Below are 72,089 nucleotides of genomic sequence, written 5' to 3'. Positions count from 1 at the left end.
GTCAAGAACCAAATGCAAGTGCTTGGCATGATCTTCCTTGTTCTTCGAGAAAACCAGAATGTCGTCGAGATAGACCAAAACAAAGTCATTGGTGTAGGCGTTGAAGATGAAATTCATCATGCGAGAGAACGTCGGAGGAGCGTTGGCGAGGCCAAAAGACATGACAGTGTATTCATATGAACCAAAGCTTGTTCTGAATGCTGTCTTGGGAATATCTTCTTCACGAATGCGAATCTGGTGATAACCCATACGGAGATCAAGCTTGGAGAATACTTGAGCACCCTTGAGTTGTTCGAACAGCTCATTGATGTTAGGAAGTGGGTATTTGTTCTTGATGGTCTTCTTATTCACTGGACGGTAATCAACACAAAGTCGGATCGAACCATCCTTCTTCTTCACAAAAAGAACACCACAACCCCACAGAGAAGTACTAGGCCGGATGAGACCCAATCTTTCTTGCTCATCGAGTTGTTTCTTCAACTCCTTCAACTCTTCGGGGCCGAGCTTGTAGGGACGTTTGCACACAGGTTCCGTACCGGGCTCAAGTTCAATAACAAATTCAACCGGCCGGTTTGGAGGCATCCCTGGGAGTTCTTATGGAAAAACGTCTTGATACTCACAAACAACCGGAATCTGCGAAATAGCATCCAATTCACCCTTCTCATTGAGAGAAAACAACCGGATGGTATTATCCCGAGCGGCAAAGACAATGACATCCTCAGACGAATGAGTCAGTTGAATCTGCCTGGCTGCACAATCAAGCTGAGCTTTATGCTTAGAGAGCCAGTCCATCCCGAGAATAAGATCAATATCCGAGTCACCGAGAACCGTAGGAGAAGCAAGAAACTTGAACTCGCCCATCGTGATAGAAACATCCGGAACGATGGAGTTAGCCTGCATGCGCTTGCCGGGAGAGACAACTGCTAAAGGACTAGGCAAAACTTGTGAAACCAATTCATGCCTATTTGTAAACGGTCTCGAGATGAAGCAATGCGATGCACCAGTGTCAAAACGAACTTTTGCAGGAATATCATTAACAGGAAGGTTACCCATGATCACATCTGATGAGTCCTCTGCCTGAGCTGCATTCATCAAATTGACCTTGGCGTGCTTAGGGTTATGCTTGACCACAGTTGTACTTGCCGATCTCACAGGAGGAGGAGGAGGAAGACGCCTCTGGTTGAAACACTTGTTGGCATAGTGACCCTTCTGTTGGCACTTGTTGCACGTGACCTCTGAAAGCGGACGGTGATACGGAGCACTCGATCTTGGAGCTTGAGACGAAGTTTTGTTCTGAAAGCCTGGGTTGGGTGGGTGGGAAGAACCACTGCCAGCTTTGCTCTTCTGCTGATACGGCTGACGGAACGGAGGAGGAGGAAGCCAAAACTTCTGCTGCTTGGCCACTTGAGTAGAGGAAGACGGAGTAACATCTCTAGCACGCTTCCTGGAAGCATCACACCTCAACTGAGCAGCCTCTTGCTTCAGTGCCATGTTGTAGAACTCATCGTATCTCAACGGCTCAAAGAGGACAAGAGCGAGCTGAATTTCTTCACGAAGACCACCCCTGAACTGATAGATCATGCTCTTCTCATCAGGAACATCCTGCTTGGCAAAACGGGCGAGCTTCTGGAACAACTTGTTGTAGTCATAGACAGACAAAGAGCCTTGCTTCAGATTGCGGAATTCCTCACGCTTGCTCTCAACCACACTTTGAGGAATGTGATGAGCGCGGAAATCTTGACGGAAATCATCCCAAGTTATAACACGTCCACCTCTGGAATCCTTGTACTGCTGGAACCACTCTGCAGCCTGATCTTTGAGTTGGAAGGAAGCGAATTTCACAAAGTCCTCAGGCCTGACGTTACTGCACTCGAAATGCTTACACAGATCCACAAGCCAATCGTCAGCATCGGTTGCCTCAACACAATTGCTGAAAGTCTTTGGCCCGTTAGCAAGGAACTGGTTGAGTGTAGCAAAGTGACTCTAATTGCTGCCTTGATTTCCTTGACTGCCTTGATTGTGCTCTTGGAGAATTTGCATGATCAGCTGAGTGTTTGCATTGGTTGCGGCCATCACAGCTTGCCATGCCTCTGGAGGAGGTGGAGGTGGTGGCGGATCAGGATTCGGAGTCGTGCGCGTTGGAGGAGCCATCCTGAACAGGTTGACCACCATTAGCACATTGATAGACAAATATTGAAGCTGAATCCAACGGAATGAAAATTGCAACATAAAGTCTTCACATCCGAACAAAATGAACGAATGCACTTCTCTTGAAGTGGTCACATATTCCTAAATTGCGAAGCCACGAAGAATCAGGTAGAAGGGGTACAACAACGGAGGATGGAATCAACATATGACGTCGAAGCAAAACGAATGCCACAACTCGAAATAAAACCAAGGGTTGGCTTGCGGAATAAGCCGGAACAAATACATGATAGAAATTTCGTCCGAAGTTTTCGTGGTGGAACCTACACGGGCTCGATCGTACAGCACCATCATGTACAAGGCAGTGCACATGACATACGAAGCGTCCCCGAGTCAGCATAGCCAAGGACTCTTTAAGACACAACGAGACCACTGTAAAATCGACCGTGAATAGGCGAACCACTAGACGTCGAACCCCAATTTCATATCATACATCTGTCGGAAAGATATCCTAAGGCTACTTGAATTCCCACCTATGAAATTCCCGAAATTTTCCCGGTTATGCAATCAAGTGTTGGGGATACAGGGGAAGCATAATATCTCACCCAAGCTAGCAAATCCTACATCCAGCTGTATCCATCCTTCAACACATAACCAAGAAACCTTCGGAAACCATCTATCTCAACCTTCGAAAAGCATCCATTATACAAGTTATGGCGATACTCCCGAACTCCCGCCCCAGTACTGGGTGGCGTCGAGGTTATCTCACCAACGAACTGCATAAAGGAGATTTTCGATGTCGCGCACAAATCTCAAGTATACCAGAATTGCAACGATAAAATTGTGACGACAACACCTCGGAGCTCAACTCCCCGGGACACTGCCACAACCCCTAAAGACAGGAGGCACCAAGAACAATGTTCTCGTCACAAAACCATCGGAACAAAACCAAGATACTCGCGTGATCCTAAAAAAAAATTTAGTGAAATTTGAGAAGAGAAGAGTCAAAACTCTACGTCAGGATGCCTTACCAGAGTGATGAGGAGACTGGGAAGTAAAAAGAATTCCTAAGCTCTCCGATATATAATTCCTAAAGACTCAAAACATTTTTCTAGACACAACTCGGCTTCTAAAAACGATCAAGCAATGGGGCTCCTAAGGTCGGGGAAGGCTCTGATTACCAACTTGTAACGCCCTCGATGCGGCTATATCTCCCACGTGTCGAGGCACGACTTAGAGGCATAACCGCATTGAAAGCAATGTCGCAAGTCAGGAAATCATCACACATCCCATGTACATAAATAAGATAAAGGGGAGGTACATAGTTGGCTTACACTCGCCACGTCACATCAAAGTACATAAATAAAATCCATCATACAAATCACTCATGGCCCGACTACGGTGCCAAAATAGAAAAGACCCCCAACATGCGACAAGGCCCTGAATCGATAACCCCAACTAGGCACCACTACTGATCATCCGGAAAAGACACGTAGTATCGCTGAGAGTCCTCGTCGAACTCCCACTTGAGCTCGTAATCGTCAACTGGAGCATAAACACCTGGACCTGCATCTGGAGTTGTAGTATCTGTGAGCCACAGGGACTCAGCAATCTCACACCCACGCGATCAAGACTATTTAAGCTTATAGGACAGGTACGACAATATAAGTGGAGCTGCAGCAAGCGACTAGCATATATGGTGGCTAACTTATACGCAAATGAGAGCGAGAAGAGAGGGCGAAGCACGAGCGAGAAGCTAGAGGAACATCCTGCGCAAGCATAACTCCAACACTGTGTCCACTTCCCGGACTCCGCCAAGAAGGGGCCATCACGGTAACACACACGGTTGATTCATTTTAATTAAGTTTAGTTAAAGTTATCTACAACCGGACATTAACAAATTCCCATCTGCCCATAACCACGGGCACGGCTTTCGAAAGTTCAATCCCTGCAGGGGAGTCCCAACTTAGCCCATGACAAGCTCTCACGGTTAACGAAGGAAAAGACCTCCTCCCAAGACGTTCCGATCAGACTCGGTATCTCGGTAACTCAAGACACTTCGACAGGTTAAAACAAGACCAGCAACACCGCCCGAATGTGCCGACAAATCCCGATAGGAGCTGCACATATCTCTTTCTCAGGGCACACCCAGATTGTCCTAGGTACGGGTAGGCCAGCCCAGAGTTGCCCCTGGTGGCCACCGGTAGCTGACAGGTGGACCAACACTCAGAGGAGCACTGGCCCGGGGGGGGGGGGGTTAAAATAAGATGACCCTTGAGTCTGCAGAACCCAAGGGAAAGAAAAGGCTAGGTGGCAAATGGTAAAACCAAGGTTGGGCATTGCTGGAAAAGCTTTAATCAAGGCGAAATATCAAGGGGTTCCCATTATAACCCAACCGCGTAAGGAACACAAAATCCGGGAACATAACACCGATATTACGGAAACTAGGGCGGCAAGAGTGGAACAAAACACTAGGCGAGAGGCCGAGCCTTCCACCCTTTACCAAGTATATAGAAGCATTAAGATAACATAGCAATATAGTGATATCCCAACAAGCAAATAAAAGATGTTCCAATAGGAACGGCTCCAATCTTCACCTGCAACTAGCAACGCTATAAGAGGGGCTGAGCAAAGCGGTAACATAGCCAATCAACGGTTTGCTAGGACAAGGTGGGTTAAAGGATCAATCATGCAATTGGGAGGCTGCCAAGCAAATGGTAGGCGTCGTAGCAGTGGCAAAGCAAAAGAGCGAGCAAACTAGCATAGCAAAGATAGTAGTGATTTCGAGGGTATGATCATCTTGCCTGCACAGTTGTCAGAGTTGACTGGATCCTCACAAGCAAACTCAACGGGCTCCTCAGTAGCGAACTCGTCTCCCGGCTCTACCCAACAAGACAAACAAGCAACAAGGATACAATCAACCACGTGCAAGACCAAGCAATATGATGAAATGATGACATGCTATGCGGGATGCGATGCGGGATACAAAATGCAAGATATGACAGGAAATGCATGAACCTGGCCTCAACATGGAATTCCAAGGGTGCCACTGGATAGAAGGGATGAAATCGCTTGAAAACGATATAAAGATCATTGGAATCGGAGTTACGGTTTGGAAATGGCAAGCGTTTTAAGATAGGACACCGGTCTGCGATTTACAGCAAGTAGGCATTTAAATGCAACGAAATAAACATGCTACAGCCACCAAACATGAAAACAAAATACATGGCAGTGATGTACACAAGATGGTTAACAAAACACTAGCACTGAGCCATAGGCAAATTCATGCATTAAGGGGTTCAAACAAGCATGGCAAAAACGAATATGCAAAACAGATTCCAGACTTTGTGAAATTAACACTAGCCTGAAATTTCAGATCACAAAGCCCTCTTCGGAGAAGCAAAACAACATGATAGATAACCTGAACATGACAAGTAAGAACATGGCATGGAGCTACTCAACAAGCTTAACAAAACACCCAAAGTGACCTGGGGCCAAAAGGGTTCACAAAATACTCTACCGAGCTCACGAACATAGCTCGAACACAATCAGTTTTCAGACTTGGTGAAAACTGAGACATGCTGAAATTATAACTCACGAAGGCATGTAAACGAGCTCGATGCACTCACTATGGTGCAATTCATGGCAAGGCAAGCATATATCCAGAAATAATACACAATATTCTAGCTACACATGGCAAGAACAAAGGCATAGCATGCATGGAACACTAACGGTAGCATCGGCAAAATCGCAAACAAGTTGACGAACTGCCCAGATTAACAACGAAGCAAAAGTTGAGCTCGATTGAGTCAACCTAGAGTACTCCACATATGCAAACAAAGACATTGATGGATAGAGCATAACATAAATATCAAAAGTCCCTTACTGATCATCCTCAAAAGAGGCACGGATCACTAGGAAACAAGCTGGACATATAGCATCATGAACTAAAATATCCCAGACTTGATGAAAATCACTAAGTCCCTGAAATCAGCAATCTCAGGTACCTCTCTTCGCAAGCTTGCACAAGACAACACACACATCCTAAAAATGCATGGGTGGCACCTCTGGAAAGAAGAGAAAATGCTTAAAAATTCATCCCAAAGGGGCACATGCATATCATGCACGAATTAAACATGGCAAAAATGACAAAAGTGCATGATGAACTAACGGATCTGCAATTTAACTCACGAAGCCTCCTACTAACAGCATTTTGGGCAACAAGATGACCTCAAATGCAAATGATGCAATGGAATGAAATGATGTACATGTCGAGACGAAGACTTTGATATATCATATGCCCAAAACGGAGCTACGGTTGCGGAGATACAAGCAGTCAAAGAATGCATCATGAGCTAGGGTTTGGGGAAAAAGTCAACCGATGCCCAGATCCAGATCTGGATCGGCACGCTTCCCGAGGCGGCGCCGGAGTTACTGTAGCTCGCCGGAGACGCGGGGGTCGCCGGTCGGGGAGGAGGAAGAAGAAGCCGGGGCGAGGCCGAGCGGCGCCGGAGGAGGAGGCGGCGACCGCGGGCGGTGGGCGTCCGGGGCGGCGCCGGTCGGTGGCGGGCGGCGGCGGCCGGCGTGCGGCGGCCCGGCGAGGCGACGAGCGACGGCGGGGCGGCGGCCGAAGGAGGAGATGAAGGGTGGCGGCGACGGGGCTCCTCGGGCCCGGCGAGGTGGAGAGGAGGCCCCGCCTCGGGCCTGCGGGCCGGCGGCGAGGTGGTCCGCCCGCCAAGTGGCGGCGCGCGATTCGCGGGGAGGCGGGGCGGACACGTCCGGCGCCGGGCGGACGCGTCCGGCGGCAGATCTGGAATCTTTTTTTTTAGGGTTTTGAACGGGGGAAGAGGAGATCCGAATGGAGGGGGTATATATAGGCATAAGTGGAGCTAGGAGAGTCCAAATGAGGTGCGGTTTTTGCCCACGCGATCGTGATCGAACGCTCTAGGACATGGAGCAGAGTTAGATGGGTTTTGAGCCAAATTGGAGGGGTGTTAGGCTGCAACACACACGAGGCCTTTTCGGTCCCTCGGTTAACCGTTGGAGTAACAAACGAAGTCCAAATGATACGAAACTTGACAGGCGGTCTACCGGTAGTAAACCAAGGCCGCATGACAAGTCTCGGTCCAATCCGGAAATGTTTAATCCCCACACACGAAAGAAAGGTAGAAATGACCACCAGAGGAGAACGAAGCGCCGGAATGCAAAACGGACAACGGGGAAAAAGCTCGAATGCATGAGATGAACACGTATGCAAATGCAATGCACGAGATGACATGATAAGAGATGCATGAAAAAAGAAAAACAACACACGGAGACAAAGACCCGAACCTGGGAAATAAATATAACTTAGCGCCGGAGACGGCAAGAGTTGGATACAAATATGGAAAGTAAATCTGGGGCGTTACAAAGACAAAAAGGGAGAAAGTCTCACATTAACGAGGCTAATCAATGGGCTATGGAGATGCCCATCTATTGATGTTAATGCAAGGAGTAGGGATTGCCATGCAACAGATGCACTAGAGCTATAAATGTATGAAAGCTCAACAAAAGAAACTAGTGGGTGTGCATCCAACTTGCTTGCTCCCGAAGACCTAGGGCACTTGAGGAGGCCCATTGTTGGAATATACAAGCCAAGTTCTATAATGAAAGATTCCCACTAGTATATGAAAGTGATAACATGGGAGACTCTCTACTATGAAAATCATGGTGCTACTTTGAAGCACAAGTGTGGTAAAAGGATAGTAACATTGTCCCTTCTCTCTTTTTCTCTCATTTTTTTGGGCCTTTTCTTTTTTTATGGCCTTTCTTTTTTTTACGCCTTCTCTTTTTTATGGCCTTTCTCTTTTTTTATTTATTTATTTATTCCTCACTTGGGCCAATGCTCTAATAATGATGATCATCACACTTCTATTTATTTACAACTCAATGATTACAACTCGATACTAGAACAAAGATGACTCTATATGAATGCCTCCGGCGGTGTACTGGGATATGCAATGAACCAAGAGTGACATGTATGAAAGAATTATGAACGGTGGCTTTTCCACAAATACGATGTCAACTACATGATCATGCAAAGCAATATGACAATGATGATGCGTGTCATAATAAACGGAACGGTGGAAAGTTGCATGGCAATATATCTCGGAATGGCTATGGAAATGCCATGATAGGTAGGTATGGTGGCTGTTTTGAGAAAGATATAAGGAGGTTTATGTGTGAAAGAGTGTATGGGGTTTGGATGCACCGGTGAAGTTTGCGCCAACTCTCAATGTGAGAAAGGGCAATGCACGGTACCGAAGAGGCTAGCAAGGATGGAAGGGTGAGAGTGCGTATAATCCATGGACTCAACATTAGTCATAAAGAACTCACATACTTATTGCAAAAATCTACAAGTCATCAAAAACCTCGGCACTACGCGCATGCTCCTAGAGGGGTAGATTGGTAGGAAAAGACCATCGCTCGTCCCCGACCGCCACTCATAAGGAATACAATCAAATAACACCTCATGTTTCAAATTTGTTGCATAACGTTTACCATACGTGCATGCTACGGGACTTGCAAACTTCAACTCAAGTATTTCTCAATTTCACAACTACTCAACTAGCATGACTTTGATATTATTACCTCCATATCTCAAAACAATCATCAAGCATCAAACTTTTCTTAGTATTCAACACACTCATAAGAAAGTTTTATTATTAATCTTGCATACCAAGCATATTAAGATTTTAAGCAAATTACCATGCTATTAATACTCTCAAAATAATCTAAGTGAAGCATGAGATATCAATAGTTTCTATAAAACAAATCCACCACCGTGCTCTAAAATATATAAGTGAAGCACATAGAGCAAAACCATAAAGCTCAAAAGATATAAGTGAAGCACATAGAGCAAAATTATAAAGCTCAAAAGATATAAGTGAAGCACATAGAGTATTCTATCAAATTCCAAATCATGTATGGCTCTCTCAATATGTGTGTACAGCAAGGATGATTGTGGTAGACTAACAAGCAAATACTCAAATCATAAAAGACGCTCCAAGCAAAACACATATCATGTGGTGAATAAAAATATAGCTCCAAGTAAAGTTACCGATAGAAGTAGACGAAAGAGGGGATGCCTTCCGGGGCATCCCCAAGCTTTCGCTTTTAGGTGTACTTAGATTATCTTGGGGGTGCCATGGTCATCCCCAAGCTTAGGCTCTTTCCACTCCTTGTTCCATAATCCATCAAATCTTTACCCAAAACTTGAAAAATTCACAACACAAAACTTAAAGTAGAAAATCTCGTGAGCTCCGTTAGCGAAAGAAAACAAAATACCAGTTCAAGGTACTGTAATGAACTAATTATTTATTTATATTGGTTTTATACCTACTGTATTCCAACTTATCTATGGATTATAAACAATTTTACTAGCCATAGATTCATCAAAATAGCAAACAACACACGAAAAACAGAATCTGTCAAAAACAGAACAGTCTGTAGTAATCTGTAGCTAGCGCAAGATATGGAACTACAAAAATTCTAAAATAAATTTCTGGATGTGAGGAATTTATCTATTAAACATCTTCAAAAGAATTAACTAAATATCACTTTCCAAATACAAATGACAGCAGTTCTCGTGAGCGCTAAAGTTTCTGTTTTTTACAGCAAGTTCAACAAGACTTTCGCCATGTCTTCCCAACGGTTCTACTTGGCACAAACACTAATTAAACACAAAAAAACACAACCAAAACATAGGCTAGATAAATTATTTATTACTAAACAGGAGCAAAAAGCAAGGAATGAAAATAAAATTGGGTTGCCTCCCAACAAGCGCTATCGTTTAACGCCCCTAGCTAGGCATAACAAGCAAGGATAGATCTAGGTATTGCCATCTTTGGTAGGCAATCCATAAGTGGATATCATGATAGATTCATATGGAAATTTTATTTTATTTCTAGGAAAGTGTTCCATGCCCTTTTTGAATGGAAATTGAAATCTAATATTCCCTTCCTTCATATCAATAATTGCACCAACCGTTCTAAGGAAAGGTCTACCGAAAATAATAGGGCAAGAAGGATTGCAATCTATATGAAGAACGATAAAATCTACGGGCACATAATTCCTATTTGCAACAATAAGAACATCATTAATTATTCCCATAGGTTTCTTAATAGTGGAATCCGCAAGATGCAAGTCTAGAGAGCAATCATCAAAATCACGGAAATCTAGCAAATCACACAAAGTTTTGGGAATAGTAGAGACACTAGCACCCCAATCACACAAAGCATAAAAATCATAATATTTAATTTTAATTTTAATAGTAGGTTCCAACTAATAATAAAGTTTTCTAGGGATAGAAACTTTCTACTCAAGTTTTTCTTCATAAGATTGCATCAAGGCATCAACGATATGTTCGGTAAAGGCTTTATTTTGACTATAAGCATGCGGAGAATTTAGCATGGATTGCAACAAGGAAATACAATCAATTAAAGAGCAATTTTAATAATTAAATTCCTTGAAATCCAATATAGTGGGTTTAGCAACATCTAGAGTTTTATTTCTTTTAATCCCACTTTTATCAATTTCATCATCAAGATCTAAATACTCTGAATTTTTAGAACGCCTTCTAGGTAAAGGTGGATCATATTCAGTTTCATCAAGATTTATATTGAAAATCAAAGATTTAATAGGAGACACATCAATAACTTTTAGATCTTCATCTTGATTTTCATAGGAATTGAAAGAACACTCTTTAATAAAGGCATCTTTCATAGCACGCGTCCTAGCGGTTCTTTCTTTGCACTCATCAATGGAAATTCTCATGGCTTTGAGAGACTCGTTGATATCATGCTTAGGAGGAATAGATCTAAGCTTTAAAGAATCAACCTCAAGAGAAATTCTATCAACGTTCCTAGCCAAATCATCAACTTTAAGCAATTTTTCTTCAATCATAGCATTAAAATTCTTTTGCGAAGTAATAAATTCTTTAATATTAGATTCAAAATCAGAGGGCATCTTATTATAATTTCCATAAGAGTTTTTGTAGGAATTTCCATAATTATTAGAAGGATTACTAGGATAAGGCCTAGGATTAAAATTCCCTCTAAACGCGTTGTTACCAAAATTATTCCTACCAACAAAATTCACATCAATAGATTCATTATTATTATCAATCAAAGTAGACAAAGGCATATCATTAGGATCAGAAGAGACACTCTTAGTAGCAAATAATTTCATAAGTTCATCCATATTTCCACTCAAAACATTAATTTCTTCTATCGCATGCACTTTTTTATTAGTAGATCTTCCAGTGTGCCATTGAGAATAATTAACCATAATATTATGTACGAGTTTAGTAGCATCTCCTAAAGTGATTTCCATAAAAGTGCCTCCCGCGGCCGAATCTAAAAGATTTCTTGAAGCAAAATTCAATCCGACATAAAAAATTTGTATAATCATCCACAAATTTAAACCATGAGTAGGGCAATTATGTATCATTAATTTCATTCTCTCCCAAGCTTGTGAAACATGTTCATGATCAAGTTGCTTAAAATTCAAAATATCATTTCTAAGAGAGATGATCTTAGCGGGAGGAAAATACTTAGAGATAAAAGCATCTTTGCACTTGTTCCATGAATCAATACTATTTTTAGGCAAAGATGAAAACAAGCTTTAGCACGATCTCTAAATGAAAAAGGAAATAGCTTCAATTTAACAATATCATTATCCACATCTTTCTTCTTTTGCATATCACACAAATCAATGAAGCCATTAAGATGGGTAGCGGCATCTTCACTAGGAAGGCCGGAAAACGGATCTTTCATGACAAGATTCAGCAAAGCAACATTAATTTCACAAGATTCGGCATCGGTAAGAGGAGCAATCGGAGTGCTAAGGAAATCATTATTGTTGGTATTGGTGAAGTCACACAATTTAGTATTATCTTGAGCCATCGCGACAAACAAGAAATCCAACACACGAGCAAACAAAAAGCAAATGGGCAAAAAGAGGCAAATAGAGAGAGAGGGGGAGGATAGAGAGAGAGGGCAAATAAAACGGCAAGGGTGAAGTGGGGGAGAGGAAAACGAGAGGCAAATGGCAAATAACGTAATGTGGGAGATAGGGATTGTGATGGGTACTTGGTATGTTGACTTTTGCGCAGACTCCCCGGCAACGGCGCCAGAAATTCTTCTTGCTACCTCTTGAGCACTGCGTTGGATTTCCCCGAAGAGGAGAGGATGATGCAGCAAAGTAGCGTAAGTATTTCCCTCAGTTTTTGAGAACCAAGGTATCAATCCAGTAGGAGGCTACGCTCGAGTCCCTTGTACCTACCCAAAAACAATAGCTCAACGCAACCAACGCGCTTAGGGGTTGTCAATCCCTTCACGGTCACTTATGAAAGTGAGATCTGATAGAGATGATAGATAATATTTTTGGTATTTTTGGTATAAATATGCAAAGTGGAAAGTAAAAGCAAAGCAATAATAAAGTGATGGGAATTGATACGATGAGAAAGAGACCCGGGGGCCATAGGTTTCACTAGTGGCTTCTCTCAAGAGCATAAGTATTCTATGGTGGGTGAACAAATTACTGTTGAGCAATTGACAGAATTGAGCATAGTTATGAGAATATCTAGGTATGATCATGTATATAGGCATCACGTGCGAGACGAGTAGACCAACTCCCGCCTGCATCTACTACTATTACTCCACTCATCGACCGCTATCCAGCATGCATCTAGAGTATTAAGTTAAAAAAAGAGTAACGCCTTAAGCAAGATGACATGATGTAGAGGGATAGTTTCATGCAATATGATAAAAAACCATCTTGTTATCCTTGATTGCAACAATACAATACGTGCCTTGCTGCCCCTTCTATCACTGGGAAAGGACACCGCAAGATCGAACCCAAAGCTAAGCACTTCTCCCATGGCAAGAAAAACCAATCTAGTAGGCCAAACCAAACTGATAATTCGAAGAGACTTGCAAAGATAACCAATCATACATAAAAGAATTCAGAGAAGATTCAAATATTATTCATAGATAAACTGGATCATAAACCCACAATTCATCGGTCTCAACAAACACACCGCAAAAAGAAGATTACATCGAATAGATCTCCACAAGAGAGGGGGAGAACATTGTATTGAGATCCAAAAAGAGAGAAGAAGCCATCTAGCTACTAACTATGGACCCGTAGGTCTGAAGTAAACTACTCACACTTCATCGAAGAGGCTTGGATGATGATGTAGAAGCCCTCCGTGATCGATTCCCCTTCCGGCGAGCTCCGGAACAGGCCCCAAGATGGGATCTCGTGGATACAGAAAGTTGTGGCGGTGGAATTAGGTTTTTTGGCTCCATCCCCGATCGTTTGGGGTACGTAGGTATATATAGGAGGAAGAAGTATGTCGGTGGAGCTTCAAGAGGCCCACGAGGCAGGGGGCGCGCCCTAGGGGGGGGCGTGCCCCCCACCCTCGTGACCACCTCGTGGCTTTCTTGACGGGGGGTCCAAGTCTCCTGGATCTTATCTGATGAGAAAATCATGTTTTCGAAGATTTCATTCCGTTTGGACTCCGTTTGATATTTTGTTTCTCCGGAACACTGAAATAGGCAAAAAAACAGCAATTCTGGGCTGGGCCTCCGGTTAATAGGTCAGTCCCAAAAATAATATAAAAGTGGAAAATAAAGCCCAATATAGTCCAAAACAGTAGATAATATAGCATGGAGCAATCAAAAATTATAGATACGTTGGAGACGTATTAAGCGAACGAATGGACAGGCCTTGTTGAGGCTGGTGTAGTCGATACACATGTGCCAGGTCTTGTTCTTCTTCAGGACAAGGACTGGATTGGCCAGCCACTCGGGGTGAAACACTTCCATTATGAAGCCGGCCGCCAAAAGTTTGGCGACCTCTTCACCAATGGTTCTTCTCTTCTCTTCGGAAAATCGTCGTAGGGGTTGACGGACAGGCTTGGCGTCCTTGTGGACGTGAATTTTGTGCTCGGCGTACTTCCTCGGGATACCCGGCATGTCCTTCGGGGTCCATGCGAAGATATCCCGATTCTCACAGAGGAAGTCGACGAGCTCGCCTTCCTATTTGCTGTCAAGGCGGGCGCCTATGACAACGTACTTGCTGCAGATGGGGTCTTCTGGGTTGAGCTTCACTTTCTTGGTCTCCTTGGAGGGCTTGAAGGCGGCCTCGTCGGCCGGGTCCGGGGTCAGGATCGACGCGGTGGAGGCCTCGCCTGCCAGGCCGACGATCCGGTCGAGCTGGCGCCGCTCCTCGGCAATGACCAGCGACTCGGCCAACTTGGCGCTGTCTCGGGCGCACTCCAGAGACTTGCGGTAATCGCTGGTGACGGTGATGAGGCCTTTGGGACCCGGCATCTTTATCTTCAGGAACGCGTAGTGGGGAACCGCCATGAACTTGGCAAGCGCAGGCCGGCCCAGCAACACATGATACGCGCTGGACAGGTCCACCACCTCAAACCAGATCAGTTTGCGCCGAAAGTGGCTGATGTCACTAAACAGGACATCTAGCCGGACCCAGCCAATGGGGGAGAAGGAGAGGCCAGGCACGATGCCGTGGAAGATCGTTCGGGTCGGCTCCAGGTCCTCGGTCTTGAGGCCGAGCTTGGTCATCGTGTCGCGGTAGAGGATGTTGATGCTGCTGCTGCCGTCGATGAGGACTCGGGAGAACTTGCATGCGACGATGGTGGGGCTGAGGACGAGGGCGTAACCACCCGGACTCGGCATGACTGCCGGGTGATCCTCCTGGGTCTAGGTGATCGGGCGATCTGACCAATGCATGAACTCCAGCTTGGCCGGGATGACGGTGTTCACCTCCTGCCGAAGGATGCGCTCACTGCGCTTGTCATCGCCGATGCTGGTGAAGACGACGTAGGCCGCATTCTGGTCCGGGTAGGCATCGTCGTGCATCACGCCGCCAGCTGGAGGCGGCGGAGGTGGAGGCAGAGGTGACTGTCCCGCGCCCGGATCCGTAGCCGGAGGGGGCGGGACGTCGCCCCTCATGATGCGCTTGGTGATGGCGCACTGCCGAAGCGTGTGCATGGAGGGTCTTGCATCGCTGTGGTGCTTGCAGGGGGCGTCGAGCATCTGCTCGAAGCTCATGGCGGGTTGCCATGCCGTCTTGCCGGTTTGCCGGCGCTTCACCGCCGGGTCCGCCGCGGGCTCGGCGGCCGCGACGAGCCGGTTGTCGGGACATGGCGCCGGCTGGTCGGCCTTGCACTTGTTGTTCTGGTGATGCTACTACCGGCTTCTTTCACCGGCCGGCTTCGGAGGGGGGACCGGCTTCGCCTTGTCGGCTTCATCCAGCGCCATCTGGATCTTCATGACAGAGTAGGTGTTGGCGTACTTGTCCGCCGTCACCATGAGCGCGGCCATGGTGGCCGGCTCAGAGCATAAGAGCTTGTGCTTGAGGAGGGTGCCGTCTCGGCACCCGCTGACGATGTACTGGATCGCCTGGACTTCATGGACACCCTCGCAGCTATTCCGGAGTTCGATCCAGTGTGCGAGGTACTCGCGACCGGTCTCCGTAGGCCCTTGCACGCACATGGCGAGCTGGCTAGGGCGGCCAGGTCGCTTGTAGGTCCCTGTGAAGTTGCAGACGAAGGCTTCCTCGAAGTCCACCCACGTGTTGATGCTGCCCCTCGGCAGGCTGTTCAACCACATGCGGGCCGACCCTTGGAGCATGAGCGGTGCATAGCGCACGGCGAGACGACGATTGGCACCAGTGATGCCAATGGTCGTGGTGTAGTTGGTGAGCTAGTCTTCTGGCTTCACCGTCCCGTTGGACTTGGGGTATCGCGGGGGAGAATGAATCCTTTGGGGAAGGGCTCTTCCCGGATGCGCGAGCCGAAGCACGCCGGCCCGATAGCGCCGCTCTCCTCCACCTCCAGGGAGCGAGCGAGCTGATCGAGGCGGTGGCGAGCGTCGGCATCGTCGATGGCGCGCGGGCCGAGTCCACTTGCGGCCAGGCCATGGGGGGCGGGTCAGTTGGAGCCGGACGCCGGCCATGCTGGCCGGGTCCGTGCTGGATCTCTGGGACGGGCTCGTCGCCCAATCCGCCGGCGGCTGTAGCGGCCGGGTCGCGCCGAGTCTGGGCTCGGCCGGAGTGCGCCTCGCCGGGTGGAGAGGAAGCGGTGTGCAGAAGTTCGCCGGGCCCGCCAAGGCAGGCGGAGCCGGATCCCGCCGGCTTGGCGAGCTGGTTGAGGCGGTCCTGCTGGGTGTTGGCGGCGTGGAGGACTTCGCGCATCTGCCCAATGCGCTCTTTCAGCTCTTCACCTGCGAGCTGGTCCAGGCCAACTGCGGCTGCCTGGGCAGCACGCGTGTTCTTCGCTGGGGTCTCGTAGACGGTTGGGATGGCGCCGAGGGCCCGGCCGATCGCTCCTCCACGGGCACACACATCGGCGACCTAGCTTGGCTCGGCCGCGGCGGGCGTGAATCTGTAGGCAGCATCGCGCTCCAGCTGAGCGGCGTCTAGGCGACGCTGAGTGGCGGCGAGCATCTCGGACAGGTCCAGCATTTGCTGGCACCTTTCCTCGATCTGGGTTCGGGCCTCAGCGACGTTGGTGGCGTTTACGTCGGTGCCGATGGGGATGCGGAGGCTCTGCATCGCGGCGCGCAACGGATCGGACGGCTCGATCCGATCCGCTACGGCCCTGGCTTCGGCAGCCCTCCTCGTCTTGCTCGACGAGGAGGAGGCGCCGTCGCTGGTGACGAAGACCTCCACACGGACGTCCATTGCCCCGGCGGAAACGCCGCCGCCGAGGGAGAGGGGAGAGTCGGAGTAGCTGAGCACCTCGCTGGGGTACTCGTCGGCCACGAACGCATCGAAGATGCGTAGAGTGGCGAAGGAGGCGGAAAGTGCGCCGACGATGTCGTCCGTCAGCGCGACGGACTCGTCGGTGTAGGAGAAGAGCCCCGTTTGAAGCATGCTCCCAGCCAGCTCCTCGAGCTGCCCCACGGTGGGCCCCAACTGTCTTGGTGGGCGCACGACAGATGCCAAGGGATGGCTAAAGAGAGGAGGAGGCTTGAGGGCGCTGGTGGACTCCAGAGGCGGGGTTGGCATGAGCGGGCGCGGGACGTCGGACATACCCAGGTTCGGGGCTCTTCGGAGAGATAATAACCCTAGTCCTGCCGAGTGTAGTTGGATGATCGATAGTACAATGTTGCTCCTGGAGCTGTATGGAGGAGGAAGGAAGCTGGCCAAGGCTTGGGCTGCTCCTTCTCTCCGGTGTTGTTGTTTCGTGGCTAGTCCTATGCTTACATGCTTTTCTCTCGTATGTGTTTTCTGCTTGCCCTCTCGCTTGCCCTCCAAGAGATCATCCTCTCCCTATGATCGTGGGCTCCCGGGGGGTTTTATAGTCCAACCCCCCGGGGGTACAATGGTAATGTTACAAGTTGGTGGGTCCGTATTGTCGGTGTCCGGGAACCCGGGCTGGGTCCCGCTAAGGGCTTGTGGTTCGTCGGGTTCCCCTAGGTGCGGGCCCCGCATGCCTAAGGGGACTATGCGCCATCTTGTCGATCGTCAGTTCGTGGCCAAGTCGAGTCGCGTACAGTGCTCTCCATCAGGTTGCCGCTTGTTGTCGTCAGCGATGAAGGCGGGGGCACTGTAGCCACGCCGGCCCTGGTCAGCGGGTAGGTGAGGGGCACTATTGCCACGTTCCTGCTGACCAGAGGCATGGGCGGGGCACTGTTAACTCGGTCGTCGTTGATTGAAGTCTCGTCCCCATCATACGGCCTAGATGGGACGGGAGTTGACCCGCGGCTGGATTGCGTAGCACACCACGGGTGGCGCTGGCTTGTTGAGGAGGCTTTGGTTGTGCCGGGTTCGGCTGTCTTGCGCTAGTTGCTGGGGCCAAGTCGACATGTCCTGCCGGGTCGGCTAGTCTGGCCGTCTTGCAGGGCTTGGCCGGGTCGAGCGACCCGGCCAAGCGCGTGCCGGTATTGAGCGGTGGTGCCAACCCCGTTGTTTTTTGAAGAGGATCCGGGTTTCGTTGCCTGCCCGGGGTCCATCCCCCCGACAATATGTGAAGTCATTACTCTTCATAAGATCCATATGACCCCTTTATTTCTTTTTATTTCTTCTCTTTTATTTTATTCCCTCTAGATCATAGCAAGAAAACCAAGCCCTTGACTGAACACTAATATTTATTATATATAGCTCACGGACTCGATTACATAGAAGGATCATAAAGCAAAACTCAAAACTAAATCATACTAAAACTTTATTCTACTAGATCAAGATATTACCAAAAGGATCGAACTAAGAAAAACGGTAAAGATAAAAGTGTGATGGTGATACGATACCGGGGCACTCCCCCAAGCTTGGTTGTTGCCAAGGGGAGTGCCCATACCCATGTGTTTATGTTTCCTTCCTCGGAGGTGGTGATGATGTAGGCTTGTCGTCCATCTTCCAAGGCATAGGCTCACCATCATAAAAGGATGATCGAGTCTCTGGGGTCCTCAAATCTGCAGCCAAACTCATCCTCTTGAATCTATATTCATACTCACAGTTTTGATTTTGCAGGTCATAGATCTGGGCTTGGAGGCGCTCGATTTTCTCGTGAAGCTTGAAGATGGCCTCCCCAATGTTCTTGTCATCCAGCTTGTGGTTGTTGGTGAACTCCATGATCATTATATGATTGGAGTCGAGTCCACGTTCCACCATCTCCTGGCACATGAAAACTTATTGCTCCAATGCCTCGAGCCTTGTCTCCACGCTTCCGGTCCTCCTTGGTCCCTCAACATCGAGGATGTGCAGCAACCCCTCACGCATCTCAATGGTTTGAGGGTGTTGCAGCACCTCCGCGAGGTAGGGATTGATGACCTTCTTGAAGAACTTGTCCTTGGGGGAACTTGAAGGTGCCATGGCGATCTAGATCTGTCAGAAAAATAGCTCGAAACAAAGAGAAGATATTTGCGTGATACGGTGGTCAAAACCTTCGGGAGATTATATAATGAATTTTTACCGACCAAAAGGAGTATCGTGCAAGAAAACGGAGTCTGGAGAGCACACGAGGTGCCCACGAGGCAGGGGGTGCGCCCAGGGGGGTAGGGCACGCCCTCCACCCTCGTGGAAGCCTCGTGTCCTTTTCGGACTACTTCGTATTTTCCTATTTTCTTAAATATTCCAAAACGGAGAAAAATTGCCATTATAACTATTTGGGAGTCGGTTTACTTACCGTACCTCATACCTATTCCTTTTCGGAGTCTGAAACATGCTGGAAATTGTCCCTTATGTATTCCTCTGGGTTACGGTTTCAATAACATTAGTTTCAACATTTATAGGATTACCTGAGATATAATGTTTGATTCTTTGACCGTTCACCACCCTCGGATTTGTGCCTTCGAAGTTGTTGATTTTTATGGCACCGGAACGATAGACCTCCTCGATAATGTAAGGACCTTCCCATTAGAGAGGAGTTTGCCTGGAAAAAAATAAATGAGAGATGTATAACAATACATAATCACCTACATTAAACTCATGTTTTTGTATCCTTTTATCATGCCATCTTTTAACTTTTTCTTTAAATAGTTTGGCATTCTCATAAGCCAGGGTTCTCCATTCATCAAGTGAGCTAATGTCAAAAAGCCTCTTCTCAACGGCAAGTTTGAAATCATAGTTGAGCTCTTTAATGGCCCAATATGCCTTATGTTCCAGTGCGAGAGGTAAGTCACAAGCTTTACCATAAACCATTTTATATGGAGACATACCCATAGGATTTTTATATGCAGTTCTATAAGCCCATAATGCATCATCAAGTTTCTTGGACCAATTCTTTCTACATCTATTAACAGTCTTTTGCAAAATTAATTTAAGCTCTCTACTACTCAATTCTACTTGACCACTAGACTGTGGATGATATGGAGATGCAATTCTATGATTAACATCATACTTAGCAAGCATTTTACAGAAAGCACCATGAATAAAATGTGAACCACCATCAGTCATTAAATATCTAGGGACTCCAAACCTCGTAAAAATAACTTCTTTAAGCATCTTAATAGAGGTGTTATGATCAGCACTACTAGTTGGAATAGCTTCTACCCACTTAGTAACGTAATCAACAACAACTAAAATATGTGTATACCCATTAGAGGAAGGAAACGGTCCCATATAATCAAAGCCGGTTCAATAACAAGTGAATAATTCATAGGCATTTCTTGACGTCTACTAATATTACCAATTCTTTGACATTCATCACAGGACAAGACAAACTTACCGGCATCCTTGAAGAGAGTAGGCCAATAAAAACCGGATTGCAATACCTTGTGTGCAGTTCTGTCTCCAGCATGGTGTCCTCCATAAGCCTCGGAGTGACACTTGTGTAGGATATGTTCCTGTTCATGCTCAGGTACACAACGTCTAATAACACCATCTACTCCTTCTTTATAAAGGTGTGGGTCATCCCAAAAGTAATGCCTTAAATCATAGAAGAACTTTTTCTTTTGCTAGTATGTGAAACTAGGTGGTATAAATTTAGCAACAACATAATTAGCATAATCAGCATACCATGGAGCAGTACGAGAAGCATTTATGACAGCTAGTTGTTCATCAGGAAAACTATCATCAATAGGTAGTGGGTCATCAAGAACATTCTCTAACCTAGACAAGTTGTCTGCAATGGGGTTCTCAGCTCCCTTTCTATCAATAATATGCAAATCAAATTCTTGAAGCAAGAGAACCCATATAATAAGTCTAGTTTAGCATCTTTCTTTTCCATCAGATATTTAATAGCAACATGATCAGTGTGAATAGTTACTTTAGAATCAATAATATAAGGTCTGAACTTATCACAAGCAAACACAACTGCTAAAAATTCTTTTTCAGTAGTAGCATAATTTCTTTGAGCACTGTCTAGAGTTTTACTAGCATACTGAATAACATTTAATTTCTTATCAACTCTTTGTCCTAGAACAGGCCCTACAGCTTAATCACTAGCATCACACATGATTTCAAATGGTAGATTCCAATCAGGAGGCTGAACAATAGATGCAGAAATCAAAGCTTTCTTAATTATTTCAAATGCTTCCACACAATCATCATCAAAGAAAAAAGGAACATCTTTTTGTAAGAGATTAGTCAGAGGCCTATAAATTTTAGAGAAGTCCTTAATGAACCTCCTATAAAAACCGGCATGACCAAGGAAGCTTCTTATACCTTTAATGTCCTTAGGACACGCATCTTTTCAATAGCATCAACTTTAGCTTTATCAACTTCAATACCTCTTTCAGAAATTTTATGCCCCAAGACAATACCTTCGTTAACCATAAAGTGGCACTTCTCCCAATTCAAGACAAGATTAGTTTCTTCACATCTCTGCAAAACTCGATCAAGGTTGCTTTAGCAATCATCAAAAGAAGTTCCGTAAACGGAGAAATCATCCATGAAAATCTCAACTATCTTTTCACATAAGTCATAGAATATAGCAGTCATACATCTTTGAAAATTAGCAGGTGCATTGCATAAACCAAAAGGCATACGTCTATAAGCAAAGGTACCGAAAGGGCAAGTAAAAGTTGTCTTTTCTTGATCCTCTTTTGACACAGGTATTTGAGAGAAACCAGAATAACCATCTAGAAAGCAAAAATGTGTGTGTTTGGATAATCTTTCTAGCATTTGATGAATAAAAGGTAAAGGGTAATGATCCTTTTTAGTAGCCTTATTTAATTTGCGGAAATCAATTACCATTCTATAACCTGTAACAATTCTTTGTGGGATCAATTCATCTTTATCATTAGGAACAACAGTGATACCTCCCTTCTTAGGGACACAATGGACAGGACTTACCCACTGACTATCAACAACGGGATAAATTATGCCTGTCTCCAGAAGCTTTAGTATTTCTTTCCTTACCACTTCTTTCATTTTAGGATTTAACTGTCGTTGGTGATCAACAACCGGTTTCGCGTCTTTCTCCAATTTTATTTTGTGCTGGCATAGAGTAGGACCAATGCCCTTAAGATCATCAAGAGTATATCCAATAGCAGCATGGTGCTTCTTCAGAGTTTTCAATAATTTCTTTTCTTCATGCTCTGAAAGGTTAGCACTAATAATAACATGATATATCTGTTTCTCATCAAGATAAGCATATTTAAGAGTATCAGGTAAAGGTTTAAGATCAAACACCGGATCACCCTTGGGTGGAGGAGGATCCCCTAGAATTTCAACAGGCAAGTTGTGTTTCAAAATAGGTCCCTGTTTAAAGAATACTTCATCTATTTCCCTTCTTTCATTCATAAACATATCATTTTCATGGTCTACCAAATATTGTTCTAAAGGATCAGCAGGAGGCACGGAAATAGAAGCAAGACCAATAATTTCATCTTTACTAGGCAATTCTTTATCATGGGGTTGTCTATGAAATTTAGCAAAATTAAACTCATGAGACATATCCCCTAAACCAACAGAAACAATATCTTCATTGCAGTCTATTTTAGCATTAACAGTATTCAAGAAGGGTCTACCAAATATAATGGGACAAAAGTTATCTTGTGGGGAACCAAGAACAATAAAATCAGTAGGATGTTTAACTTACCCACACAAGACTTCAACATCTCTAACAATCCCAATGGGTGAAATAGTATCTCTATTAGCAAGCTTAATTGTAACATCAATTTCTTCTAACTCACCAGGTGCAATATCATGCATAATTTCTTTGTATAAGGAATGAGGTATTGCACTTGCACTAGCACCCATATCACATAAGCCATGATAGCAATGATCTCCTATTTTAACAGAAATAATAGGCATGCCTACAAAAGGTCTATGTTTATTTTTAGTATCGGGTCTAGCAATTCTAGCAGCTTCATCACAGAAGTAAATGACATGCCCATCAATATTATCGCCAAGAGATCTTTAACCATAGCAACACTAGGTTCAACTTTAATTTGCTCAGAGGGAGTAGGTGTTCTAGTATTACTCTTACGAACCACAGTTGAAGCTTTAGCATGATCCATTATTCTAACCAGGAAAGGTGGTTTCTCAATATAAGTAGTAGGAACAATAGAATCATTATAAGTGATAGTCTTTTCTTCAAGTTTAATAGGTGCAACTAATTTTACTTCAATGGGAGGATTATATTTAAACCACTTCTCCTTAGGGAGATCAACATGAGAGTAACAAAGGATTCACAGAAAGAAGCTACTATCTCAGAGTCAAGTCCATATTTAGTGCTAAATTCACGGAAAACATCGGTATCCATAAAAGATTTAACACAATCAAACTTAGGTGTTATACCTGACTCCTTACCTTCGTCGAGATCCCAATCATCAGAGTTGCGTTTAATTCTTTCCAATAAATCCCATTTGAATTCAATAGTCTTCATCATAAAAGAGCCAGTACAAGAAGTGTCGAGCATGGAGCGATTATTGAGAGAAAGCCGAGGATAAAAAATTTTAATAATAATTTCTCTTGAGAGCTCATGATTGGGGCGTGAATATAACATTGACTTAAGCCTCCCCCAAGCTTGAGCGATGCTTTCTCCTTCGCGAGGCCAAAAATTATATATATAATTACGATCATGATGAACAAGCTGCATAGGATAAAACTTCTGATGAAATTCCAATTTCAATCGGTTGTAGTTGTGACGCCCGGGTAGTTAAGCTACAGTGAACCTCCGCTAATGATGCCATGTCACCTCGGTTACTGTGATAAACTCGCGTCAGTTCGAGACCCAGTTAAAATTTCAAATTTTAAAGTAAAACAAAACAACAAAAGTTTTCAAACAATAAAACAAAAATGTTTGGGTTGTGGCAAATATTCCATACTAAATATTGGTGAAGAAACCACACTTCAATAAAGTATATAAGTGCACTATCTTAAGTAAAATAGTAGCAAAAACGATTATTTGAATACCTTTTATAATTAATAAAATGTCAAACTAAGTTATTTGGGGTCTAGACTTTTTGTGACTCTGGACTAAGTTGAAATACTAATTTAGGTATTAAGTGTATGTTTTACTAAAACTAGAATTAACAGGAAACAAAACTAAAACAGAAAAGGTAATAAAAAAGATAAAGGCAAAACAGAAAATAAAACAAAATTAAACCCCCCCCTGCCGGGCCTCGGCCCAGCTGGCCACTGGGCTAGCTAGGCCGGCCCAGCCGGCGCCCCACTCCCCACCTCCATATCCCCAATCCGAGGAACCCTAACCCGTAACCTCCACCCACTCGCCCCCACTCTCCTCGCTCCCCGATCCCCTTCTGGACCGGGGCAACAACCTCAGCGCCTGGCGCCCCGCTGCCCACCTCCCCGTCCCTCGTCGCCAGGCGCTCGCCGGACCCCGTCGGCACCGTCCCGTCGTCTCTTCCCCGCCCTTGCCCTCGCTCAAGATCGCGCCCGAAGGCTGCAGACGCCGCGACCACCGCCGCCCCGCCTGGACCTCGCTGGAGCCGCCTCGCCGGAATGCTCCCTCGCCGGGTCTCCTCCTCGTCTCCTTTGGTCATCCCCGTCCTCCTCCACAACGGCTCCCCCGAGCCTCGCTTCCCCCTAGTCCCTACTCGAGCGTGAGGCCCGCCTCCCCTCTCTGTCTGGCGCCGCCTCCCGCTCGTCTCCACGCACTAGCACGAGCCGCTCCGCCCCTGACCTACCCCCCCTCGTGGCCGCGCCATGCGCACGACACGCTCGCGCGCCCGTCGCATCCCCGATGCCTGGTCGTGCCTCGCTGCTCGTCGGAGGCCGCCAGCCCGCGCCTCCCGCCATCCGCGCACCGCTCCACGCCTCCTCACACCCGCCTCTTTCCCCCGCGCAACTCGCCGTCCCGCCTCTGCTTCTCTACCGCGCGCGCTGCTGCTCCGCTGTGCCGCGCCGCCCGTCGCCTGCATCCTCGCGCACACCCCGCGCCGCCGCGCCTCCACCGATGCTCGCCGCCACTCGCCGATCCGCCTCCCTCCGCTGGCGCTATCCGTGGGTGGGTGCGCCTTCACTCGTCAGCTCGCCGTGGCCGCGCTCCGGCGAGCCACCCGCGGCGCTCCGGTTGGCTCCGGTCGGGACTCTCCCGTTCGGGTGCCCACGCCCGGCGCCCGTTAACCCCACACCCGCTAAGGCCTCCCCTGGCCAATGACATGGGGGCCCCATGCCCCCCCCCCTAGAACGTTTAAAAAAATATATAAGTAAATAAAAATTAATTAATTAAAAAAGAATTAAAAATAACTAAATAATAATTAAATTTATTAATTGATTAATTAAGTTAATTAATCATGTTTAATTAATCTAATTAACTAGTTAGTTTAATTAAACAGTAATTAGATTAGCTAAATCCTAATTAACCTAAACAGAGTATGACATGCGGGACCCACACGTCAGTTTGACCGGTCAACGGTCACAGTTGACTGCTGACGTCATGATGATGTCAGCAATTACTATTGTGTATAATGTTGAATTAAATTAATTAAATAAATGCTAAAATTAAAAAAATCTTTTAAAATCAATATAAAATAAACCGTAGCTCGGATTGAAAAACTTTGTACATGTAAGTTGCTCAAAACGACGAGACGAATCCGGATACGCAGTCCGTTCGTCCGCCACGCATCCCTAGCATAGCGAACACGCAACTTTCGCCCTCTGATTCATTTGTTCGAAAATGTGAAACACCGGGGATATTTTCCCGGATGTTTCCCTCCTTCACCGGTACAACCTCATACCACGTTAGGGCACCCCTAGCACCGCTACTTGTCATGTCATGCATCGCTATGCATCTGTTTGCTTAATAATTATTGTTTCTTCCCCCTCTTCTCTCGCTAGACACCGAGACCGACGTCGCTGCTGCCCAGTACGACTACGGTGTTGACGACCCCTCTCTCTTGCCAGAGCAACCAGGCAAGCCCCCCCCCTTGATCACCAGATATCGCCTACTCTCCTCTATACTGCTTGCATTAGAGTAGTGTAGCATGTTACTGCTTTCCGTTAATCCTATCCTGATGCATAGCATGTCATTGTTGCTACAACTGTTGATACCTTACCTCCAATCCTACATGCTTAGTATAGGTTGCTAGTACTTCATCAGTGGCCCTACATTCTAGTCCGTCTGCCATGCTATACTATCGGGCCGTGATCACTCGGGAGGTGATCACGGGTATATACATACATATATACATACTATACAGGTGGTGACTAAAGTCGGGCTGGCTCGTTGAGTACCCGCAAGTGATTCCGATGTTGGGGGCTGAAGGGGCAGGTGGCTCCAGCCCGGTAGAGGTGGGCCTGGGTTCCCGAAGGCCCTCGACTGTTACTTTGTGGTGGAGCGACAGGGCAGGTTGAGACCACCTAGGAGAGAGGTGGGCCTAGCCCTGGTTGGCTACCGTGGTTATTTCAAAATAACATGCTTAACGAGATCTTGGTATTTGATCTGAGTCTGGCTACTGGCCTATACGCACTAACCAACTACGCGGGAACAGTTATGGGCACTAGAAGTCGTGGTATCAGCCGAAGCCTTCGTGATGTTAGCGACTGAGCGGCGCGTGCCGGATTGGACCGCAAGCCTGCTCTTGTATTAAGGGGGCTAGTTCTGCTTCCGGCCGCGTACGCAACGTGCAGGTGTGCAATGGACGATGGGCCCAGAACCCTACGCCATAGGATTTAGACCGGCGTGCTGACCTCTCTGTTGTGCCTAGGTAGGTCTACGACGTGTTGATCTTCCGAGGCCGGGCATGACCCAGGAAAGTGTGTCCGGACAAAGGGGATCGAGCGTGTTGGGAAATGTGGTGCACCCCTGCAGGGAAGTTAATCTATTCGAATAGCCGTGATCTTCGGTAACAGGACGACCTGGAGTTGTACCTTGACCTTATGATAACTAGAACTGGTTACTTAATAAAACACACCCTTCCAAGTGCCAGATACAACCCGGTGATCGCTCTCTAACAGGGCGACGAGGAGAGGATCGCCGGGTAGGATTATGCTACACGATGCTGCTTGGTGAACCTACCATCTACTCTCTTCTACATGCTGCAAGATGGAGGTGGCCTGAAGCGTAGTCTTCGACAGGATTAGCTATCCCCCTCTTATTCGGGCATTCTACAGTTTAGTCCACCGATATGGCCCTTTACACATATACCTGTGCATATGTAGTGTAGCTCCTTGCTTGTGAGTACTTTGGATGAGTACTCGCGGTTGCTTTTCTCCCTCGTTTCCCCCTTTCCATTCTACCTGGTTGTCGCAACCAGATGTTGGATCCCAGGAGCTTGACGCCATCGTCGACGACGACTCCTACTACACCGGAGGTGCCTACTACTACATGCAGGCCGCTGACATTGACCAGGAGTAGTTTAGGAGGATCCCAGGTAGGAGGCCTGCGCCTCTTTCGATTTGTATCCCAGTTTGTGCTAGCCTTCTTAAGGGAAACTTGGTTAACGTATGTCTGTACTCAGATATTGTTGCTTCCGCTGACTCGTCTATGATCGAGCTCTTGTATTCAAGCCCTCGAGGCCCCTGGCTTGTAATATGATGCTTGTATGACTTATTTTTATTTGTAGAGTTGTGTTGTGATATCTTCCCGTGAGTGCATGATCTTGATCGTACACGTTTGCGTGTATGATTAGTGTACGATTGAATCGGGGATGTCATAAGTTGGTATCAGAGCCGACTGCCTGTGGGAATCCCCCTTACACACTCCTTGGCTGAAGTTGAGTCTAGTCGATGAAAACTGTTTTACTAACATGGCAGTGCGGCCCATGGGCCCACGTCACCATTTGGGTGGTATTAGGATCTTTTACTCCTCGATCTATGCTCTGGGAATCTGATCTCTCTACTATTCAGGTTACATGATTTTGCTAAAATCTAACTTTAGGATATCGCGATCACATCCACCCGAAGAGCCCCTTCATTCCAGATGATGGTTTGCTTCACCAGAAAATTCCAAAGATACTCTCTGTTATTCTCTCGAGACCTTGTGCCCATCACTTTTGCTATTCCCGACCACCGATAAATCCTTATGGATAACTGCTTACACTTGTCGTTCTTACCTATGTTCCCAGTTGCCCCTATTATTACCTGATACCCTAAAAATTTATTCGACAATTTGATAATCCTTTGTGCCCACCGCTTTGTAGCTCTTTGCCGCGGAAATACCCCTACGGATAATCCCTCACACTTATCGAGGATTCATTCATCCCTAGTTGATCATGTGTTTCACAAAATTCTTTGAATGCTATTCGGTCTTTCAAAAATCCTCAGCAGACTATTGCTCTTGAAATTCTTGCCTGCTTGCATTATGGTTAATTCCATATGTCTAGTAGTCTTCTTTGACATCTCTTGTCCTTGCCATTTTGAGCCTAATGAATTATTGTCTGGGAATGCACGCAGTCATTAGTTGACCCTTATAAATTATCCTTCCGGCTCAGACGTCATTTTAAACATGAGTTGGATCTCGGCCAATCAAATTTCCATCAATTGTACCCCTAAGGCTATTCTACTTATCCTTCCCTAATCAGAGCTTTGCTTCTGAGACTTTGTCTTGGAATTCATAAATCCTTTGTATTTCAGCTTTGAGTTAGTCAGTTGTTTCTATAATCTGGTCTCCTTGCATTCTTCTTCCTATGGTTGAGTACCAATGCTCACATCAGATCCCTTGTGGACCACCAGACTCTTTGTCGGAAATTTATCCGACAACGTCCTTCATATTAAATAATCTTGTGAGCCTTTCCTCGGATACATAATGCCTTTGGTAAATTGTATCATCTGCTTTTGTCAAAAATGCTCTACTATCGAGCTTGTGTTATTTACTATTGAAGTTTGTGGTATATGTTCCTAAGATGCCCCAATGGGTTGAACCAGCGCCTTCCCTAATCTGTGTGAACCCGAAAGATTTCACGGGTCATACTTATCTGGTATTGCACCAGGTAAAACTTTCAACAACTAATGTCATTTTCTAAATACGAGAGGTGAATGGAAGGTTATGCATTGAGGAAGTGGGAGTCGACCTTGAACTTTGTGTTCATGCCCATGGACACGATGTAGATCCTATCATGGAAGCTTCTTGTACTAATGATTATTTCCTTGATAAAATACCATCTGGTATCTGTGAATTAATCCCTTTGCAATCGTGGTTCCGACCATATTTTCTCCTTAATACCATTTCTCGGACAAGTTGAAGTACTTGTCTTCTGAAGATCATTGCACCTGTCCAACCTTTACTTTGATCTACCGTCGAGCATTACACTATGATATCTCGAGAATATCAAAGAACTGTGTTGCTTCCTATGAGTCTTCATCTAGCATTGCTTCTCACCAATTTCAGATTTCCCCCGGGTTCTGAGTTATTCCACTCAAGAACACCGATAAGTGAATCGATTCTGCACTCCGATTCAATAACTCTAAGTAATTTTCATTGCTTATGAGTTTAATAATCCTTCAAGTCATTCCTAGCCCGATTGGCTATATCATTTCTTGTGCTAAATTTTAACTGGGCTACCTGGCCGTTCTTTCCGGAGCATAATTTTCGACGATGAGCTAACCTTATGTCAATCTTCCTCATCATATCATTTCGCCTTAAACAACAAGCTTGATTTCGAGTTTGTGTCGTACCCTTGGTTCCAATAACCTTTTGCTCCACCATTCCTTTGACTTGATGTCATCGCTGATCAATTACATCTTCATAAAACCTCATGACAAATGTGTCGTGATCATCATCAGCATTCTGAGCTCTTCCAAGATGTCAATTGAATTCATGATGAGAAATACCATCCTTGCCCTCGATGATTTTTGTTATCATCAACCACTTTATTGCCTTCCATTCAACACAAACTTGTTCGTGTTTGGTGTTATACCTTGAGTTCATTGCTATCCAACTTAGGTTATGTTCTACCTTGGTGTATTACCATCTTCTACGTCAAGAATATTGTGAGAATTTCACCACCTCTTAAGAATTCTTCATATGGTGATACTTCTTGCCATATCCGATCATTCATTGGTCCCAGTGTTGTTTCTAACTAGAAAACCGATAATTGAACTATGATGTGCGACTTCAAAACTTCTAGCAACCCTATTGCTTTGAAGTTAATGGTCGATATTTTATTCTTAGACCATTGTTTATCGAATCACCATTCTAACATTGATCATGCTACCTAAGCCCATATTTTGGGTGCACCTTTCAACCAATGTTTAACTGTGTATGTTTTCCTCGAGCATACCTCATTATATCATTTGATCTGACAAATGTTATCTCCTTGTTCAAATACTGGTGGAAATCCATCTTTTGAAAATCTCGATTCATTGTCGCTGAGTTCATCAGCCACCTCCTCATGCTCTCCTTGGTTAATGATGAACTCTTTTTTCATAACTCGCTTCCATAGTTCATTTCCCAAGAATCTTACAATGCCATCTCGTTAATTTGTGTTGCACCGTTTCTTCTCAGGCATTCCGAGTCTGAGGTATCCTGACACCAATCAGATCTGAATCTTGGTCAGATATGATGGTTGGGGCATATTTCCAAGAGTTATAACATGGGTCCTTATATATTGTTAAGGTGATGTCATGTCTAGCACACCTGGCAGGAGGACCTATTATTATCAGTTTCCTATTTAGCAAGGTTAACCATTTCTTCCATGAGGAAATTGTAAGACTTATTCTATAAGTTATTCTTGATGGATCCTTTGTGTATGCAAAGTCTAATCTTTACCTAGTGACCATGTCAATGCTATCTCGAAGCATGTCTGTGGTACTCCGATTTTCAATAAGAACATTTGAAGCCCAATGTTAAATGTTTCTTGCTCAATTATCCAAACACCATTGTATGGGTAATGTCATGAAATTTTATCTCCCCTTACCTAAAGGGTTTTCTACTTTATATCCTGTCATGGATATCATGCTCTGCTTGTCATTGGGAAGGATATACCCTTGAAATATGTGTTTAAACACATTTTCCTTTCCATTGCTCTGTTGAAATTGATAATCATATTTTCCTTTTCATCGTTTGGTTTAACCTTTCTTATGATCTATATGATCTAAGCAGTAATATTCTCCTGCTTATGTAAACACCTCGGTGTACAATTCTGTCAGTAAGACCCTATTGCTTTTGTTGATGACATTCCGATAACCACTGATGGACGAGAACTTTGCCTATTGGTCCACCTCGTTCAACGAGCAGGAAAATGGTTCTCTTCGTCCCTCGCCCTTGGTATCGATGTTGCCGTCGACATAACTGATAGGCTATCCTCTGACATGCCTTGCGTACATGATCATGTAAGACGTCATCGCCTTCCTACTTTTAACCCGCCTGGTGGGCCCATAACCCACAGTTCCACAAGATCGTAACCTGACTCTCTTGCACCCCCTGGTTTCCAAGGTTATTCCTCGTGCTTGACTCCATATGCATTCACGGGTCACCTTCCTAGAGATGACCTATTCTGGTATCAGACACAATACTTATTCCCGTTGCACTGAACCCCTTTCACGCCTTGTTTCAGGCAATGAACGATTGCTTATCCGCTCGAAACTTCTTATTGCACTGTCTTAATTGCTCTCGATATTTTCTTAAGTTCCAATTTGAGAGTTATTTCCCGCCACCTTCCCTGATGTTATCTATCAGATAAGCAACCTTGTAGACGTCCGTTCTTCCAAAGTTAACCCTTATCCTTTTCGTAAGTACGATGGAGTTTCTGAAGAAAGGATGACGACTTCATCATGATGACCTAAAGTAGAGAAATGAAGACATCCACTTAATAGATCGACCTCTTCCAGAAGGGAAACCAAGACCAAGAAGATCCGTTAGAATTTCGTAACCAAATCCCTTCCCCCTTACTCCACCTCTCAAAATCTCGGGACGAGATTTCTTGTAGTGGAAGAGAATTGTGACGCTCGGGTAGTTAAGCTGTAGTGAACCTCCGCTAATGATGCCACGTCACCTCGGTTACTGTGATAAACTCGCGTCAGTTCGAGACCCAGTTAAAATTTCAAATTTTAAACTAAAACCAAACAACAAAAGTTTTCAAACAATAAAACAAAAATGTTTGGGTTGTGGCAAATATTCCATACTAAATATTGGTGAAGAAACCACACTTCAATAAAGTATATAAGTGCACTATCTTAAGGAAAATAGTAGCAAAAACGATTATTTGAATACCTTCTATAATTAATAAAATGTCAAACTAAGTTATTTGGGGTCTAGACTTTTTGTGACTCTGGACTAAGTTGAAATACTAATTTAGATTAAGTGTATGTTTTACTAAAACTAGAATTAATAGGAAACAAAACTAAAACAGAAAAGGTAATAAAAATAAAAAAAGATAAAGGGAAAACAGAAAATAAAACAAAATTAAAAGCCCCCCTCCCTCGCTGGGCCTCGGCCCAGCTGGCCACTTGGCTAGCCAGGCCGGCCCAGCCGGCGCCCCACTCCCCACCTCCATATCCCCACTCCGGGGAACCCTAACCCATAACCTCCACCCACTCGCCCCCACTCTCCTCGCTCCCCGATCCCCTTCTGGACCGGGGAAACAACCTCGGCGCCCGGCGCCCCGCTGCCCACCTTGCCGTCCCTCGTCGCCAGGCGCTCGCCGGAGCCCGTCGGCGCCGTCCCGTCGTCTCTTCCCCGCCCTCGCCCTCTCTCAAGATCGCGCTCGAAGGCCGCAGACGTCACGGCCACCGCCGCCCCGCCTGGACCTCGCCGGAGCCGCCTCACCGGAACGCTCCCTCGCCGGGTCTCCTCCTCGTCTCTGTTGGTCGTCCCCGTCCTCCTCCACAATGGCTCCCTCGAGTCTCGCCGTCCCCCTGGTCTCTACTCGAACGTGAGGCCCGCCTCCCCCTCTCTGTCCGGCGCCGCCTCCCGCTCGTCTCCACGCACTAGCACGAGTCGCTCCGTCCCTGACCTACCCCCCCCCCCTCCCCGGCCGTGCCGTGCGCACGACGACCTCGCGCGCCCGTCGCATCCCTAACGCCTAGCCGCGCCTCGCTGCTCGTCGGAGGCCGCCACCCCACGCCTCCCGCCATCCGCGCACCGCTCCCCGCCTCCTCACACCCGCCTCTCTCCCCCGCGCAACTCGTCGTCCCGCCTCTGCCGCTCTGCCGCGCGCGCTGCTGCTCCGCTGTGCCGCACCGCCCGCCGCCTGCATCCTCGCGCACACCCCGCGTCGTCCCGCCTCCACCGCTGCTCGCCGCCACTCGCCGATCCGCCTCACTCCGCTGGCGCTATCCGTGGGTGGGTGGGCCTTCCCTCGTCTGCTCGCCGTGGCCGCGCTCTGGCGAGCCACACGCGGCGCTCCGGCTAGCTCCGGTCGGGACTCGCCCGTTCGGGTGCCCACGCCCGGCGCCCCTTAACCCCACACCCGCTAAGGCCTCCCCTGGCCAATGACATGGGGGCCCCACGCCCCCCCCCCCAGAACGTTTAAATATATATATATATATATATATATATATAAGTAAATAAAAAATTAATTAATTAAAAACGAATTAAAAATAAATAAATAATAATTAAATTAATTAATTAAGTTAATTAATCCTGTTTAATTAATCTAATTAACTAGTTAGTTTAATTAAATAGTAATTAGATTAGCTAAATCCTAATTAACCTAAACAGAGTATGACATGCGGGACCCACACGACAGTTTGACCGGTCAACGGTCACAGTTGACTGCTGACGTCAGCACTATTTTGTATAATGTTGAATTAAATTAATTAAATAAATGCTAAAATTAACTAAATCTTTTAAAATCAATATAAAATAAACCGTAGCTCGGATGGAAAAACTTTGTACATGTAAGTTGCTCAGAACGACGAGACAAATCTGGATACGCAACCCGTTCGTCCGCCACGCATTCCTAGCATAGAGAACACGCAACTTTCCCCCTCTGATTCATTTGTCTGAAAGTGCGAAACACCGGGGATATTTTCACGGATGTTTCCCTCCTTCACCGGTACAACCTCATACCACGTTAGGGCACCCCTAGCACCGCTACTTGTCATGTCATGCATCGCTATGCATCTGTTTGCTTAATAATTATTGTTTCTTCCCCCTCTTCTCTCGCTAGACACCGAGACCGACGTCGCTGCTGCCCAGTACGACTACGGTGTTGACGACCCCTCTCTCTTGCCAGAGCAACCAGGCAAGCCCCCCCCCTTGATCACCAGATATCGCCTACTCTCCTCTATACTGCTTGCATTAGAGTAGTGTAGCATGTTACTGCTTTCCGTTAATCCTATCCTGATGCATAGCATGTCATTGTTGCTACAACTGTTGATACCTTACCTGCAATCCTACATGCTTAGTATAGGTTGCTAGTACTTCATCAGTGGACCTACATTCTAGTCCATCTTCCATGCTATACTATCGGGTCATGATCACTCGGGAGGTGCTCACGGGTATATACATACATATATACATACTATACAGGTGATGAGTAAAGTCGGGCCGGCTCGTTGAGTACCCGCAAGTGATTCCGATGTTGGGGGCTGAAGGGGCAGGTGGCTCCATCCCGGTAGAGGTGGGCCTGGGTTCCCGAAGGCCCCCGACTGTTACTTTGTGGTGGAGCAACAGGGCAGGTTGAGACCACCTAGGAGAGAGGTGGGCCTGGCCCTGGTTGGCGACCGTGGTTATTTCAAAATAACACGCTTAACGAGATCTTGGTATTTGATCTGAGTCTGGCTACTGGCCTATACGCACTAACTAACTACGCGGGAACAGTTATGGGCACTCGATGTTGTGGTATCAGCTAAAGCCTTCGTGACGTCAGCGACTGAGCGGCACGCGCCGGATTGAACCGCATGCCTGCTCTTGTATTAAGGGGGCTAGGTCTGCTTCCGGCCGCGTGCGCAACGTGCAGGTGTGCAATGGGCGAGGGGCCCAGACCCCTGCGCCATAGGATTTAGACCGGCGTGCTGACCTCTCTGTTGTGCCTAGGTAGAGTTGCGACGTGTTGATCTTCCGAGGCCGGGCATGACCCAGGAATGTGTGTCCACACAAAGGGGATCGAGCATGTTGGGAAATGTGGTGCACCCCTGCAGGGAAGTTAATCTATTCGAATAGCCGTGATCTTCGGTAACAGGACGACTTGGAGTTGTACCTTGACCTTATGACAACTAGAACTGGTTAGTTAATAAAACACACCCTTCCAAGTGCCAGATACAACCCGGTGATCGCTCTCTAACAGGGTGATGAGGAGAGGATCGTCGGGTAGGATTATGCTACATGATGCTGCTTGGTGAACTTACCATCTACTCCCTTCTACATGCTGCAAGATGGAGGTGGCCTGAAGCGTAGTCTTCGACAGGATTAGCTATCCCCCGCTTATTTTGGCATTCTGTAGTTCAGTCCACCGATATGGCCCTTTACACATATACCCGTGCATATGTTGTGTAGCTCCTTGCTTGCGAGTACTTTGGATGAGTACTCACGGTTGCTTTTCTGCCTCTTTTCCCCCTTTCCATTCTACCTGGTTGTCGCAACCAGATGCTGGATCCCAGGAGCTTGACGCCACCGTCGACGACGACTCCTACTACACCGGAGGTGCCTACTACTACGTGCAGGCCGCTGACATCGACCAGGAGTAGTTTAGGAGGATCCTAGGCAGGAGGCATGCGCCTCTTTCTATCTGTATCCCAGTTTGTGCTAGCCTTCTTAAGGCAAACTTGTTTAACTTATGTCTGTACTCAGATATTGTTGCTTCCGCTGACTCGTCTATGATCGAGCTCTTGTATTCAAGCCCTCGAGGCCCCTGGCTTGTAATATGATGCTTGTATGACTTATTTTTATTTGTAGAGTTGTGTTGTGATATCTTCCCGTGAGTCCCTGATCTTGATCGTACACGTTTGCATGTATGATTAGTGTACGATTGAATCGGGGGCGTCACAGTAGTTCCATGATCCCATATCATCGCATAGCCTAAACCATGTAAATGCCTCTCCCTTTAAAGATAAAGGGAAGACCTTCTTCTTGATAACATCCACGGGAATACCTGCAAGCTTAAATAATCCACAAACTTCATCCACATAGATTAGGTGAAAATCAGGATGCAATGTTCCATCTCCTGTAAAAGGATTAGCTAGCAGTTTCTCTATCATACCCGAAGGAATCTCAAAGTAAACATTTTCAGTAGGTTCAGTAGGTTGAGGAGAAACTCTTTGCTCTACTGGTCGGGGTGAAGATACCCCGAACAAGCCCCTCAAAGGATTATGTTCCATAGTAACAAGTGACAGTAAATTTCAGCACACTATATAAATTGTTCCTTACCAAATTCCACCTACCAAAGGCGCTTCACTCCCCGGCAACGGCGCCAGGAAAGAGTCTTGATGACCCACAATTGTAGGGGATCTATCATAGTCCTTTCGATAAGTAATAGTGTCGAACCCAACGAGGAGCAGAAGGAAATGATAAGCAGTTTTCAGTAAGGTATTCTCTACAAGCACTGAAATTATCGGTAACAGATAGTTTGGTGATAAGGTAATTTGTAACAGGTAACAAGTAATAAACGTAAATAAGGTGCAGCAAGATGGCCCAATCCTTTTTGTAGCAAAGGACAAGCCTGGACAAACTCTTATATAAAGGAAAGCGCTCCCGAGGACACACGGGAATTATCGTCAAGCTAGTTTTCATCACGTTCATATGATTCGCGTTCGGTACTTTGATAATTTGATATGTGGGTGGACCGGTGCTTTGGTACTGTCCTACCTTGGACAAGCATCCCACTTATGATTAAACCCCATTGCAAGGATCCGCAACTACAACAGAAGTATTAAGGTAAACCTAACCATAGCATGAAACATATTGATCCAAATCAGCCCCTTACGAAGCAACGCATAAACTAGGGTTTAAGCTTCTGTCACTCTAGCAACCCATCATCTACTTATTACTTCCCAATGCCCTCCTCTAGGCCCAAACAATGGTGAAGTGTCATGTAGTTGATGTTCACATGACACCACTAGAGGAAAGACAACATACATCTCATCAAAATATCGAACGAATACCAAATTCACATGACTACTTATAGCAAGACTTCTCCCATGTCCTCAGGAACAAACATAACTACTCAAAAATCATATTCATGTTCATAATCAGAGGGGTATTAATATGCATAAAGGATATGAACATATGATCTTCCACCGAATAAACCAAGTAGCATCAACTACAAGGAGTAATCAACACTATTAGCAACCCACAGGTACCAATCTGAGGCTTTGGGACAAAGATTGGATACAAGAGATGAACTAGGGTTTGAGATGACATGGTGCTGGTGAAGATGTTGACCCCCTCCTGATGAGAGGACCGTTGGTGATGATTTCCCCCTCCGGGAGAGAAGTTTCCCTGGCAGAACAGCTCCGCCGGAGCCCTAGATTCGTTCCGCCAAGGTTCCGCCTCGTGGCGGCGGAGTTTCTTCCCAAAGCTTGCTTATGATTTTTTTTCCTCCATGAAAGACTCCATATAGCCTAAGATGGGCATCAGAGGGCTGCCAGGGGGCCCACGAGGCAGGGGGCGCGCCCAGGGGGTAGGCCGCGCCCCCCACCCTCATGAACGGTGGGTGGCCCCCCTCTGGTACTTCTTTCGCCCAATATTTTTTATATATTCTGAAACATGCTCCCGTGAAGTTTCAGGACTTTTGGAGTTGTGCAGAATAGGTCTCTAATATTTGCTCCTTTTCCAGCCCAGAATTCTAGCTGCCGGCATTCCCCCTCTTCATGTAAACCTTGTAAAATAAGAGATAATAGGCATAAGTATTGTGACATAATGTGTAATAACAGCCCATAATGCAATAAATATCGATATAAAAGCATGATGCAAAATGGACATATCAGGGGGTGCCCGGAACCCCCTCCGGTGACCCGATATGTACCGGGTACCATCTGGAACACTTCCGGTGCCCGAATACTGTCATCCTATATATCAATCTTTACCTCTCGACCATTTCGAGACTCCTCTTCATGTCCGTGATCTCATCCGGGACTCCAAACAACATTCGGTCACCAAATGACATAACTCATATAATACAAAATCTTCATCAAACGTTAAGCATGCGGACCCTACGGATTCGAAAACTATGTAGACATGACCGAGACACCTCTCCGGTCAATAACCAATAGCAGAAGCATGATGCTCATATTGTTTCCCACATATTCTACGAAGATCTTTATCGGTCGAACCGTAATGACAACATACGTCATTCCCTTTGTCATCGGTATGTTACTTGCCTGAGATTCGATTGTCGGTATCTTCATACCTAGTTCAATATCGTAACCAACAAGTCTCTTTACTCTTTCTGTAATACATCATCCCGCAACTAACCTATTAGTCACTTTGCTTGCCAGGCTTCTTATGATGTGTATTACCGAGAGGGCCCAGAGATACATGTCCGATACTTGGAGTGACAAATCCTAATCTCGATCTATGCCAACCCAACAAACACCTTCTGAGATACCTGTAGAGCATCTTTATAATCACCTAGCTACTTTGTGACGTTTGATAGCACACAAGGTATTCCTATGGTATCCGGGAGTTGCATAATCTCATAGTCGAAGGAATATGTATTTGATATGAAGAAAGCAATAACAATAAAATTGAACGATCAATATGCTAAGCTAAAGGATGAGTCTTGTCCATCACATCATTCTCCTAATGATGTGATCCCGTTCATCAAGTGACAACACATGTCTATGGTTAGGAAACTTAACCATCTTTCATTAATGAGTTAGTCTAGTAGAGGCTTACTAGGGACACAGTGTTTTGTCTATGTATCCACACATGTATCAAGTTTGTGGTTAATAAAATTCTAGCGTGAATAATAAACATTTATCATGATATAAGGAAATATAAAATAACAACTTTATTATTCCCTCTAGGGCATATTTCCTTCAGTACAAACTTGTGCGCATCCTCGCCATTGTGCCCAGAATGGTGTTCAACGTCCCCGCCCTGGTGGCAGTCTCCAGCAAGCGGTGGGGGTGGTCAATGCAAAGGATAAACAGGAGCGGTGAGAGCGGATCTCCCTGCCGCAGCCCTCGCTGATGCAAAAAGCTCTCGCCAGGGTCACCATTAAGCAGGTCGGCCGAAGAGGAGGTTGAGAGGAGGAGTGCTATCCAATCCATCCAAAGAGAAGAAAACCCTAGCTGCTGGAGCAGCTCCATCATGTACTCCCAAGAGACATTGTCAAAAGCTCTACCAATGTCAAGCTTTAGGAGAAGAGCCGGTGTTTTATTCCTGTGCAGAGCCTGGACAGTATTCTGAACATAAAGATAGTTGTCCTGAATGCATTTCTTCCTCTGAAAGGCCGTTTGTGCGGGGGAGATGATCCGATCAATGACAGCAACCAGTCTCATGGATAACACATTAGTGATCAGCTTAGCGATGGAATGGATAAGGTTGATGGGCCTAAACTCGTTTATTCTCAGTCGACTAATGTGTTGCCTCTCCCAAGATTTTTCTGCTGCTAGAAACTCAAGTTCTGTATTACCGTGACCATTTCTTAACTTGCATGATGTTGTAGGGCTATCGCTTTTGTAAAATTTGATTGTTGATTTTGCTAGCGCTTCCATGGGTAATGCTTCCTTTGTTCCTATTTTATACACATAAATGCAAAGTATAAACTTACAGCATTACTTGTTTTGGAAATGGAGGCATGCCCCCAGCCTCTACATCATGATGATGCATGAGGCCCTCTTATTAATAATCCAGAAGGTAACGTCAAAAAGGTCTTACAGCACGCAAACAGAGCGAAACAAAGTAAAGAAATGACAAAAAGTACAGGCGGACAATAACAACCGATACTGTAATAAGATGGATAAGCTCCCTAGTCTCCTATCCTGTTATGCAAGCGTCATCCGAATCGGTTGAAGATAACCCGAGCTACCATCTCCCATTGGTTGCACCCAGTAACCAAAGGCTCCCTGGAGTCCATAGGAGTGAGTAAGGACCACGTACGGATCCAAGCTGTAGCTCTGAAGATAACCTGCAAAAAAGTTAAGTTGTGTTGTCTGTTAAAAATCATATCATTCCTGCAGTTCCATATATCCCATAATAGCGCACATATTCCAATCCGAATATGAGTTGCAGTAGTCTGTTCAACCGCAGCTAACCATGTCCCAAACAAAGACGCAATATCTACTGGAGGGTTGATATTGAAAGCTATATGAATTATTCTCCAAAGTAACTTGGCAAGTGGGCATTCAAGAAATAAATGTTGTATTGTTTCATCATGCGCACAGAAACAACACCATGAATTGCCTACCCATCGTCTCTTAATTAAGTTATCCTTTGTGAGTATCACTTGCTTGTGGACAAATCACATGAAAATTTTAATACGCAAAGGAACCTTAACCTTCCATATGTGTAGTGATCTTGAGAGGGGGCCAGAATTAATCAAATCCGTATAAAAAGATTTCACCGTAAACATCCCATTCTTAGTTAACTTCCACTATGTTGAGTCTGGTAGGTCGGAGAGTTGAACATTTATCAATCTCTGAACCAGGTGCATCCAGGCGATCCATCTCTCACCTACTAACACACGTCTGAACTGGATGTTCAAGAGAATAGTTTGAAGGACGATAACTGCGTAATCCTCCTTATATTGCACAATATTATAGAGGGTTGGATATTGTATGGCCAGAGGCGTCTCTCCTAACCATGTATCCTCCCAGAATCTTGTTGACATACCGTTGCCTACCAAGAATTTGACCCTATGAAAGAACATGTCCTTCATTCTCATAAGTCCCTTCCAGAATGGCGAGTCAGTCGGTCTCATGGTAACCTGGGCTAGTGTTTTCGAGTGCAAATACTTATTGCGCAGGATTTGAGACCACATGCCCTCTGGCTCTGTCTCTAACCTGTACAACCATTTGCTCATAAGGCATTTATTCTTAATTTCTAAGTTCTCAATACCGAGACTGTAACATCCCGGATGTAACTTTCCCAATTTGTACTCCAACTCTTGCCGTTTCCGGCGTTAAGTTATATTTATTTCCTCAGGTTTGGGTCTTTGTCTCCATGTGTTGTTATCGTTGTCATGCATCTCATATCATGTCATCATGTGCATTGCATTTGCATACGTGTTCGTCTCATGCATTCGAGCATTTTCCCCGTTGTCCGTTTTGCATTCCGGCGCTTCGTTCTCCTCCGGTGGCCATTTCTAGCTTTCTTTCGTGTGTGGGGATTAAACATTACCGGATTGGACCGAGACTTGCCAAGCGGCCTTGGTTTACTACCGGTAGACCGCCTGTCAAGTTTCGTATCATTTGGACTTCGTTTGATACTCCAACGGTTAACCGAGGGACCGAAAAGGCCTCGTGTGTGTTGCAGCCCAACACCCCTCCAATTTGGCCCAAAACCCACCAAACTCTGCTCCATGTCCTAGAGCGTTCGATCACGATCGCGTGGCCGAAAACCACACCTCATTTGGACTCTCCTAGCTCCCTCTACCTATATATATATGTGATCCCCTCCGAAACATTCGCGGTACAAACCCTAGTCCTCTTCCACCTCGCGCCCGGACGTTTCTTCCACCGACGGACATGTCCGCCCTCCACCTCGCTCCGGCCAGTGGCGTCGCGCCACGTCACCCCGCCGCCGCCGCCAACCAACCAGGCGCCGCCACCTCATCCCAGGCGCCTCCTCTCTCTCCTCACCACCGCGCCGGCCCGCGGGGCCCGAGGCAGGCCCGCGCGGGCCCAGTTCCATCGCCGCCGCCCCGCGCCAGGGGTCCCCGCAGCGCCCGACGCCGCCCCGGCCTCCGTCGCCCACGCCGGCGCCGCTCGCCGCCGCTGACGTCCTGCTCCACCGCGCCGGTAGCCCGCCACCTCGCCGGCGCCGCGGCCGTCGGCCGGCTCCGCCGCCCGCTCCACCGACCTCCTCGCCGCCCCGGTCATCTTCTCCCCCTCTGGCGTCGTCCTCCTTCCCGGTGAACAGGAACTCCGGCGAGACTCCGGCGAGTGCATCGGGAACCGCGCTGGATCTGGATCTGAAAAATATCTCGGTTGACTTTTTCCCTTTGAACCCTAATTTTTATGCAAACTTTGACCAGCCGTATCTCCGCATCCGTAGCTCCGATTTGGACATATAGTATATCATAATGTTCGCCTCGACGAGTACATCATTTCATTCCATTGTATCATTTTCATTTGGGTGCATCTTGATGCCTGAAATGCTGTTAGAAGAGGCCTTCGTGAGTTAATTGTCAGATCTGCTAGTTCATCTTAGACTTTTGTCATTTTTGCCATGATTAATGTGTGCATGATATGCCTGTGAGTCCTTCATATGTTTTGTTAAGGATTTTGTCTTCTTTCCAGAGGTGCAACCCATGCATTTTTGTGATGTGTTTGGTGACTTGTGCAAGCTTGCAAAGTGAGGCACCCGGTAAATCTGTTTTCAGGGACTTAGTAGTTTTCACTAAGTCTGGGATTATTTAGTTCACGATGCCATATGTTCAGCTTGTTTCCTAGTGATCCGTGCCTCTTTTGAGGATGATCAGTAAAGGAGTTTTGTTAATCTTGTGGTGCTCTATCCATCTATGTCTTTGTTTGCAATTATGGAGCAACCTAGCTTGAGTCAATCGAGCTCTACTTTTGCTTCGTGGTGAACCTGGGCAGATCGTCAACTCGTTTGCGATTTTGCCGATGTTAATGTAGTTGATCCGTGCATGCTATGCCATTTTTCTTGCCATGTCTAGCTAGCATTTTGTGTCTTCTTAATGGATGTATGCTTGCCTTGCCATGACTTGCACCGTAGTGAGTGCATCGAGCTCGTTTACATGCCTTCGTGAGTTATATTTCAGCATGTCTCAGTTTTCACTAAGTCTGAAAACTGATTGTGTTTTAGCTATGTTCGTGTGCTTATTAGTATATTTTGTGAACCCTTTTGGCCCCAGGTCACTTTGGGTCTTTTGTTAAGCTTGTTGAGTAGCTCCATGCCATGTTCTTATTTTTCTTAATCAGGTCATGTATCATGTTGTTTTGCTACTCCGAAGAGGGCTTCACGATCTGAAATTTCAGACAAGTGTTAATTTCACTAAGTCTGGAATCTGTTTTGCATTTGCGTTTTTGCCATGCTTGTTTGAACCTCATAATGGATGAATTGGCCGAGGCTCAGTGCTAGTCTTTTATTAAGCATCTTGTGTGCATCCCTTCCATGTATTTTTTTGTCATGTTTGGTGGCTTTAGCATGTTCGTTTCGTTGCATTTAGATGCCTACTTGCTGTAAATTGCAGACCGGTGTCATTCTTAAAACGCTTGCCATTTTCAAACCGTAACTCCGTTTCCAATGATCTTTATATCGTTTTCAAGCGATTTCATCCCCTCTTTCCAGTGTCACCCTTGGAATTCCAAGTTGAGGCCAGGTTCATTCATTTCCTGTCATATCTTGCATTTTGCATCCCGCATCGCATCCCGCATAGCATATCATCATTTTCATCATATTGCTTGGTCTTGCACGTGGTTGATTGTATCCTTGTTGCTTGTTTGTCTTGTTTGGGTAGAGCCGGGAGACGAGTTCGCTAACGAGGAGCCCGTTGAGTTTAATTTTGAGGATCCAGTCAACTCTGACAACTGTGCAGGCAAGATGACCATACCCTCGAAATCACTACTATCCTTGCTATGCTAGTTTGCTCGCTCTTTGCTATGCCAATGCTACGATGCCTACCATTTACTTGTCAGCCTCCCAATTGCCATGTGAAACCTCTAACCCACCTTGTCCTAACAAACCGTTGATTGGCTATGTTACCGCTTTGCTCAGCCCCTCTTATAGCGTTGCTAGTTGCAGGTGAAGATTGGAGACCGTTCCTTGTTGGAACATTTATTTACTTGTTGGGATATCATTATATTGCTATGTTATCTTAATGCATCTATATACTTGGTGAAGGGTGGAAGGCTCGGCCTCTCGCCTAGTGTTTTGTTCCACTCTTACCGCCCTAGTTTCCGTCATATCGGTGTTATTTTCCCGGTTTTTGCGTTCCTTACGCGGTTGGGTTATAATGGGAATCCCTTGATAGTTCGCCTTGATTAAAGCTTTTCCAGCAATGCCCAACATTGGTCTTACCATTTGCCACCTAGCCTTTTCTTTCCCTTGGGTTCTGCAGACTCAAGGGTCATCTTATTTTAACCCCCCCCCCCGGGCCAGTGCTCCTCCGAGGGTTGGTCCGACCGAGTAGACTGCGGGGCCACCTCGGGGCAACTTGAGGGTTGGTTTTACTCGTAGGATGTCTCATCTGAGTGTGCCCTGAGAAAGAGATATGTGCAGCTCCTATCGGGATTTGTCGGCACATTCAGGCGGTGTTGCTTGTCTTGTTTTAACCTGTCGAAGTGTCTTGAATTACCGAGATACCGAGTCTGATCGAAACGTCTTGGGAGGAGGTCTATTCCTTCGTTGACCGTGAGAGCTTGTCATGGGCTAAGTTGGGACTCCCCTGCAGGGTTTGAACTTTCGAAAGCCGTGCCCGCGGTTATGGGAAGATGGGAATTTGTTAATGTCCGGTTGTAGATAACTTGAACCTTAATTAATTAAAATGAATCAACTGAGTGTGTTGCCGTGATGGCCTCTTCTCAGCGGAGTCCGGGAAGTGGACACGGTGTTGGAGTAATGCTTGTGCAGGATGTTCCTCTAGATTCTCGCTCGCGCTTTGCCTCCTCTTCTCGCTCTCTTTTGCGAATAAGTTAGCCACCATATATGCTAGTCGCTTGCTGCAGCTCCACATATATTTGCCTTTCCTTCCTATAAGCTTAAATAGTCCTGATCGCGAGGGTGCGAGATTGCTGAGTCCCTGTGGCTCACATATACTATAACTCCAGATGCAGGTACAGGTGATTCCGCTCCAGGTGACGAGTACGAGCTCAAGTGGGAGTTCGACGAGGACTCTCGGCGTTACTACGTTTCCTTTCCCGATGATCAGTAGTGGTGCCCAGTTGGGGGTGATTGGGACCGTGTCGCATGTCGGGTTCTCTTCTATTTTGGCACCGTAGTCGGGCCATGAGTGTTTTGGATGATGTAATGTTATTTATGTTCTTGATTGACGTGGTGAGTGTAAGCCAACTATGTTCTCCCCTTTATTATTCATATTACATGGGATGTTGTGAAGATTGCCTAACTTGCGACATATGCCTTCAATGCGATTATGTCTCTAAGTCGTGCCTTGACACGTGGGAGCTATAGTCGCATCGAGGGTGTTACAGAGACCCCCTTGGTCTTTAGGTCAGCAAAGGATATCCCATCGCGCGAGACGGTATTTCCTCTTGGCATCATCATACTGCCAAAAGAAACGGGATCGAAAGAAATCAAGTAGCCTTCGGACCCCTTTCGGAATTTTGAAAAACGAAAGTAGAAACATCAGCATACTAGTCAGTACGGAGTTGATCAAAACTAGCCGACCTCCATATGACATTAGCTTGCCCTTCCAGCAGCTGAGTTTTTTTCAATTCGTTCTTCAATACATTTCCATTCTTTGTTGGATAACTTATGGTGATGAATCGGGATTCCCAAGTAACTAAATGGTAAAGCACCTAATTCACATATGAACAATTGTCTATAAGTGTGTTCTTCGTCTTTGGCCTTCCCAAAACAAAACACCTCGCTCTTATGAAAATTAATTTTTAAGCCAGACAATTGTTCAAATAAACACAAGATAAGTTTCATGTTACGTGCTTTAGCCATGTCATGCTCCATGAATAGAATAGTGTCATCGGCATATTGTAGAATTGACACCCCTCCATCAACTAGATGAGGAACTAGACCCTCTACATGGCCACGCTGCTTGGCCCTGCCAATAATGACGGCCAACATACCTGCCACAATATTGAACAGAAGTGGTGACATGGAATCCCCTTCTCTCAACCCCTTATGCGTCTGAAAATAGTGACTGATATCATCGTTCACCTTAATTCCAACACTACCCTTCTGGACTTGAGTATCCACTTGGTTCCTCCAGGTTTCACTAAAACCCTTCATGTGCATTGCCTGCTGAAGAAAAGGTCATTTTACTTTATCATAGGGCTTTTCGAAATTCACTTTGAAGATAACCCCATCCAGTTTCTTCAAGTGAATCTCATGAAGCGTTTCATGTAGGACGACCACCCCTTCGAGTATATGTCGTCCCGGCATAAACGTTGTCTGGCTTGGTTGAACCACTGAGTGAGCAATTTGTGTCAGTCTATTGGTGCCCACCTTTGTGAAAATCTTGAAACTCACATTTAGCAGACAAATGGGCCGGAATTGTTCGATCCGAACAGCCTCATTTTTCTTAGGTAGCAACGTTATCGTACCAAAGTTGAGGTGGAACAACTCCAAATGGCCATCGAAAAAATCATGAAACATAGGCATAAGATCCTCTTTAATAATATGCCAACATTTCTTATAGAATTCAGCCGGAAACCCAACTGGTCTCGGTGCTTTATTCGGCTTCATTTGGGTTATGGCCTGATGAACCTCTTTTTCAGTAAACGCTGCAGAGAGAACATCGTTCTCTGCTGCCTGTAATTGAGGTATATCATCAATCACAGACTCATCAAGAGACACCGTGGATATATTCGGGGGTCCAAAAAGTTTTTTATAATAATTAGAGATATACGCTTTCAGATTTTCATGTCCCACTATTGTCCCCTCATCCTGTTCAAGCTGTATGATTTTCTTCTTACTATGTTTACCATTTGCAACCATATGGAAAAATTGCGTATTGTCGTCCCCTTGAACAGCCTTTAGCGTTTTCGCACGCAACGCCCACTTAAGCTCCTCCTCTCTCAGGAGAGCACGTAGACCTTGCTCAGCCTCGGACTTGGTTCGATCCTCATTAACAGAAAGGAGGGTGGCTTCAACCTTTAAGTCTAGTGCCTCAATCAGTTGAGTAAGACGCTATTTTTCCTGTTTGTAAATCCCACTCTCATTTCTGGCCCAACCTCTTAGAAATTGTCGTAGATGTCTAATTTTATTTTGCCATCTCTCGACATGCGTCCTTCCCGTAACCGGCTTAGCCCATTCGTGTGCAATCACCTCCATAAATCCTTCTCGCTCAAACCAGCTTTGCTCGAAGGAGAAAATATTTTTATTTGCCACATGGGTAGCCTTACCCCAGTCTAAAAGGAGTAGTGTATGATCCGAGATCGTTCTCTGCATCGCATGGACCGACACCAACGGATACTTTTGCTCCCACTCAACACTAGCAAGAACCTTTTACAGCATTACTTGTCATATCGAACTGGTTTTAGCCTTTTGCGCTTACTGATTCACTGGAAAAGAAATGGGTTGTAGTGTTCAATATCATCCAATGGACTTGTAATGCTCGGATATCATCTAAAGGAATCACTGGCAACAGTGCAAAATTGCTAAACAATTTTAATCCAGCTTCTTCTATTTCTTCAGAAACCTGTCTCCTTCAAGTGGAAGCAGAGAGCACGCTCTTGACAAACTCCCGGGGCCGGCAGACAGTCGCCAACGGCGTCGCCATTGGCATTGTGAGCCCGCCACCTTCGGCCATGTCGATGGTGTCGCCTTCACCAACATCCCACTCAAAGCACTACACCAGTGCTGCCACAGTCAAGCTGACAAGGCGCATCGCCAGCGCCTCCCCGGGGCACCGCCTCCGGCCAAGCCCGAATGGCAGCATGGGCGTGGTGACCGCGTCTCTGTCCAAGAACCGCTCTGGCCGGAACTCCTCTGGCGCATCCCAGATCTTGACGTCCGGTGGATCGCCCATGCGTTCACGAGGATCATCGTGCCACATTGGACATGAAAGCCACCCACCGTGCAGTCCTCCATGGCCTCATGCGCAGGAATGATTGGGCCGACGGGGCAGAGCCGAAGAGTCTCCTTGACAACGCACTATGGGTAAGGTAGGTTGGTGATGTCCGACTCCTCAATCAGTTGGCCCATGCCGACGTTGGCGTCTATCTCAGCCCTTGCCTTCCGCATCACCTCTGGGTGCTTCACAAGCAGCGCCATCGCCCACTCTGTGGTCAGCGCCGATGTGTCGGTGCCGGCGGTGAGCAGTACCTGAATGTCAGCATGGACATGGCAACCATGTTGTCACAGATCGCCAAAATGGCACACATGGTGGTGGTGGTGTCACGCATGCAGTTTGCAAAATATGCTACTCACCAGGACGATGCCTTTGACGACGGTATCAGTGTAATAACCGGGGTCGGCTTCTTGGTGCTCCGTGAGTACGTCGATTACTCCCTTCTTCTCTATGTACCGGCCACCGGCATTCCGCCGCGTTCGCCGATGGTCATCGATGAGGGCACTGACGAATGCGTCACGCCTTGTCTGCAGGTTTACAAGCGCCGCCTCGACGCCACGGAGACGGTCGACCCAGCGAAGCGCCGGGAAGAAGTCCCCGATGTTGGGCGCGCCGCTCACCGCAAACGTCTCCTCGACGATCTCCTGGATCCTGCGCATGTCGCCGGCAAGCCGGCGCGCGGTGAGCACGCGCAGCATCACGTTAAGCACCAGCTCGAAGAGCCTGGGCCGGAGGGTAACAATCCCACCCCCGGCGCTAGCGCTGGCGTCGTGGAGTAGGTTCTAAATGAGCGACGCGACCTCGGCGCGGCGGTCACCGGCGAGCGCGGTGAGGCGGGAGGTCGAGAAGAGCACGACGGCGAGGAACCGGCGTAGGCCGCGCCAGTGGCCCCCGTGGGAGGCCCACACGACGGTGGTGTGCCCGTACCCTAGGTGCTCAGCGGCGAGCATCCGCGGCCGGCCCGCCAGCGCGGCGTCGTGCGCCGTGAAGCACTCCTCAGCCACCGCGTATGTGGACACGACGAGCGCCCGATGCACGCCCAGCCGCAGCGACAGGAGCGGCGTCGCCCCGGCGAGCACAGCCAGCGAGCGGTGCAGTGGCTTCTTGAGCAGGTGCAGGTGGCCGAGCAACGGGATCGACGGCGGGCTCGGCGCGCTCCTGCTCCCGTCCCCCCACCGTCGCCTCAGCCGAACGAAGACGGCGACGAGGAGGAGTAGGAGCAGGAAGACGCCGCCGCTGGCCATTCCCTCCGTGGTGGCGTCCATGGCTCGTGGCGTCCCTACTACGGCACGTAGTAGTGCTAGGCAGTCAGAGCATCTCCAACAGCCGCGCTAAGCGCCGCGCGCAAAAAACCTGTTTACCGTGCGCGCTGCAGCTGGTTTTGCGCGCCCGCCTGCGCTGGCTTCAGCAGCCGCGCTATAATGCAGCGCGCGCGCCGCTCTAGCAGAGCGCAAAAATACAGCGCGCGCGACTCGCCGGGCATTTTGCATATATGATATTTTGGAAAAAAAAAATGAACATGTGAAATTTGACACAAACAAGTTGATGAATAAAAATTCATGCCCACAAGTTCAAAATCATGCCCACAAGTTCATCCAACCAAGTTCAAATGCAAACTAAAGTTCAAGACATGAAAGACACATCAATCTTCATCTTCCTCGTCTTCGTCTTCGTCCTCATCTTCCGAAGACGACTCTTCCGCCTCCGAAGATGAATCTTCCTCCCTCTCCTCATCACGCACCGCATCATGTGAAGCTCTGACGGTGTTGGCAAGATCTTCAATGGCATCTTCATGGGAATGTGTGTGAGAAGGCACATCGAAAGACATTGCACCCATGGCGGCCGGAGGTGCACCCATTCCTCCCATGAGAGAAGCAAAACTCATGCCTCCCATGGCGGCCATAGCGTCGGAGGGTGCTCCAAAGCCACCCATGCCTCCCATGGCGGACGGATGTGCACCCATGCCTCCCATGGCGGCCGGAGGTGCACCCATGCCTCCCATGGCGGCCGGATGTGCACCCATGCCTCCCATGGCTCCCAAGCCACCCATGCCTCCCATGGCGCCGAGGCCACCGCCACCCATGGCGCCGAAGCCACCGCCACCCATGGCGCCGAGGCCACCGCCACCCATTGCACGAACCAAGGCTCTTTTTTGGATCAAGACTTCTTGTTGGGCAAGATTGACATACTCTTTTTGCGCCGCATTGGGGTTAGATGTGTCCAAGAAGAATAAGTGCTTCTCCCATTCCAACAACTTAGCTCGCTCCTCGTTGCTCACTTTCCTCTCCTCCAAAGCCACCTTTCTCTCCTCGGCCGCCACCCTTCTCTCCTCGGCCGCCAACCTCCTCTCCTCGGCCACGGCATCTTGGTTCCTTACCATTTTCCTCACCTCATTGGCTTCAACCCTTGCCTTCACAATAGCTTCCATAGCATTTTTGAGCTCATCATCTCCTTTCCTCTTCTTCTTTTCGGTTTTGTCTTTCTTGCACCCATCCGGTCGTTTTGGCTTCGAGTATGAAACCGAGTTGGGTGTGGGGCTTCTCTTGCCGTCATCACTTGATGCATCATCCTCCTCATCATCATCATTCATCTCAATTGCTCGCTTCCGTTTGTTGCTCAAATGCAAATCCTCCAAACCATCACGCTTCTTCCATTTCTCATCATCCTTTAACACTTCATAGCAATGAGGCAAGGTAAAGACCCTGCCTTTCTTGATCTTCCCCTTCTTGGTTGTCCTTGTCTCTTCTTTGAACAAGTTTTGTGCAATGTTGTACTACAAGAAAAACAAAACAAGTTAGCACTTCGGTCACGAAAAACAAGTATGATGAACATATATGAGATGCCACTTACTCGATCATCCTCATTTGTGCCACTTGGGTTAATCTTGTCAACTGCCTTTTATACGGCCGCCCACTTTTGACAATCCGAGTTGATTGTCGACCATCGGGACCGAAGTGATCTCTCGGAGCGGTCAATTCCACTCAAGTTGTGAGCATCAAAGTGTTCTTTCATTCGCCCCCAATACGCGTCTCTACTTTGATCACCTCCAATGGATGGATCCCTCGACACTTGCAAATAAGTATGGCATAGTAACTTGTCATCGTTGGTTGAGTAATTGCCCGCTCTTCCTTTCGGCGCCTTGACAATTCCCTCACCCTCCTCGTCCACCTCAAACTCATGGTCTTCGAAATGGATGTCATTGGTTTGAGACCAATGCGAATTGTTGGACCCAACACCCATAGTGGACATGTATGCATCATCGTTGAGACTACAAAGTTTTTTGAACAATGCAAATAAGCTATCTATATGTGATGATGATGCATTGAAAAAATAAGAAGAAAAGAAAAGTTGGAAATTTTTTCACCTTGTGGGCATTTCGTCGAACACGTGGTGCGCGTCGGCAGCCGGCTCAACGAGTGAGCTCGCCGGCGCTTCGGTAGCCGCCGCAGCCGTCGAACGCCCTGCAAGCTTCTTTCCCCTCGGCTTTGTGGTGCCGGAGCCGTCCGGCGCCTTGTTTTTCTTCGCGGATGTTTTGCCCTTCTTCGTCCGCGCCGCATTGGGGACCTTCTTCGATGGTGCGGCGGCGGCACGGGACGGCGCCGGCGCGACGCCACCCGGCGCCGTGGTCATCCGCGGCGGCAAGAAGAGGCTGCGCGCGAGGCCGACGCTCGGCGGAGCTCCGGCGATGGCGACGCCAGCGCTTCCTGCGCTAGGGTTTCCGGCGGCGGCGGCGGCGGCTGCTGCGGCGGCGGCGGGGGGGTCACGGCTGTACAGCGGGGTGAGCGGGTCGCCGGTGTGCGCGTCCATGGATGGGTGGGAGGGCGCCGGCGCCGGCGCGCGCGGCGCGTAGGACGAGGAGAGGAGAGAGTGCGGCACGAGCGCTCGAGTGTGCCGCGCGCTGTAGCTGGCGCCCGAAATACGCCGCGCGGGTAAGTGTTTTCAACCGCGCGCCCAACCCGTTATAGCGCGCGCGCCGTTTTTGCGCGCCCGCTGGAGCGACCCGCCGCGTTGCGCGCACGCTAAAACGGCCTAATTTGCGGCACGGCGCTAATTTAACGCGGCTGTTGGAGATGCTCTCAAAGACACAGCGAGTGTTATGGTAGAGACTTGTAGTAGTAGCCCTGAAGTGGTCAAGTGGAGGATCAGGGCACGTAGTTCGTACTCTCTTTGTTCGAAATTACTTATCTTGAATATGGATGTATCTAAAACTAAAATACATCTAGATACATTCATTTTCACGACAAGTAATTTCGAATGAAGGTAGTACTTATGTATGGGGATTGGGAAGGATCCCATGCCTGCGGGAAGGGAATTGTCTGCACATGCGTGGACAAACCAGCTGCTGTTTTACTTTCATGGCTCGGTAATGCGCCACGGTTACTAGTCTGATTGGATAGAAGTTCTTCTTTTTTCTTTTAAAAAAACTAGTCTGATTGGCTGTAGAATCACTTTTCTTCTCTTTGGAGATGCCGCAGAGCAAAACGTCTTGGACTCATCTTCTTTTGAGGGTTACGTGTTGGACTCATCTGATTGGATTGACCGCTAGAGTTAACCTCCGTCGGGCTAACTAGCTAGGCGGAGCTGATTGCCGTCGCAGCGTGATATATCTGGTGGCAACGATGCCAGTTTGTGAGAGACGAGACTATCCAATCGCCTGATTGTACAAATGTTTCTATCAAAGTGGCCACAAATTTATAAGAGCAACGACTTTCAATTAACTACTTCGAAAACGCACTAGTAGAAAAGGAGGCTTTGATTCAGGCCGGATAAGCTCATTAGTCCCGGTTCAGTTTAGAACTGAGACCAATGGGTGCACTTATCCCAGTTCGTGCGGTTAAGGCATTAGTCCCTGTTCACCTGGTCCCTTTAGTCCCGGTTCGTGCCACGAACCGGTATTAAAGGTACCATTTTCAAACTCCCCCCCCCCCCCCTCCCCCCCCCTCCCCGTGGACCGCCTTTTCAGTTTTAGAAAAAATAAAAGAAAATGATGGAAATGTCAAAAAAATAAAATAAAATAAGTTTCCCATGTGATATGTGGTCTAGTTGTTGGGAAAATTTACAAATATGAATTTCGATTTTATTTACAAAATCTCTCTGGAATTTGTAAAATGGGCATAACTTTTGCATACGAACTCGGATTAAAAAGTTTTTTATATGAAAAATCATCTACTCGAAAAGTTACATCCAATGGAGACTACCTACGGCTTGTTTGTAAATTTGTAGAATCCTCAAATTCCAAAAGGAAAAAAAGTTATGCTCAAATTTCAGTTTTTTTAAATTTTCATTAAATCCGGTCAAACTACTTATTCAAGAAGTATTAGTGTTACTAAATAATTATTCAAGAATATTAGTGTTATTAAATAATTATTTTAGTTTTTTTGAATTTTGGTCAAATCTGGTCAAACTATGGTCAAACTGTGGTCAAACTACTTATTCAAGAAATATTAGTGTTACTAAAAAATTATTGTTTTTTAGAACAGTAGTTTCAAACTTAAACAGTGAAATGTGTGACTTCATGCTCAAGCTAAACTCCTGAGGGTTAATAGGATTGACATCTTACTATTGTCTGGAAAACAACGAGTGCAGACTTGGAAACGAGGGAGAATATAACCCGGAAGTTAAGCGTGCTCAGGCTGGGGAGTGGGAGGATGGGTGACCGTCCGGGAAGTTAGATGATTTGGAATGATGAGGGGTGATTAGAGATTAAATTGAGCAGTGATGAGGGATGATTAGAGATTAGAGGTTAAAATAATTCAGAAATTTGAAAATAAAAAAATTTAAAAAAATTTTAAAAAAATCAAAAAAATTTCTTTAGTACCGATTGGTGTTACCAACCGGGACTAAAGGTGGACCGGCCACGTGGAGGGCCTTTAGTCCCGGTTCTGGTTTGAACCTGGACTAAAGGGTCAGGGCATTAGTACCGACCCTTTAGTCCTGGTTCAGGAACCGGGACTAAAGGCCCTTACGAACTGGGACAACAGGCCCTTTTTCTACCAGTGATGTGATCACATGTGGAAGAGACTGCCTTAGGGTTTAGTTAAGGTCAATGTGGACCCCACATTTCATCATGACACGCAATTGAGTGCTTACACGAGCTGTCGCACGTGATGATAATAGGAATTTTCTGGCTGCAGCTAACTGGTTTTTACCGCATGTTAACAATGTCGATTGTGCAGAATTAAGAGCTATTCGTAATGGGCTCTATCTAGCAACAAACATTGGAGGTAACCGCATAATTGTTGAATCAGATAGTACATTTGCGGTACAAACCTTGAACCAGCATGAGGACTACTTCGGCCCTGAAGTTGTGACGGTAAGGGAATGTCATAACCTTGCTAATAAGTTTGGGAAAGCTTTGTATGATCATTGCTTCCCTGAAGCAAATGTGATAGGAGATTATTTAGCAAAGTTTTGCTTTAGTTCTAGAGCTTCTTCACTTTGGGATTCCAACCCTCCTGACTCTATGCTTGCGAATGCCCTATCTATTATTAGGGAAATAAAGTTGTATTATTTTCAAAAAAAAACTAGCTAGGGGCCATCTCAAAGAGAGAGAAAAAACTAGCTAGGGGCCAATCCTATATGACGCCCCACGTGTGTCATATAGACGTGACTTTGCTGACGCGGGCGCCCACATGGGCCGGTCCATTCGATGGTCACGCATTGTGTTCTGGCTTTCTTTTTTTTCCTTTCACTTTTCTCTGTGTGTTTTTAGTTTCAGTTTTGGTTTTTTTTTCTTTGCTTTTCCTGTTTTCCTTTATTTTTACAGATTTGGATTTCCATTTTATTTTTTTAGGTTTTCTTGATTTTATAGTTACACAATATACATTAAACATTTTTCTTCAAATGTATACTGAAAAGTTTTTAATATATGTTAATTTTTTTACAAATATTAACTGAACATTTTTTGATATACAATGAACATTTTTTGTATACATTTAACATTTTTCATATATGATGAACTTTTAAATTATATGATGCACTTTTTTGTTTGTACACACAAAATATTTTTAATATATGGTGATACTTTTTTATAAGCTGATTTATTTATATGTAAAATATACTGAACAATTTCCTATTTTTTGTTAGTAGTTCTTTAAATGTCTAGATACTAAAAACAACAACCTTTTTTGTGAAAACAGAGGAAAATTTATAAAAAAAAACTAATCGCGGGGCAGATTGGGAAAACCCAATTGTCCTGGCTTCAGCGAAGCCGCCTGTATTCGATGCACGTGGGCGGCGACAAGGATCTCTCCTAACTAGGCTAGGTTGTTGCTTCCTATTTAGGGCTTATAGCACCACTTCTAGTTATATTGGTGGAAGGCACACACACCCCTTCAATCATATTGGGCAACCCAAACGGCAAGTCTTCGCGGGGAGCTCTCCCAGTTATGAGAAGCTTCCCATCCCATCCCTCAAAAAAATTTATGGTAAGCTTCCCAACCAGGCTTTGGGAAGCTCCTAGGGTGTTTTCTTTTCTTGTTTCTGAGTTTTCTGGACTGGGTTTTGATCAGTTTTTTTATTTTTTATTTTGAAAATTTATCATTTTTTCAAATTCTTGAAACTTTTTCTAATTTTTTTTAACAATTTTTAAATCCATAATTTTTTTATTCTAATATATGAAATCTTTGAAAATTTATGAAATTTTAAAAATGTGCAAAATTTCTATAAATTCATGAGTCATTTTGAAACCTATGAACTTTATTTTTCTCAAATTCATGAGCCATTTATAAAATATTCTCAAATTCGCAAACTTTATTTTCCAAAGTAGGAGATTCAAATATGCATTTGTTTTCAAAATTCATGACTTATTAAACATTTTTGAACATCTAATATTCGTGAACTGTCTTAAATTTTTTGAAAGTTTTCCAAATCCATGATTTTTTTATTAAATTTTGTGTTTTTGACAACTTTTTCTAGGTTTGTTTTTCTCAAAAGTTAATAGTTGATTGTCCAACCATTGACCGAGTTACTCAGGGAGACCTATGACTGAGCGACTCGTTTCTGTTACCTTGTTCGGCCAGCCCAGACGAGAGAGTTTGTTACACCAAGTTGAGAAGGTGGAGAATCAGTTTTAAAGAGGAGCAACTAGTTGAGGAGCACTCCTTTGGGAGCCTCCCCAATGATCACATGAGGTGGGCTGAAAGTGCGCCACTTGGTGTTGATGTAGGGTGGAACCCTAGATGGCTGATCTTTCATGAAAGGAACGAATCCCGTGATGAACACGAAGAACACGAGGGGAAACACAAGAGAATCACTCAAACCAATAAGAACGATCACACATATGCTAGATCCAAATACACATAGAAATCACACGATTCAAAGTCAACACGGGACGATACAAAGGGTAACCGGTTCTTCTCCGTGAGGAGGTCTTGATGGTCTTCTCCGCGAGGAGGTCTTGAATCCAACGTGGATCTTCTCCGAAGAGGGGCCGCGGTCTCTCTCAAGGAGTAGATCCGTATGGACGAACAAAGCTCTATCTCAAATGAGCTAAACCAATGCTAACCCTCAAATGGAGGAGGTGGAGGAGTATATATAGTCTAGAGCCCCGAAGGGGTAAGTGAGGGGCGAAGGGGTACATGGGTGTAACGCCCCGGATGTAACTTGTCATATTTGTACTCCAACTCTTGCCTTTTCCGGAGATGCGATATGAGATTCCCTCGTGGTTGGGTTTTTTCTTCGTTTTGCATTTTGTCCATGTCATGCATTTCATATCATGTCATCATGTGCATCGCATTTGCATACGTGTTCGTCTCATGCATCCAAGCTTTTTCCCCGTTGTCCGTTTCGCAATTCGGCACTCCTGCGTCCTCCAGCGCCCCCTTTTGCCTCTTTTCGTGAGCAGGTGTTAAACTTTCTCGGAATAGACCGAGATTTGACAAGTGGACTTGGTACACCACCGGTAGACCGCCTGTCAAGTTTCGTGCCATTTGGAGTTCGTCTAATACTCCAACGGTTAACCGGGGAACCGTAAAGGCCTCGTGTGTGTTGCAGCCCAACACCCGTCCAAAGTGGCCCAAAACCCATCCAAGGCCCCTCCATCCTGTCGGTCGTTCGATCACGATTGTGCAGGCGAAAACCGCACTCCATTTGGACTCTCCTAGCTCCCTCTACCTGCTCTCCCCTGAAATTTTCGCGGATGAACCCTAGTGTCTTCCTCCTCGCGCTGCCGGACACATCCGTCCGCGCCGGACATGTCCGCCGGCCACCTCACTCCGTCCAACCACGCGCTGCCATGTCACTCCGCCGCCGCTCTCCTCCAACCACGCGCTGCCACGTCGCCTCAGCCTACTCCCCACCACGCCGTGGCCCGCGGAGCCCACGGCCGGCCCGCGCCGAGCCGCCAACCGGCCGAGCCCGCGCCTCGCACCCGTCGCTCTGCCCCACCGCCGCCGTGCCGGGCCTCCACCGTGGTCGCGCGCCTCGCCACCCCCTCGCCGTGCCGCCGGGCCCGACCACGGCGAGCCGCCCGATCCCGCGGCGCCGCCCGGCTCCCTGCGCCTCCTCGCGCCTGCTCGCCGCCGAAGCTCCACGCCGCGTCGGTCGCCGGTCGCCGCCGCCTCATTCCTGCGCCGTCACGTCACGGCAGCCCGCCGCCTTCGCCGCTCCTCCGCCGAACCGGCCGCTCCGGCCGCGGATTCGGCGAGCCGCCCTGGATCCCATCGGCCTCCACCCGTCCCCGCCTCGCCTCGGCTTCCGCGCCCTCACCAGAAGTTCGCTAGAGTTCCCTCTTCGGTTGATCTGGAAAAGGTGGACCAGATCCACCAGGCCCTCCTTCCAAACGTCGTCCCCGCGCCCGGATCCCTCCGTCCCGGGTTGAGCCCGTCCCGCGTTGACTTTTCGCGGAGGTGATTTTCTTCTAAGTCCCCGGATCTGCAACATTTTCATGGCATGTTCATTGCATCATATCTCCATGACCGTAGCTCCGTTTTGCATGTATGATATATCGAAATGTTCATTATGATGTGCCCTTCATTTTGTTCCATTGTGCCATACTCATTTGAGTCCATCTTGATTCCCAAATGGTTAATGCAAGAGTGCTATATAATGTTAGGTTCTGATTCTTAGCAGATATTGAGCATTTTTCATTTTTGCCATGATTATTGTGTGCTGCATATGGCTATGAGCTCTACATGTGTTTTGGGCTATGCCATGCCATCTTTACGCGGGTGTATGCCATGTATTTTTATGATCAATGTGGTGACTATCACAAGCATGCAAAGTAGCTCCCGTGATATTTCTGATTTCAGGATCTCTGGTTTTTGGCTAAGTCTTTGTCTGCTGTTATTTTTATGCCATGTATTCATGTTGCTACAGTGAGATCCATGCCTCTTTTGAGTATGTTCAGTAAGGATGTTTTGGACATATGGATGTGCTCTATCAATCCATGCCCCTGTTTACATTTATGGAATGCCCTAGAATGACTCAATCTTGCTCTACGTTTGCTATAAAATGTTCTTGGCATATTGTTTACATGTTAATCAATTTTGCCAAGGTTCTTGTAGTTGATCCATGCATGAAATGAGCTTGTTATTGCCATGGTTAGCTTCATGATAATGTCTTCTTGCTGGTGCTATGCTTATCTTGTCATGCAATGCCTGGTGTTGAGTGAATCGAGCTCGCTAAGGTGCCTTCATAATTCTGTTTATGCAATGCCCAGTTTTCTGCTAAGTCTGAATCTGTTAACGAAACTTGCTATGTTTACATGGGTGCCATCTTATCTTCTGATCCTTTTTGGCGCATGATCAGTAAGGGACTTTTGTTATATGATTTGAGTAGATTCATGCCATGCCTCTGTTTGCTATGTTAAGTTCCTGTAGCATGTTGTTAGCTTGCTCTGAACTTTGCTTCCTGATGTTAATTCCTGGCATGTTGTTATTTTCACTAAGTCTGTGATGCTGATATCTTTTGCACTTTTGCCATGCTTGTTTGAACCTGCTCTTTTGTGATTTAGCCGTAGCTCAGTGTTCATCTTTTGTCAAGCATCTTGAGTAGAACACTGTCGTGTGCTTTGTTGCTATGTTGGAGTGCAGTAGCTTAGTTTCTTGTTGCATCCTAGATGGCATCGTGATGTTAACCAGAGAATTGTGCCATTATTGTTTTGCTTGCCATTTGCAAACCGTGTCTCCGATTCCGGCGATCTTTATATTGATTTCGACTGGAATCATCCCATATTTCCAGCGGCACTCTTGGTTTTCCAAGTTGAGGCCTGGTTCAATCTTTCCCTTCCGAAGCACGCATATGCATTGCATATCACATCTCGCATATCATGACATGTTTTGCATCATGATGCTTGTGCATTGCATCGTGATTGATTGTTGGTCCGTTTTGCTTGTGTTCTTGCCTTGGGTAGAGCCGGGAGCCGAGTTCGTGATCGAGGAACTTGTCGAGTATGCTAACGAGGATCAAGCTTTCGTCAACTCTGAGAACTTTGCAGCCAAGATGACCATACCCTCGAAATCACTTCTATCTTTGCTTGCTAGTTGCTCGCTCTTTTGCTATGTTGTGATACCTACCACTTGCTATATCATGCCTCCCATATTGCCATGTCAAGCCTCTAACCCACCTTTCCTAGCAAACCGTTGTTTGTCTATGTTACTGCTTTGCTCAGCCCTCTTATACCGTTGCTAGTTGCAGGTGAAGATGAAGTTTGTTCCTTGTTGGAACATGGATATTTTGGGATATCACAATATATCTTATTTAATTTAATGCATCTATATACTTGGTAAAGGGTGGAAGGCTCGGCCTTATGCCTGGTGTTTTGTTCCACTCTTGCCGCCCTAGTTTCCGTCATACCGGTGTTATGTTCCTTGATTTTGCGTTCCTTACGCGGTTGGGTGTTATGGGAACCCCTTGACAGTTCGCTTTGAATAAAAATCCTCCAGCAAGGCCCAACCTTGGTTTTACCATTTGCCTACCTACCACCATATACCCGGCAACAGTGCTTCACTGCTTTGGTATGTTGGCTTTTGCGTAGACTCCCCGGCAACGGCGCCAGAAATCTTCTTGCTACCTCTTGAGCACTGCGTTGGATTTCCTTGAAGAGGAAAGGATGATACAGCAAAGTAACGTAAGTATTTCCCTTAGTTTTTGAGAACCAAGGTATCAATCCAGTAGGAGGCTACGCGTGAGTCCCTCGTACCTGCACAAAACAAATAGCTCCTCGCAACCAATGCGAAAGGGGTTGTCAATCCCTTCACGGTCACTTACAAGAGTGAGATCTGATAGATATGATAAGATAATATTTTTGGTATTTTTGTGATAAAGATGCAATGTAAAATAAAAAGCAAAGTAAAAAAGCAAAATAAGTAAGTAAGTATTGGAAGATTAATATGATGAAGATAGACCCGGGGGCCATAAGTTTCACTAGTGGCTTCTCTCAAGAGCATAAGTATTTTACGGTGGGTGAACGAATTATTGTTGAGCAATTGACAGAATTGAGCATAGTTATGAGAGTATCTAGGTATGATCATGTATATAGGCATCATGTTCGAGACAAGTAGACCGACTCCTGCCTGCATCTACTACTATTACTCCACTCATCGACCGCTATCCAGCATGCATCTAGAGTATTAAGTTCATGGAAACAGAGTAACGCCTTAAGCAATATGACATGATGTAGAGGGATAAATTCATGCAATATGATAAAAACCCCATCTTGTTATCCTCGATGGAAACAATACAATACGTGCCTTGCTGCCCCTACTGTCACTGGGAAAGGACACCACAAGATTGAACCCAAAGCTAAGCACTTCTCCCATTGCAAGAAAGATCAATCTAGTAGGCCAAACCAAACTAATAATTCGAAGAGACTTGCAAATATAACCAATCATACATAAAAGAATTCAGAGAAGATTCAGATATTGTTCATAGATAATCTTGATCATAAACCCACAATTCACCGGTCTCAACAAACACACCGCAAAAAGAAGATTACATCGAATAGATCTCCACAAGAGAGGGGGAGAACTTTGTATTGAGATCCAAAAAGAGAGAAGAAGCCATCTAGCTAATAACTATGGACCCGAAGGTCTAAGGTAAACTACTCACACTTCATCGGAGAGGCTATGGTGTTGATGTAGAAGCCCTCCGTGATGGATGCCCCCTCCGGCGGAGCTCCGGAACAGGCCCCAAGATGGGATCTCGTGGATACAGAAAGTTGCGGCGATGGAATTAGGTTTTTGCCTCTGTATCTAATCGTTTGGGGGTACGTAGGTATATATAGGAGGAAGGAGTGCGTCGGTGGAGCAACAGGGGGCCCACGAGGGTGGAGGGCGCGCCTGGTGTTGGGGAACGTAGTAATTTCAAAAAAAATTCCTACGCACACGCAAGATCATGGTGATGCATAGCAACGAGAGGGGAGAGTGTTGTCTACGTACCCTCGTAGACCGAAGTGGAAGCGTTGACGCAACGTAGAGGAAGTAGTCGTACGTCTTCCCGTCCAACCGATCCAAGCACCGTTACTCCGGCACCTCCGAGTTCTTGGCAGACGTTCAGCTCGATGACGCTCCCCGGGCTCCGATCCAGCAAAGCTTCGGGGAGGAGTTCCGTCAGCACGACGGTGTGGTGACGATCTTGATGTTCAACCGTCGCAGGGCTTCGCCTAAGCACCGCTACAATATGACCGAGGTGGAATATGGTGGAGGGGGGCACCGCACACAGCTAAGGAACGATCACGAAGATCAACTTGTGTGTTCTAGGGTGCCCCCTGCCCCCGTATATAAAGGAGCCAAGGGGAGGGGGCGGCCGGCCAAGAAGGGCGCGCCAAGGGGGAGTCCTACTCCCACCGGGAGTAGGACTCCCTTCTTTCCTAGTTGGAGAAGGAGAAGTGGGAAAGAGGAGGAAGAGGGAAAGGAAAGGGGGGGGCGCCGCCTCCCTCTCCTTGTCCTATTCGGACTAGGGAGGGGAGGGGCGCGCGGCCACCTCTTGCCTCCTTTCCTCTTCTCCCTTAGGGCCCATGTAGGCCCAATAACCCCCCGGGGGGGTTCCAGTAACCCCCCGGTACTCCGGTAAAATCTCGATTTCACCCGGAACGATTCCGGTATCCAAATATAGGCTTCCAATATATCGATCTTTATGTCTCGACCATTTCGAGACTCCTCGTCATGTCCATGATCACATCCGGGACTCTGAACAACCTTCGGTACATTAAAATACATAAACTCATAATGAAACTGTCATCGTAACGTTAAGCGTGCACACCCTACGGTTTGAGAACAATGTAGACATGACCGAGACACGTCTCCGGTCAATAACCAATAGCGGAACCTGGATGCTCATATTGGTTCCTACATATTCTACGAAGATCTTTATCGGTCAGACCGCATAACAACATACGTTGTTCCCTTTGTCATCGGTATGTTACTTGCCCGAGATTCGATCGTCGGTATCTCAATACCTAGTTCAATCTCGTTACCGGCAAGTCTCTTTACTCGTTCCGTAATACATCATCTCGCAACTAACTCATTATTTGCAATGCTTGCAAGGCTTATGTGATGTGCATTATCGAGAGGGCCCAGAGATACCTCTCCGACAATCGGAATGACAAATCCTAATCTCGAAATACGCCAACCCAACATTTACCTTTGGAGACACCTGTAGAGCTCCTTTATAATCACCCAGTTACGTTGTGACGTTTGGTAGCACACAAAGTGTTCCTCTGGCAAACGGGAGTTGCATAATCTCATAGTCATAGGAACATGTATAAGTCATGAAGAAAGCAATAGCAACATACTAAACGATCGGGTGCTAAGCTAATGGAATGGGTCATGTCAATCACATCATTCTCCTAATAATGTGATCCCGTTAATCAAATAACAACTCTTTGTCTATGTTTAGGAAACATAACCATCTTTGATTAACGAGCTAGTCAAGTAGAGGCATACTAGTGACACTCTGTTTGTCTATGTATTCACACATGTATTATGTTTCCGGTTAATACAATTCTAGCATGAATAATAAACATTTATCATGAAATAAGGAAATAAATAATAAATTTATTATTGCCTCTAGGGCATATTTCCTTCAGTCTCACACTTGCACTAGAGTCAATAATCTAGTTCACATCGCCATGTGATCTAACATCAATAGTTCACATCTTTATGTGGTTAACACCCATAGTTCACATCGATATGTGACCAACACCCAAAGGGTTTACTAGAGTTAGTAATCTAGTTCACATTGCTATGTGATTAACACCCAAAGAGTACTAAGGTGTGATCATGTTTTGCCTGTGAGAGAAGTTTAGTCAACGGGTCTGCCATATTCAGACCGTAAGTATTTTGTAATTTTCTATGTCTACAATGCTCTGCACGGAGCTACTTTAGCTAATTGCTCCCACTTTTAATATGTATCCAGATGAAGACTAAGAGTCATCTGGATCAGTGCCAAAACTTGTATCGACGTAACCCTTTTACGACGAACCTTTTGTCACCTCCATAATCGAGAAACATATCCTTATTCCACTAAGGATAATTTTGACCGCTGTCCAGTGATCTACTCCTAGATCACTATTGTACTCCCTTGCCAAAATTAGTGTAGGGTATACAATAGGTCTGGTACACAGCATGGCATACTTTATAGAACCTATGGCCAAGGCATAGGGAATGACTTTCATTCTCATTCTATTTTCTGTCGTGGTCGGGCTTTGAGTCTTACTCAATTTCACACCTTGTAACACAGGCAAGAATTCTTTCTTTGACTATTCCATTTTGAACTACTTCAAAATCTTGTCAAGGTATGTACTCATTGAAAAAAAACTTATCAAGCGTCTTGATCTATCTCTATAGATCTTGATGCTCAATATGTAAGCAGCTTCACCGAGGTTTTCTTTGAAAAAATCATTTCAAACACTCCTTTTTGCTTTGCAGAATAATTCTACATTATTTCCGATCAACAATATGTCATACACATATACTTATCAGAAATGCTGTAGTGCTCCCACTCAGTTTCTTGTAAATACAGGCTTCACCGCAAGTCTGTATAAAACTATATGCTTTGATCAACTTATCAAAGCGTATATTCCAACTCCGAGATGCTTGCACCAGTCCATAGATGGATCGCTGGAGCTTGCATATTTTGTTAGCACCTTTAGGATTGACAAAACCTTCTGGTTGCATCATATACAACTCTTCTTTAAATCCATTAAGGAATGTAGTTTTGTTTATCCATTTGCCAGATTTCATAAAAATGCGGCAATTGCTAACATGATTTGGACAGACTTAAGCATCGCTACGAGTGAGAAAATTTCATCGTAGTCAACACCTTGAACTTTGTCAAAAACCTTTTTTGACAAGTCTAGCTTTGTAGATAGTAACACTACTATCAGCGTCCGTCTTCCTCTTGAAGATCCATTTATTTTCTATGGCTTGCCGATCATCGGGAAAATCCATCAAAGTCCATACTTTGTTCTCATACGTGGATCATATCTCAGATTTTATGGCCTCAAACCATTTCATGGAATCTGGGCTCATCATCGCTTCCTCATAGTTTGCAAGTTCGTCATGGTCTAGTAACATGACTTTCAGAACAGGATTACCATACCACTCTGGTGCGGATCTCACTCTGGTTTACCTACGAGATTCGGTAGTAACTTGATCTGAAGTTACATGATCATCATCATTAGCTTCCTCACTAATCGGTGTAGTAGTCACAAGAACAGATTTCTGTGATGAACTACTTTCCAATAAGGGAGCAGGTACAGTTACCTCATCAAGTTCTACTTTCCTCCCACTCACTTCTTTCGAGAGAAACTCCTTCTCTAGAAAGGATCCATTCTCAGCAATGAATAACTTGCCTTCGGATCTGTGATAGAAGGTGTACCCAACATTTTCTTTTGGGTATCCTATGAAGATTTACTTCTCCGATTTGGGTTCGAGCTTATCGTGTTGAAACTTTTTCACATAAGCATTGCAGTCCCAAACTTTAAGAAACGACAGCTTAGGTTTCTCGCCAAACCATAGTTCATATGGTGTCGTCTCAACGGATTTTGATGGTGCCCTATTTAATGTGAATGCAGCTGTCTCTAATGCATAACCCCAAAACGAAAGTGGTAGATCGGTAAGAGACATCACAGGTCGCACCATATCTAATAAAGTATGGTTATGATGTTCGGACACACCATTATGCTGTGGTGTTCCAGGTGGTGTGAGTAGTGAAAGTATTTCACTTTGTTTTTAACTGAAGTCCAAACTCGTAACTCAAATATTTTACTTCTGCGATCATATCGTAGAAACTTTTATTTTTGTTACGATGATTCTCCACTTCACTCTGAAATTCTTTGAACTTTTCAAATGTTTCATACTTGTGTTTCATCAAGTAGATATACTCATATCTACTCAAATCATCTGTGAAGGTCAGAAAATAACGATACCCGCCGCGAGCTCCAACACTCATCGGATCGCATACATCAGTATGTATTATTTCCAATAAGTCAGTTGCTCACTCCATTGTTCCGGAGAACGACGTTTTAATCATCTTGCCCATGAGGCATGGTTCGCAAGCATCAAGTGATTCCAAAAACCCATCAGCATGGAGTTTCTTCATGCGCTTTACACCAATATGACCTAAACGGCAGTGCCACAAATAAGTTGCACTATCATTATTAACTTTGCATCTTTTGGTTTCAATATTATGATTATGTGTATCACTACGATCGAGATCCAATGAACTATTTTCATTGGGTGTGTAACCATATAAGGTTTTATTCATGTAAACAGAACAACAATTTATTCTCTTACTTAAATGAATAACTGTATTACAATAAACATGATCAAATCATATTCATGCTCAACGCAAACACCAAATAACATTTATTTAGGTTCAACACTAATCCCGAAAGTATAGGGAGTGTGCGATGATGATCATATCAATCTTGGAACCACTTCCAACACACATCGTCACTTCACCCTTAACTAGTCTCTGTTTATTCTGCAAATCCCGTTTCGAGTTACTAATCTTAGCAGCTGAACTAGTATCAAATACTGAGGGGTTGCTATAAACACTAGTAAAGCACACATCAATAACATGTATATCAAATATACTTATGTTCACTTTGCCATCCTTCTTATCCGCCAATCACTTGGGGTAGTTCCGCTTCCAATGACCAGTCCCTTTGCAGTAGAGGCACTTAGTCTCAGGCTTAGGACCAGACTTGGGCTTCTTCACTTGAGTAGCAACTTGCTTGCCGTTCTTCTTGAAGTTCCCCTTCTTCCTTTTGACCTTTTCTTGAAACTAGTGGTCTTGTCTACCATCAACACTTGATGTTTTTCTTGATTTCTACCTTCGTCGATTTTAGCATCACGAAGAGCTTGGGAATCGTTTTTGTTATCCCTTGCATATTATAGTTCATCACGAAGTTCTACTAACTTGGTGATGGTGACTAGAGAATTCTGTCAATCACTATTTTATCTGGAAGATTATCTCCCACTTGATTCAAGCGATTGTAGTACCCAGACAATCTGAGCACATGCTCACTAGTTGAGAGATTCTCCTCCATCTTTTAGCTATAGAACTTTTTGGAGACTTCATATCTCTCAACTCGGGTATTTGCGTGAAATATTAACTTCAACTCCTGGAACATCTCATATGGTCCATGACGTTCAAAACATCTTTGAAGTCCCGATTCTAAGCCGTTAAGCATGGTGCACTAAACTATCAAGTAGTCATCATATTGAGCTAGCCAAACGTTCATAATGTCTGCATTTGCTCCTGCAATACGTCTGTCACCTAGCGGTGCATCAAGGACATAATTCTTCTGTGCAGCAATGAGGATAAACCTCAGATCACGGATCCAATCCGCATCATTGCTACTAACATCTTTCAACACAATTTTCTCTACGAACATATCAAAAAAAACATATGAAAGCAACAACGCGAGCTATTGATCTACAACATAATTTGCAAAATACTACCAGGACTAAGTTCATAATAAATTTAAGTTCAATTAATCATATTACTAAAGAACTCCCACTTAGATAGACATCCCTCTAATCCTCTAAGTGATCACGTGATCCAAATCAACTAAACCATGTTCGATCATCACATGAGATGGAGTAGTTTCATTGGTGAACATCACTATGTTGATCATAGCTACTATATGATTCACGCTCGACCTTTCGGTCTCCGTGTTCCGAGGCCATATCTGCATATGCTAGGCTCGTCAAGTTTAACCTGAGTATTCTGCGTGTGCAAAACTGGCTTGCACCCGTTGTAGATGGACGTAGAGCTTATCACACCCGATCATCACGTGGTGTCTGGGCATGACGAACTTTGGCAACGGTGCATACTCAGGGAGAACACTTTTTATCTTGAAATTTAGTGAGAGATCATCTTATAATGCTACCGTCAATCAAAGCAAGATAAGATGCATAAAAGATAAACATCACATGCAATCAATATAAGTGATATGATATGGCCATCATCATCTTGTGCTTGTGATCTCCATCTCCGAAGCACCGTCATGATCACCATCGTCACCGGCGCGACACCTTGATCTCCATCGTAGCATCGTTGTCGTCTCGCCAATCTTATGCTTCTACGACTATCGCTACCGCTTAGTGATAAAGTAAAGCATTACAGGGTGACTGCATTGCATACAATAAAGCGACAACCATATGGCTCCTGCCAGTTGCCGATAACTTGGTTACAAAACATGATCATCTCATACAATAAAATATAGCATCATGCCTTGACCATATCACATCACAACATGCCCTGCAAAAACAAGTTAGACGTCCTCTACTTTGTTTGTTACAAGTTTTACATGGCTGCTACGGGCTTAAGCAAGAACCAATCTTACCTACGCATCAAAACCACAACGATAGTTTGTCAAGTTGGTGTTGTTTTAACCTTCACAAGGACCGGGCGTAGCCACACTCGGTTTAACTAAAGTTGGAGAAACTGACACCCGCCAGCCACCTGTGTGCAAAGCACGGCGGTAGAACCAGTCTCGCGTAAGCGTACGCGTAATGTCGGTTCGGGCCGCTTCATCCAAAAATACCGCCGAACCAAAGTATGACATGCTGGTAAGCAGTATGACTTATATCGCCCACAACTCACTTGTGATCTACTCGTGCATATAACATCAAACCATAAAACCTAGGCTCTGATGCCACTGTTGGGGAACGTAGTAATTTCAAAAAAAATCCTACGCACACGCAAGATCATGGTGATGCATAGCAACGAGAGGGGAGAGTGTTGTCTACGTACCCTCGTAGACCGAAGCGGAAGCGTTGACGCAACATAGAGGAAGTAGTCGTACGTCTTCCCGGTCCAACCGATCCAAGCACCGTTACTCCGGCACCTCCGAGTTCTTGGCACACGTTCAGCTCGATGACGCTCCCCGGGCTCCGATCCAGCAAAGCTTCGGGGAGGAGTTCCGTCAGCACGACGGCGTGGTGACGATCTTGATGTTCAACCATCGCAGGGCTTCGCCTAAGCACCGCTACAATATGACCGAGGTGGAATATGGTGGAGGGGGGCACCGCACACGGCTAAGGAACGATCACGAAGATCAACTTGTGTGTTCTAGGGTGCCCCCCAGCACCCGTATATAAAGGAGCCAAGGGGAGGGGGCGGCCGGCCAAGGAGGGCGCGCCAAGGGGGAGTCCTACTCCCACCGGGAGTAGGACTCCCTTCTTTCCTAGTTGGAGAAGGAGAAGTGGGAAAGAGGAGGAAGAGGGAAAGGAAAGGGGGGCGCCGCCCCCCTCTCCTTGTCCTATTCGGACTAGGGAGGGGAGGGGCGCGTGGCCACCTCTTGCCTCCTTTCCTCTTCTCCCTTAGGGCCCATGTAGGCCCAATAACCCCCGGGGGGTTCCGGTAACCCCCCGGTACTCTGGTAAAATCCCGATTTCACCCGGAATGATTCCGATATCCAAATATAGGCTTCCAATATATCGATCTTTATGTCTCGACCATTTCGAGACTCCTCGTCATGTCCATGATCACATCCGGGACTCCGAACAACCTTCGGTACATCAAAATACATAAACTCATAATGAAACTGTCATCGTAACGTTAAGCGTGCGGACCCTACGGTTCGAGAACAATGTAGACATGACCGAGACACGTCTCCGGTCAATAACCAATAGCGGAACCTGGATGCTCATATTGGTTCCTACATATTCTACGAAGATCTTTATCGGTCAGACCGCATAACAACATACGTTGTTCCCTTTGTCATCGGTATGTTACTTGCCCGAGATTCGATCGTCGGTATCTCAATACCTAGTTCAATCTAGTTACCGGCAAGTCTCTTTACTCGTTCTGTAATACATCATCTCACAACTAACTCATTAGTTGAAATGCTTGCAAGGCTTATGTGATGTGCATTACCGAGAGGGCCCAGAGATACCTCTCCGACAATCGGAGTGACAAATCCTAATCTCAAAATACGCCAACCCAACATTTACCTTTGGAGACACCTGTAGAGCTCCTTTATAATCACCCAGTTATGTTGTGATGTTTGGTAGCACACAAAGTGTTCCTCTGGCAAACGGGAGCTGCATAATCTCATAGTCATAGGAACATGTATAAGTCATGAAGAAAGCAATAGCAACATACTAAACGATCGGGTGCTAAGCTAATGGAATGGGTCATGTCAATCACATCATTCTCCTAATAATGTGATCCCGTTAATCAAATAACAACTCTTTGTCTATGGTTAGGAAACATAACCATCTTTGATTAACGAGCTAGTCAAGTAGAGGCATACTAGTGACACTCTGTTTGTCTATGTATTCACACATGTATTATGTTTCCGGTTAATACAATTCTAGCATGAATAATAAACATTTATCATGAAATAAGGAAATAAATAATAACTTTATTATTGCCTCTAGGGCATATTTCCTTCACCTGGCGGGGTAGGCGCGCCCCCTATCTCATGGCCTCCTCCTTTGTTTCTTGACGTAGGGTCTAAGTCTCATGGATCTTGTTCGTTCCAAAAATCACGTTGCCGAAGGTTTCATTCCATTTGGACTCCGTTTGATATTCCTTTTCTTCGAAACCCTAAAATAAGCAAAAAAACATCAATTCTGGGTTGGGCCTCCGGTTTAATAGGTTAGTCCCAAAAGTAATATAAAAGTGGATAATAAAGTCCAATGATGTTCAAAACAGTAGATAATATAGCATGGAGCAATCAAAAATTATAGATATGTTGGAGACGTATCAATAACCAATAGCGGAACCTGGATGCTCATATTGGCTCCCACGTATTCTACGAAGATCTTTATCGGTCAAACCGCATAACAACATATCTTGTTCCCTTTGTCATCGGTATGTTACTTGCCCGAGATTCGATCGTCGGTATCTCAATACCTAGTTCAATCTCGTTACCAGCAAGTCTCTTTACTCGTTTCGTAATACATCATCCTGCAACTAACTCATTAGTTGCAATGCTTGCAAGGCTTAAGTGATGTGCATTACCGAGTGGGCCCAGAGATACCTCTCCAACAATCGGAGTGACAAATCCTAATCTTGAAATACGCCAACCCAACAAGTACCTTTGGAGACACCTGTAGAGAACCTTTATAATCACCCAGTTACATTGTGACGTTTGGTAGCACACAAAGTGTTCCTCCGGTAAACAGGAGTTGCATAATCTCATAGTCATTGGAACATGTATAAGTCATGAAGAAAGCAATAGCAATATACTAAACGATCGTGTGCTAAGCTAACGGAATGGGTCATGTCAATCACATCATTTTCCCAATGATGTGATCCCGTTAATCAAAATGACAACTCATGTCTATGGCTAAGAAACATAACCATCTTTGATCAACGAGCTAGTCAAGTAGAGGCATACTAGTGACACTCTGTTTGTCTATGTATTCACACATGTATTATGTTTCCGGTTAATACAATTCTAGCATGAATAATAAACATTTATCATGAAATAAGGAAATAAATAATAACTTTATTATTGCCTCTAGGGCATATTTCCTTCACCTGGCGGGGTAGGCGCGCCCCCTATCTCATGGCGTCCTCCTTTGTTTCTTGACGTAGGGTCTAAGTCTCATGGATCTTGTTTGTTCCAAAAATCACGTTGCCGAAGGTTTCATTCCGTTTGGACTCCGTTTGATATTCCTTTTCTTCTAAACCCTAAAATAAGCAAAAAAAACATCAATTCTGGGTTGGGCCTCCGGTTTAATAGGTTAGTCCCAAAAGTAATATAAAAGTGGATAATAAAGTCCAATAATGTTCAAAACAGTAGATAATATAGCATGGAGCAATCAAAAATTATAGATACGTTGGAGACGTATCAATAACCAATAGCGGAACCTGGATGCTCATATTGGCTCCCACGTATTCTACGAAGATCTTTATCGGTCAAACCGCATAACAACATATCTTGTTCCCTTTGTCATCGGTATGTTACTTGCCCGAGATTCGATCGTCAGTATCTCAATACCTAGTTCAATCTCGTTACCAGCAAGTCTCTTTACTCGTTTCATAATACATCATCCTGCAACTAACTCATTAGTTGCAATGCTTGCAAGGCTTAAGTGATGTGCATTACCGAGTGGGCCCAGAGATACCTCTCCAACAATCGGAGTGACAAATCCTAATCTCGAAATACGCCAACCCAACAAGTACCTTTGGAGACACCTGTAGAGCACCTTTATAATCACCCAGTTACATTGTGACGTTTGGTAGCACACAAAGTGTTCCTCCAGTAAACGGGAGTTGCATAATCTCATAGTCATTGGAACATGTATAAGTCATGAAGAAAGCAATAGCAATATACTAAACGATCGTGTGCTAAGCTAACGGAATGGGTCAAGTCAATCACATCATTCTCCCAATGATGTGATCCCGTTAATCAAAATGACAACTCATGTCTATGGCTAAGAAACATAACCATCTTTGATCAACGAGCTAGTCAAGTAGAGGCATACTAGTGACACTCTGTTTGTCTATGTATTCACACAAGTATTATGTTTCCGTTTAATACAATTCTAGCATGAATAATAAACATTTATCATGATATAAGGAAATAAATAATAACTTTATTATTGCCTCTAGGGCATATTTCCTTCAGTCTCCCGCTTGCACTAGAGTCGATAACTTAGATTACACAGTAATGATTCTAACACCCATGGAGCCTTGGTGCTGATCATGTTTTGCTCATGGAAGAGGCTTAGTCAACGGGTCTACAACATTCAGATCCGTATGTATCTTGCAAATTTCTATGTATCCCACCTGGACTAAATCCCGGATGGAATTGAAGCGTCTCTTGATGTGCTTGGTTCTCTTGTGAAATCTAGATTCCTTCGCCAAGGCAATTGCACCAGTATTGTTACAAAA

General features: G+C 45.8%; 1 protein-coding gene and 2 pseudogenes across 1 annotated transcript; all 3 read right to left on the bottom strand.

Moving 5' to 3' along the window:
• Nucleotides 1-14,228: 14,228 nt before the first annotated feature.
• LOC147970430 (uncharacterized) lies at nt 14,229-14,891 on the bottom strand. Its single transcript, XM_087523434.1, has one exon. It carries the CDS (start codon nt 14,889-14,891, stop codon nt 14,229-14,231), a length of 663 nt encoding a protein of 220 aa, XP_087379560.1.
• A 32,529-nt stretch (nt 14,892-47,420) lies between these two features.
• On the bottom strand, nt 47,421-49,060 carry LOC125506806 (cytochrome P450 81Q32-like; annotated as a pseudogene).
• Nucleotides 49,061-51,143: 2,083 nt separating this feature from the next.
• On the bottom strand, nt 51,144-52,140 carry LOC147970429 (uncharacterized; annotated as a pseudogene).
• Nucleotides 52,141-72,089: the final 19,949 nt, after the last annotated feature.

Source organism: Triticum urartu, chromosome 5A (assembly GCF_056163025.1).
Source record: "Triticum urartu cultivar PI428250 chromosome 5A, HENAU_Tu73, whole genome shotgun sequence".
Lineage (NCBI taxonomy): Eukaryota > Viridiplantae > Streptophyta > Magnoliopsida > Poales > Poaceae > Triticum > Triticum urartu.
The sequence above is the reverse complement of the archived record's forward strand: the minus strand, read 5'-3'. Positions and strand labels throughout refer to the sequence as shown.

Bases quoted from the DNA above. Each gene is read 5' to 3' on its own strand.
- LOC147970430 (XM_087523434.1), bottom strand. From the start codon at position 14,891: ATGCCGAGTCCGGGTGGTTACGCCCTCGTCCTCAGCCCCACCATCGTC.